This window comes from Haliotis rubra, unplaced genomic scaffold (genome assembly GCF_003918875.1).
Source record: "Haliotis rubra isolate DU_JTF1 unplaced genomic scaffold, ASM391887v1 Scf805, whole genome shotgun sequence".
Classification (NCBI taxonomy): domain Eukaryota; kingdom Metazoa; phylum Mollusca; class Gastropoda; order Lepetellida; family Haliotidae; genus Haliotis; species Haliotis rubra.
In genome coordinates, this window is record NW_025767530.1 from 364,160 (window position 1) to 436,248 (window position 72,089).

A 72,089-nucleotide genomic window follows, 5' to 3' on the forward strand; every position below is an offset into this window, starting at 1 on the left:
TGAAAATGTCGCTGGAAAAACAGCAGACGGACGACACCACCGAGCACGTCGAGCCTTACTTCAAGAGGCAAGCAAAAGTCGCGACTCAACCCAATTCCATCGACGCGTCCATCGACACCTCGTTTACTAAAATACAAGAATCCCTGGAATGCTACATGCACATGGGTTCAGGTTGGGTTGTGGACAGGATCGACACGGTCTATCTGGACGTAACGGAGTACATACCGTTCAAAGGAGGGTCATACCTAGACTTTCCACCGTACTACAAGAAAAAGCAAGCCATGGTCTCACACCAATACTCGCAGGATTTAATCGATCCCGGAAACAGAAACACGGAATGGGTCGTACGCCTGCCACGAGTGGTGGATGTCATCAACAACAAGGTCACCAGACTTGTGGGCAAGAGACCCGTCGAAGCCATCAAAATGAAATCTGTTGAATCATCACCAGTGGCGGCGGCACGTCGCGATAAAACAGAGAAAACATTACCGGACCGGGTCAGCGTCATGAAAATGTACAACGTAGACCTTGTCGACATCAAAGACGACGAACCAAACTTGTACTACTTGAAAGACGGACCGCCGAGAGCATTCATCAGAGAGGAGTTGATGATCGTACCTCAAGACACAGTCCCTTTAAGATTGCCCACTGTATGATAATTCTCATGATTATTTGTATGTGCTATTAGGTTGTGGTATGCTATGTGGCCAGCCAGCTCTACAGCGAGCTGCACATGGTGAATAATAGCTGAGCCGAGACACACACACACTGCGACTCGCCCACAGCGCTCGCTCGGTGATACCGAGACGAGGACCCGGGGAGGAACTGCCGAGAGATGCGTTTCATTCACTTTCAGACATCTGTAGCCTCGCTAGTCAGCCGGCCGTGCATCATCATAGCCGAGCCGAAACACACACACTTATACTCGTCCACGGAGCTCGCTCAAAGCAACCCCTGAGACGGTAGCGAGGTGATGACTGCTGAGACCTGCGTTTCATTCAGCTAAAAACATCTCTCGCTTGATAAAATATAACAAGTACGACAATATGTTGGATTGTTAGCCTTTCGCCAGACCGACCCCATGCTCACTAAAAAGGGATTATTTCCTAAACTATTTGACCGATTTTCATGAAATTTTGCATGCATCTCGGCAGATGGTTACGCTATAGCAAAACTGCATTGGGAACACTCTCGATGACTTCATTAGATTAATTAAGACTTAATTACGACAAAAAGTTGGACATTTTGCCTTTTCCCAACCGATGCCATGCTCACTTTTTCAGAAACTATTTGACCGATTTTCATCAAATTTTGCATGCACCTCAGTAGTAGTATAAACAATGGGGCTACGGGATAAGGGACTTCCCAAGGGCTCAATTTTTAAATTGAGCCCTTGTGGGGGACCTGGTCCTGTAGCCCCATTGTGTATACTACTGGATAACCACCAGTTTCCAGGACAACCTTGCAGTATATCTGGATAACCTGCAGTTTCCAAGACAACCTTGCAGAGTATCTGGAAAACCACCAGTTTCCAGGACAACCTTGCAGTATATCTGGCTAACTTCCAGTTTCCAGGGTAACCTTGCAGTATATCTGGATAACCTGTTTCCAACTTCTTCAAGAGCTATGAAAGTGTGTTTGCCATCAGACATCTTAACAAATGGACAGTTCATAAAATTGTTTATTGTAGGTTCACTGCACACGTAAGTTGCAACTTGTGACAGATACAAATAAATAACAAATTAAATGTCCGAATACACCAACATTTAATTCAAAGATCACATGACAAGTAAAATACATGTTTAAAAATTGACATATGGATCTAACAGTGCACTCCATAACATTGTCAGTAACAGTTTGCTAGGAAGTAGAGTAAGGTTTCTAATGCTTTCTGGCACAGACACATGATTCTCTGTACCAGTAACAATTCCACACCAAGAAGGACTGAAGAAAACGGTTCTCAGTGCTGTTTTCTGATTGAGTCGTCCTGCATATTTACACGAACATGTGTCATCTCAGTAGAAGAGACTGATTAATAGCGCTCACAACTGTATCAATGCCTTGCCCTAATAATGCTACTTTTTGGAGTTATGATTCATTGAAAATATATCATTTTTTCTGAAATGTTTTCTACAACAGTAAACCAGCCTTTCCACAAACCTAGGAAAAGTTGGAATAATTTTCAACCTTTCAATAAAGCTTCAATTTACCTATTTCCATCAAGTAAGTTTGGATTGTTATGATGTATATATATATTTTGCTATTAAAACAGGGACGCCAACGACCCATCTGCTAAATTCTACAGACCCATGTTCTTGTAATGATTCCTGAAAACACAATAATGTTAATCTCATAATGTTCTCTTGAATGATCTGTTATCTTTGTTAGCTGCATCTTGTCTGACATTAATACATCCATAATATGATAATTCTATCATCAAAAACACAACATCTGTTTTTAATAAAAACATTTTTTCACATTTTTTGTAATGAGAGGAATTGCAGATTTCGATAAAAGGAAAAAATAGAGATGCTATATTAAGATGTAAGAATGTTTTTCATCTGCAGTAGATTAACAGAGACTCTGTCCAAGTGAATAGTTAGTTATTGCTGATGGCCTGTCAGCTACACCCTACACACTTCTGTCAAGTGTAACAACAGAGTGGGACTCCTGGATGGAGGAGGACCTGTGTGTCCCATATATGTTTCAAGCCTACATCTATGCTATAGCTACCACATTACGACCTTGTGACCAGAAACAACGGAAACAAATTCCAGATTGCATATCTCAAAGAAGCCATTTTGTAAAAGTCAAAAGTACAAATGTACCAACATTCCCTGTAAAGATTGGGTACCTCAATGGTCTTGTCACAGGGGCGTAGAAACGGTTTTCACAGTGGGGGCAGCTAATTTATGAGAAGTATTGAAAATCAAAATGAAATTGTAGTTATGGTAAGGTAGATATGGTTTCGTCTTGAAAAGGCCCCCCCTGTTTCTACGCCCCTATGTCAACAGTTTACTGAAACTAACATGTACAATATTTAGTTTCTATTTGAAACGTGTGTACAGATACTGGAAACTTGATGCCCAGTTCCTCTCATCCAACACTGCTCCCTCCAGTGATTTCATGCTGAGACCGTCATCGTTCAGGGACTGTAAGGAGGTCTACCTGGAAGCTGACCTAGGGGAGACACACATGTACTTACAGGTACACAGAAAATACCTACACAATAAATCATTTATACCTATAACACAATGATTTCATTGGTAAAGTGGAAGCTAATTCATTTGATGAATTCCATATTCTTTAAATCAGTTGTCGTTGTTCCTGTTCGTAAAGCTAAGAAATTGCAGAGAGCGACAAAAGACTATCCTGCTAAAGCCAGGTAGTGGAGTAGAGGTAGGTTCATAAGTAATGACAGCCTTATGACGTCATAGCAGTCTCCTGGGGATGTATCATCTAGTCTTATATCAATACATGTTTGTTTGTTGTTTAGTGCCTCACCCAGCAATATTCCAGCTGTCAGCAGAATATCAATACACAATGTTTAAGAAAGATTCAATTCCAATTTCATTCCAGTGTCTACAAGATTTCTTTGAAATCATCTTCGTACAACAGGTACAGCTGCAGCTCCAGCTGATCGTATAGACACAGGTGGAGGACATGCAATAACAGGAACGGTAACATCAATTCCCGTTTTGTTTAACATGCATGGTAACATCAATGAACATGTTAACATCAATGAACATGTTGACTTTAATAAACATGTACCATTCATATCAAATAACCCATACCAATAATGTCAAGTAACATGCACCCCTAATATCCATTAACATGCTAACATCAATTAGCATGTACCATGCTAACATCAATTAACATGCTAACATCAATTAACATGTGCCATTAACATCAATTAACATGCTAATATCAATTAACATGTGCCATTAACATCAATTGACATTAATTCACATGCACCATTTATATCAATTAACATGATAATATCAATTAACTGTACCATCAACATCAATTAACATGTACCATCAACATCAATTAACATGCTAACATCCATCAATATGTACTGTTAACATCAATTTACATGCTAAGTTCCATTAACATGGACCTGTACCAATTGTTAACATCAATTAGCATGTAGCATTAACATCAATTAGCATGTAGCATTAACATCAATTAACATGTACCATTAACATCAATTAATATGGACCATCAAATAACATACTAATAATCCCCCCAATTGCACCCCCTAAAAAGTGTAAAAGTATAGGATCTAGACATATCTTACAAGATGGGAAGTGCTACTCCAGCTCAATGCTACTCTCCAGCTGTACAATGGGAAGTGCTACTCTCCAGCTGTACAATGATGGGAAGTGCTACTCTCCAGCTGTACAATGATGGGAAGTGCTACTCTCCAGCTGTACAATGATGGGAAGTGCTACTCTCCAGCTGTACAATGATGGGAAGTGCTACTCTCCAGCTGTACAATGATGGGAAGTGCTACTCTCCAGCTGTACAATGATGGGAAGTGCTACTCTCCAGCTGTACAATGATGGGAAGTAAGCTGCTACTCTCCAGCTGTACAATGATGGGAAGTGCTACTCTCCAGCTGTACAATGATGGAAGTGCTACTCCAGCTGTACAATGATGGAAGTGCTACTCTCCAGCTGTACAATGATGGGAAGTGCTACTCTCCAGCTGTACAATGATGGGAAGTGCTACTCTCCAGCTGTACAATGATGGGAAGTGCTACTCTCCAGCTGTACAATGATGGGAAGTGCTACTCTCCAGCTGTACAATGATGGGAAGTGCTACTCTCCAGCTGTACAATGATGGGAAGTGCTACTCTCCAGCTGTACAATGATGGGAAGTGCTACTCTCCAGCTGTACAATGATGGGAAGTGCTACTCTCCAGCTGTACAATGATGGGAAGTGCTACTCTCCAGCTGTACAATGATGGGAAGTGCTACTCTCCAGCTGTACAATGATGGGAAGTGCTACTCTCCAGCTGTACAATGATGGGAAGTGCTACTCTCCAGCTGTACAATGCCAAAAAGCCAAGACTTTCAAACAGTGGAACATGATCATTACTATAAAACTGTACTATAGGAAGTAACTCTACAAATTGAAACAGTTTTACTCTATCAGTTTGAGAAGTGGACCGTAAATGATGATGCTCTGCTTAAAAGCAGTCAATGTTACATGAGTGAGTGAGTGAGTGAGTGAGTTTAGTTTTATGCCGCTTTTAGCAATATTCCAGCAATATCACAGCAGGGGACACCAGAAATGGGCTTCAAACATTGTACCCATGTGGGGAATTGAACCCGGGTCTTTGGCGTGACGAGCGAACACCTTAACCACTAGGCTAGCCCACCGCCCCCCTCCAATGTGACATGATGTTTAACAAGTAGCATCTTCTGCCCAACAACCAGCAGCACCCTCAGGTCACCCCGAGAACCAATGCAGTGGTAAAGTCCGAGAACCCCTACAGTGATACAACACGTACGTTACCCGGGACTAGATATGGGATATTCTGCAACAACCATTGAACTTTTCTTGTTTTGCCGGATTTCCATTTCATTTTGAGAAATATTACTGGTATCGAGTACCTATATTGTTCTCTCCATAGCTTACAAAACCTGATGACCCACTTCCTGTATATATCAACATGGCTTACCTAATCCTTCAATTTCTGGGTTTCTCTTGATACACAACATCTAAGCTCCCTTCTCCAAAATGTGGAGACTAGAAAATTGTCTGTAGTCATCAATACAGTAGCCAAAACTACTCTCGGGTTGGGTTCTAACAACACCCACAATGTCTCACTAAAGTGTTACAAAGTTCAAACCTTCACACGGCAGGAACTATGAAACAGTCACTGACAAAGAAATCATGCAAGGAAATGTAAGTTAGACTGAATTTCGTCCAATCAACAGATTACACTATGCCACTGAAAATATAAGTCTGTGTTTGCCCAAACAAACAGTAAGTTCCAGTGACTTGAGATGATATGAAAACTTGTCTCCTGTCTGCTGAATATACACAAGCGCAATCCAAGAAAATGACAATTTTGTCCCTCTCCTAGTATCATCACTGTCACCTGAGTGGAGGCAGCAAGTACAAGAATCTTGACACTTCACTTCCAATCCAAGTGAAGTGATGTGTATATTGTATCTATGCAATGCCAGGGAGCTTAGGAGATACTGACAGCAAGAATTGTCTCCCTTTATTCAGAGTTGTCCTTCCTGGTGCACAGCACATTTGTTGCCCTCCTCCTACACTTTGATCTGCTCATGTTTATATACCTGAGTAAGTCTTTACTGTCAATTGACAAAAGGTTTATGATTGACATACTTTTCCAAAATGGCTGTTTTTGATCAGACTGAATCGATATTACATACTAACATAAAAAGCATCTATCTTCTAACTTACATTCTCATTATATTAATTATATGCTTGTTAAAAAGAAATAGAAATCGACAAAGCAAAATAACTTAGCTGGGACAAGAGTATTCATTTGTTCGTAAACGTAACAGTAAGATGGTTGCAAACTAGGCTGTAGCCTGCTGGTATAGTTGTGAGCACTCTGTTACAGGGGACAATGAAAGTATACAGGGCTCGATGTGAGGAGTTCGAGAGCTGGTGACTGAGAGGTGTCTCCCTTTTGACTGGACTGCTGACTCCAAGAATTGTCTCTCTTCTAACTAAAGAATCGCCACAAAAGTCAATCTTGCTGAGAAAACCCAAGTGTCCTGGTTTTCCTGCACCAGATGGGAACATCTGTAGTCATTATAGAATTCCTGAGTACTCATTTGCAACCAATCTCTCTTCTCTTTCTTCAAACTCTTCTCTGACTAAAATGAATTGTTTTTGTGAACACACAATAAAAACAAAAACAAAAACTAAAACACTGTATGTCACTGTATAATATCCCTGCTAAATACTGTATGGATTATACACAAAACATTGGAGAAACAACCAATGTCAAAATCATTGTAGGTATGGTAAGGGAATAACTTAGGTTGATGGACATTTTGAACCCCATATTACAGACATATCCGTGAGTTACTGAACATTACACTTGAAGATCATAAATTAACCCCTATCCATTTACAGGTGGAACATAAACATGTACAATTGGACAGATTTACCTTCAAAACCCTGTGCATCCAAAGCGTCTGGTACACAACAAAAAATTATGTATACATAGTCCCTGGATAGATCAATTTGTCCTCATGACATTAATAAATGTTTAGTTCCTACGAAGACAAAAACGTTTGCAACTTGATAACTGTCAATGATAACTGCAACAATACAGCTATAAAATTCAAAGAACAGCCTGAAAGACATTTGATGTTGTTCCTTTCACAATTAGATGAACTAAAAAAAAAATGCAAAAACTAGAATTATCATCCTTGTTCATTAGAAACTGTTTAAAATATTTATAAAAATCAAAAAAAGAAAGAAGAAAAAACCCAAGATACCACACATTCAGAATTTAAGGAAACAACAAAACAACTGATTTCATGGCATCCCCTCTACAATTCCAACAGATATTTAAAAAAGTAAAGGTATATTACAGACAAATCATATTGAGAGTCTTTCAAACATCAAAATCCCCCCAAATTTAAAATTACTTCTAAAGGGAAATAATTTTCAAAGGGACATAACTCTGACAGTAAGTTTGTTCACCTAACTATATTTTATAAATGACGCAACTTAAGTATCCATAATTTTCTTTGCGTTTGTGATTTGGCTTCATCTCAAAATCCAGAGAGAACTGTAGACTAAAATAGACTTCATCTAAAAGTAGGTATACTTTCATCTGGCCAAGGTTAATGCAGTTATGCACAAATATGCCAATAAAACAAAAAGTTAATTTACATAATTAATGTCTGGAAAAAGATGAATCCTTGGAGTAGAAGTTAACACAATTGATTTTCTATTCTGAGGACTCTATCCTCTTTGAGATATCATGCACCTGCTAATTCTGTGTTTGCTTACTATTATTTGTATTTAATACTCTTGATGACATTATGTACCTCCACAGAGACTATAGCCTATATGCAAAATAAATTAATACAAAGACTTACTTAAACATTTGGAATGTTACTTTGTCAGGTTTATCTTCATAACTTTTACTAGCAATTAATGATGGCATCTAAACTGTCATATTGCTATTTTCATCAATTCCAATTCATGAAATAATTTCATACGTTTCTTGGCAAAACTGAATATCCTTTGGTAGAGAGTACATGTACACATACATCTGCATGAGATGCCAGTTATCATGGTCACATGACCCAGTTGTCATGTGACACATCATACACACTGTCACATGACCTAGCTACTAACAGTGTTGTCATGTGACATGTCATACACACTGTCAAATGACCCAGCTATAAACATTGTAGTCATGTGACACATGTCATACACCTGTCACATAACTAGCTATAAACACAATACTGTTGTCATATGACACATGTCATACATACTGTCACATGGCCAAGCTATAAACACTCTCATCATGTGACACACATATACAGTCACATGACACAACACCCTGCCAAGATGAGACCAATCAAATCCATTTCAGTGACATACACAGTAACACTCCACAAGCTGTACACACTACAATGTGTATTCGGAATACAGTAAGTACATGCGAAATTACATAAGATCAAGATCTAAGTACCGGTAAGAAACAATGAAACAGAAAAAAATGGAAAAAATATAAATGCCTGTCCATTTCACCAGAGAAGGTTTATTGACATTTTCAGTCCTACATTCTGTGCCTTCTGTCACAACTAACAATGTTCATAATTCTAAATAACCATGCAGACTTATTTAGTCTTTGTTACAATAATCTGCCAATACTTTTCAACAGTCACAAGTGATCTAAACATCATGGTCTGTTTCTTGCAAATAAATGTTTCTACATGTTTTCCTTTTGCCAAGTCAAATGAGTGAATGTTGTTTTACGTCACAGTCACCAATGTTCACAAATGTTAAAATGGTTTGGTAAAAATATTCATGTACAAATATCAGTCACTGCTCAACTTAAACACAAATCTGAATATTGAAATATAATCAGTCTGTAAATACTTCAGGATCGTAGCTACCATGGCAAATGTGAAAACACAGTTTCCTGATTCACAACAGACATCAAAACAAGGTGTAACACTCAACATTTGTCCTTGACCCATGACCTCTCTGTGCAGACGGCTACTTCCATCACGTGCAGATGTGCAGTTTGATTGGTGGATGATTGGCGGTGACAGTGTTTGGGTGAGCATTTCAATTATTGCATTATCTCAGGAATTATGCATGATCAAAGTGTATGGGATTCTTAGAAGTAGTGTTCTACATCCTGCGTGTAGTCAAGACACCTGCTTGAGCATGGAGAGCAGGGCACATCGGAGCCCCTCCGCCAACTCGGATGCAGTGTATGGTGTGTTGAGGGGAGGCACATGGACAAAGGCAGCTCGGCAACGATCAATGTGTAGAGATGTGAAAAAAGAGAAGTCGCATAGATATCTGAAAAAATAATTCAATTTTAAGAAGATCCTTCAACCATATCAAATTATTGCCTTTTCCAAATGAAAAAGACCATAAAAAATTATCAACAAATTACCATAAAAACAGAATCATTTGAGTCGCTTAACATCTAAATTGACACAGTTCTTTTTAATGCTAGTTATTCATGGTAATTTATTTTGGAAATCAAAACAACAACAAAAAACCAAGCCAAAAAATGTGAGCAAGGCTAACCCATACCCCCGACCATGTTTCCTAACTTCAGCTGAACAACAATTAATAAGGATCATTCTTGATACAAATACAAAATTTGTATCAAACTCTGCACACTTTTCCTGTAAACAAAGAAGCTCTTACCCAAATCTGAAATCTGAATCAGGATGGACAGAATTCCTTGGTATAGCTATAGACCACGACCAACTTAGATTGGGGGTATAATGATTTATCAAATTAGATTGGGGTATAATGATAGTAGATGAAGACAATGAGTACTGTGAACCTCAGTGCTAATGCATGGACAAGACCCCACAACTTGAATGACTGAGGAGCTGTACAGTGTATCCAAACATGTTCACTACTTGAAACAGGTTTTTCTGATATGTTCCATTCTAAGATATACATAACACATTAAAGGAAATAAGGAAACAGTATCCTTACCTTCCAGCATCATGTGATACAACGGCCTTGACCTTGATCCCTGCATTGTTGACCTCCTGACATACATACTGCATGTCAATCTCGGACACGATGCAGTTGTCAGCACCATCCACACAGCAGCGTGTTGAAGGACAGGTGCCGTTGATGTCCTGCTTGTCATAGCCATCGTTGTGGGCCTGTTGCTCCAACGTCAACTCCGTGGCGATGCCGGACATGCCGACATACCACCTCAAAGTTACCACCAGCTTTCAGGCATACACACCTCATAGTTAGAGTTACACCAGTGTATGAAATAAGCCAATAACCCAGCCAGACATCAGGGCTGGTAACTTCAAAATGTTACCAGATCAGATCTCAAGATATGGTGAACTTACTCAAATGTATCTAAAAATGTTATCAGACCATGGGGCTCACAAGCTGTAAATTTAGACCGTCTGTCAGAAATCTAGCCAGTCTCTGGCGGTCGGATGGGCCTTATTTCATACACTGTTATTATGGCTCCCTGAACCTGCATGTCAACCCCAAATGAATTTAATATTGACAATAGTTTGAAGTGAAGAATGTGTTCCCTAACGGATATGATGATCAATTTTTGAAAATATTCAAAAATGGATATGAAACAGAGTAGGACATACTCGGAAATTACTAAGATTTCCTAACTGACAGGGACATCAGTTTCCCTTTATATTTGTACAATTATCATGAATGAATGGAACCATATCACAACTGGTAGAGAAGAATGAAGTAGATCTTATGACCGCCTGTGATCTTGTTTGATGAGAGCTGTAAGAAGGGGATATTTTGGACCAGAAACACATAATACCACACACTTTTCAAACTTGATCTTGCATACTGCTCATAAACTTCCTGAGTTGAGGGAGTCAGTTCCACTCCTCATGCAGAGCCTGGCCAAGTTCAGTTAATGAAGCCTGTGGTGTATGTCATAAGTCTGTCTCCCTATCGTGTCAAAGACATGATCAGTAAGGAAACGTTTCAGACATTTCAGGGATATATTATGTGGAGATGAGCACTGAGAATTTATGCACAGTGAGCAGGGGTTTTGTCATCCTGAAATGACAAACATTGACACACACGCCTTACAAACAGGACAACAAAGGGTGTGAGTGTGTCGTCCCGATAGTACTGTTTAGTCGCACTTCCCTGCACAATATGGATTGGGTTTGCAATCACACAAAATAACCAATAGCCTGCCAAATCTGCCATGAGGTCTCAGGTTGTCATTGGCTTCACATTCATGTCAACGTCCCCTGACATGACCACGCATATCAATCAAGCACAAAGTGAAGTGGGACTCATCTGAAGGCCACATCACGCATCACATATGATGATTACCCCAGTTTTAACAATGTGTATGAAGTCGCCATCTTTTAGCAATACAAAGATCCATAAAGGCATCCATACTGTTAAAACATATTGCACAGCAACTATCTCTAATACCAACTAGCACAACCAAAACAATATCCATTCTTTCACTGGAAGGTACATCTAACACAACCAGGACAATGGGCATAATTTCACTGGAAGGTAGATAATAGCCATTATTTTACTGAAAGATAGATATTATCTATCATTTTACTGGAAGGTACACCAGACATAACCAGAACAATATCCATCATTTCACAATAAGTTACACTGATATTGTCTTACCGCTGGCTTGTGCTTTTGCCACATTGTGGGGATACTGTTAGTGACGGTGTCATACTCCACAGCCAGCTGCTGCGTGACGAGGTCCACGTCATCGCCCAGTCCCAACTTCTCCAACTCCTGCACCGCCACCCAGCTGGCATTCACCTTGTGGCAGCCAAACGGCCCGAACCCTGGGGAATCACACACACACACACTCAGTCTCTTTAATTACAAGATATGAAGGTTTTCCAAACACTGGACCCATGCTACACACAATTGTAGGATGTGCTTTTGATAACAGAGGTCACCAGCCAGGCAATTTCTATGTACCAAGGTCATCAAACTCTTCATACTTTATATATGCTTTCATGCTCAACTCCATAAATGAAGTTGATGAAGATTCTGACCATATTTTCATATTCAACTTTAGCATGATACGTTAGATCAAAAGTATGTTTTGAAACATGCTCAGTGCTGAGTCCGATGTCAACAATGGTCGCTCACACGCAACATGGTTGGCTGGCTTGGTAAACAACCTGTGTTGAACAAGTGTTTTAGGTTGCTCAAAAACACCTGAAGATTCACTGAAGCAGAATTGTAAGTTACTTGGTAAACACAGCTCGTAAATGTCCGCTGCCATTGGTACAGTTGCTCACATAACCTCTCCTTGAGCATACAAGTACAAATCTCAGTTGAAGGAATTTTGGGAGGAAGCGTAGTTGAAATGTTTTCTCCTCATTCCCCATACTACTCACATACTATTTATTACAATCCCCCCACCCCTGATCCCTTCCTGCAAATTAAGATAAAATAATATCCCATGGAATCTGAATCATGTTGATTTGTTCGTTAGATACTGTTATTCCAATGTCAAGATGAAGGAGGCAAACCTGTAACTAGGACAGTTCTCTTGGTGGATGGCATCTTGATGACAGCTCGACTCTGCAACACAGAAACACGGATACAAGGAAATGTTCAATCACCACCCTTCCTGTACTACTGGGATGAAAACAATGAACATGATGAAATCCTCCACATTTACATAACTCCATGTATGCTGCACTTATACATAACCATGACAAAGTATATTCCAAATAATCATGTCAATAACTAGTGATATCATGTACACTGTTAAAACCGCAGCTTCTTTTCTTCGACAACATATCCAAATTCATGATGTTTGACTTTTATTATGTTTATAATGAAATATTTTGGCTGCAATTTTTGTGAATATTTCAGAACCATGGAAAATCAGTTTGGCGGATCCACAATCATGTGGCATAAAACTGGGTTATACATGTAGCCCCCCTGGTATCACACTTGCTTAAGAGGTTACAATCTGATTGGAAAGCAGGATGTCCCTGCTTATCATTCTAACGTGTTAACATCACCATTCTATTTCTCCCTACATTCAGTTACTGAAAACCTGTGCATAAAGATCAAGTTTCAGTTGGAATCATAGCGCCTGTTGTTACTGTCACGGTAATTACTCAACTTAAGATTATAGACATGATCGGTTACTCAGGTACTTAGGTCACGTGGATCTTGAGTAAGACACAGGTACCAACAACATTACCTGGACCTGTGGCAAGTCACTTGATATATTGTTTAATGACAAATATAAAATGTTAAAGTGACATGACACTGATGTTCACGTCCTTCTGACAATGCTGACTTGGTTCACATTCCTCCTGACTGTTAAATGTTTCAGTAAAGAAAACACCTCTGTACAGTTAAGTGAATAGATGATCAGATTGTCTCATACATGTTTCCACAAACTTCTTGCATGGGCTGTGGCAAGATATTCCTCATCTGACAATTCTTGAAACCTACAGTGGGTACATGAACACATATGTGCTGTGCTTCTTTAAAATGTCTAATGTATATCCTTTGTAATGATAGAAAGCTTGTCATTCTTTGATCCTCTGATACACGTTGCTTCACGCTGACCACAAATAAAACCTGTTGAAATTATTGTCCATAACAAGCAAATTTGTATTGCGCGAATAAACAACTATTTCTTATTTCAACTCTTTCAAAGTTGGAGTTTCCCTTTACTGTTAAAAACAAACAAACTTAGAATCCTGATAACTTGACAGTGCTTTTATTATATACCCATGTAAACTTAGGATAGAAATACAGATTAGATTCTGTATTGAACCCCTGCCAGTTCTACTTTCTCCAAAGCTCCAAATAACTGATGACGTCAATATGTTTGAAAAATTGAAAATGACATTGAATTTTATTAAATGTTTATTTCTTGACAGATCGATTTAAAAGTGGAATAGCGTGTTCGTTCTTTCATACAAGTTTGTATGCATTAAAATATGAATTTCATGGTAAGACTTCCAACCGTATCCCCCTAGATTCTAACGATAAGGCAAAATTTATTTGATAGGAATTTTTTAGAAGTTGAATATGTCTTTCAGTATGTTCAGATACAATTAAAGAAACATGTTAAAACTCATCCTTATCAGATGAGGAATATATATTCAGGTGATATGATTTGACTAACCTGCTGTCTTGGCAACACAATTTATTTTCACGAAATTGTCTTCTTGGAACAGCATTTTTCACGATAAACATCCTAGTCTTGTGTGTCATTTCTAATTTCATCTTTTCTCGTGTTTTTGAAAATGAGATATATAACACAAATTAGTTACGAGTGATTACAGAACCAGTAATGAAAGATCATGTGACAAAAGACGGCAGATCAGCTGTAGCCTGTAGTTGGCTCGGTCGAGAGATTTATACTAATACGAAGATTTTACGACACGTTTAGTTAAATTAGCCAGTGCTATTTAAATCCATCAGTATATGTAAGAACCAGTGGGATGTGTGTTGCCTTCTCGAACGTTAATTACCTGTTATTTATGAGCGTAATTCCTCCTAAATGAAATATTCGTTTGTTTTGTCACTTCCAAGTCATTACAGGTAAACCGGAAGTAACAAGCATTACATCCCCTGGATGGTAACATTGGAGTTACCTACCTTTGAGGTTGGCTTGCAGGTACTGACTTTTATTTCTTCAATATTTCTGTGTTACTGTAGTTTGTCGAATGCATTTAGGCACATGCACTCGGATATGAATATGGGAAATTGGTAAATGCGAGATAAGGTCTTCATATCGAGGCAGGATGATATCGCATACAGACTCCATAACACTGACTCACGCCATCTGTCTCGGACTGTCACTGTCAGACTTCATTTTTCAGCTGTCAAAAGTCAAGACCTGTTGTGCATGAAGCTTTCAATCAATCAATCAATCAATCTTTATTTCATACTGAAAGGCCACATGCCTGTAATACAATAATTATTCATGTATGGTTAGTAGTACATTCTTTCTGAGAATAAAAGCTTTGTGTATAGATCTATATGTGGACAAACTTTCTAAATGATTAAAAGTAAATGTTACTGGAACTATTCATATATAAACTCATGAGTTTCAGGATGTACATAATAATAAATCTTCATATATCAATTTCTTAACAATAAGTATGCTGGGCAAGTACATAAAAAAGTGTAATTCATTTTTGACCTCATTTAAGTTGCACATTTGACAGATTTTATTTTATTTCTTAATTCCTTGGAATCTCTGTTATCACAATACCTTATGACTTAATTTGTGAAACATTGTTGCTAAAAACAATGCTCTTTGCCATCAGACTGCTGCTGGGTTATCGAGTGTGCCTAAGCTCCTCTCACTATTCTGTTATCTCTATACGCATTGTCATTGAGTAAGCCAAGCATTGTAGGGAGTTTGTGTACTGAACATAGATGGCGGAAGCCCATTTTATAGCAAGCCAGTTTATGAAAACACTTATTTTAAATATATTTTATCTTTCGCTTTCAACGTAATATTTAGGACTAAATGAATTATGAATGGGAACTTGTATACATATATATTCTTTTCATTGAGTAATTTGTACGTCATTGCACAGGAATGGAGTTTATTTATGATATTACATTTTTTTAAGCAGTAAGAATGCATTACACTTGACACCTCAGCCATTTTCGTGCCACTTCGGTCAATATATTCTATTTATTGGCATTATTTCGAAAGGTTAGGGGCTAGGGTTAGGGTAAGCAGTGGCAGGGGGTTTGAATCCCCCTCTTTTCAAAATGACTAAAAACCACATTGAAGTTAATGTTTTGCAATTGCAGAGCCAACGTGGGGTTCAACCCCCCTGAATCCCCCCCTTTGAAAATTTCTGGATCCACCTATGAGGGTAAGGGACCTAATCCAATAAAGTAGGTAGGTGTCCGGTCGAAATGTCAAAACGTCAAAAGTACACGATGAAGTGGTTTAATGTAGAAAATTTGGGCTAATGGAAATTGGCCTGAAACTTGCACTAAGCCCCTTTTACATGCTACATTTGTTCAGTAATTATTGGAAGGATAAGTCGCTCTCGTGCTGTCACCAGACATGAACATGTCTCCCTCATTCCTTAGTGCAATCTACATTATCTTTACAATGTTCTCTGCAACACTTTTCTTTCTCAAAATCACCAGATGAAGTTTTTAGAAGCATGTCATTCATGCATACCATGAATTTGACGTCTGATGCCTGACGTCAACAACCGTTTTCAGTTCGTGCCATATTGACTTATTCCACGCCACACGTTATCTTGCAGATTATGGAATGGGATGAGTGTGCCAAATGGCATCGGGGTCATTCAACAATTGTCTGTAGATAAAAATTACGAGACACCCAGTCTACCCGTAACCTTCAAAATTGTCCGTGACCTGTTCGGCGCTTTCCGTTCATTTCTGTATCTTCACAGGAATAACTAGATAAATTTGCACATTGTGTAACGGTGTGGGCGTAGCTCAGTCGGTTAGCTGTTGGGCTAACAATCCGAGGGTCTCAGGTTCATGTCCGTTGAATTCTCGCAAAACTGGTGGCTTGTCTTAGTGACATGTGACCTACGACAGAGACTGTCCTCCCGAGAAGTTGAGGTGTTGAATTCTAAAGGTGCACCTAAAGTTGCATGTCAAGATACCTTGTTACCTAATTGCAATGTATAATTATTCAGAACATGGGCATCAGGTGTCCAACTTCTCTGCACAATTAAATAAAATGTGAAAAGGAATTTAATGCTGATGAAGGGTTTAACTGTTATTTTCTTTTCAAATTCCAAAATGGATGATTGTTTTTTGCCTTGAATATGTGAATTTCAATCCTAGTATTATCAGTCGTCAATCCATTATATGTGTACGAAACATTTCTCACAGTGATTTCCATTCAACATGTCCATAACTTCTTTTCGACTTTCGTTTAGATTGTGTATGATGCGACATAACATCAAACTAATGCATGAGAGAAATCTACTGTATTTCCTCTAATACACGCCGGGACTCTAATAAGCATTGGGGTAAAGCAGCGGTATAAGAAATAAGTGCAAGGCCTCTAATAAGCGTTTGTGTCTCTAATAAGTGCCGGGTATGTTTGTTATAAATCTATTCTCCCTTGATCGAAAAATAAATGTATTAAGGAATGGCCCATTTAGACATAACTTCCTGTCCTCCACATGAAAGGGTTGGTGGATATTATGTAATCGTGGAAGCTGCCATCAGGGGGTTTCATGTATATTATTGTGTATGGGATCCAGTGCCAGGTAATAAGCGGTGGGTCTCCAATAACTGCCGTGCCTCTAAAAAGCGCTGGGTCTGGAAGTCTGTTGAAAAAAATAAGCACCCGAGTGCTTATTAGAGGAAATACGGTATATATGGTAAATCTCTGACAAGCCAAGTGGAAATAGTGATGTTGCTTCCTGTTTGAAGCTATGGCAGAGAATGAGTCTATGGTATTTATCATAGTTCAATGGAGATACAATGTACAATTTGCATACTCAAGGAATGTGTTAAAATACTGATTTGAACTCTGTCTTTTTTATCCCCCGCAACATGTTTTGTGGGGGTATTAAAATGGACTCCGCGGCATGCGCAGCGTGCGTCGCGTGCGTCCGTCCGTCCGTGCGTCCGTCCGTCCGTCCTTCCATACACATTTGTCTTTTCCGGAGCAGAACTCTAAAACCGTTTATTATTTCTTCACCAAACTTGGCACATAGATAGATTTGGTGGAGTACTGGTGCCTTTTGGTAGTTTTGGAATTCTGAATAAAATATTTTTGGCATTTCCATGGCAACAAGTTCAACTTAGAATGAAATTAGTGGTAGTGCTCTTTTCTGGACCAGAACTCTAAAACCATTCACTATTTCTTCACCAAACTTGGCACATAGATAGATCTGGCGGTGTACTGGTGCCTTTTGGTAGTTTTGGAATTCTAAATAAAATATTTTTGGCGTTTCTGTGGCAACAAGTTTTGACTTGCCTGAAATTGGTGGTAGTACACTTTTCCGGAGCTGAACTCTAAAACTGTTCACTATTCCTTTACCAAACTTGGCACATAGATTGGTCTGGTGGTGTACTGGTGCCTTTTGGTAGTTTTGAAATTCTGAATAAAATATTTTTGGCATTTCCATGGCAACAAGTTCGACTTACACTGAAATTAGTGGTAATGCTCATTTCCGGAGCAGAACTCTAAAACCGTATACTATTTCTTCACCAAACTTGGCACATAGATTGGTCTGGTGGTGTACTGGTGCCTTTTGGTAGTTTTGGAGTTCTGAATAAAATATTTTTGGCGTTTCTGTGGCAACAAGTTTGACTAATACAGAAATTAGTGGTAGTGCACTTTTCCGGAGCAAAACTCTAAAACCGTTCAATGTTTCTTTACCAAACTTGGCACATAGATTGGTCTGGTGGTGTACTGGTGCCTTTTGGTAGTTTTGGATTTCTGAATAAAATATTTTTGGCATTTCCATGGCAACAAGTTTGACATAGACTGAATTTGGTGATAGTGCTCCTTTCTGGAGCAGAACTTTAAAAACCTTTCAATACTCTCCTTCCACTTTTCTATATACACACCTAAATATTTGACATAATCATAACTCGTAGACATAATCATGAAGAGTATTTTGCCATTGCGGGGGATATTGATGACTTTGTCTTCTTGTTATTAGAAAGAATGTATTCTGGAGGATTTGCCACAACCAGATTTGGCAACTGAGATTATGACAATTACTTCCCTTGGTGTCACAAAAGTAGGCAACTTGCCATCAACATTTATTTGGTTAGAATGTTACAAAAGTCTGCTTTCTGTTGAGTTTTTAAATCTTTATAAATTAGCACATTACTACCATGGGTGAGAATTTCCATGGAATCTGCAGAGTTCATCTTGTCAGTTATCACTTTCGTTATGCATGACATTACAATAAATGCATAAATATCAGATGTTAAGTGGGGCGGTGGGGTAGCCTAGTGGTTAAGGCGTTTGCTTGTCACAGGTTCGATTGCCCACATGGGCGCAATGTGTAAAGCCCATTTCTGGTGTCCACCACCGTGATATTGCTGGAATATTGCTGAAAGCAGCGTAAACCTAAACTCACTCACTCACTCACTCACTCACTCACTCACTCACGCCTATGTAAAGTTACAAAGCCTCGAGTCTAAGTGGAAACACATTCTCATCCTTGTACAGATATCCTTACCTTGCTCACCATCTTCAGATGAAATTTGTAGTCCGTCGCTGGGAATGCCTAGCAAAACAAATTGAATTAAAATAGGTCCAACCAAGCATTTTGTTTGTGCAGTCCTTGTACCATACACGAATGTATTGATAGGACTCAGTGGTACATGTGTGGTGTTGTTCTGTCAGGGAAAGGTTATGACTCAGTGGTGGACATGTGGTATTGTTCTGTCAGGGAAAGATGGGGCTGACTGGTGGACATGTGATGTTCTGTCAGGGGAAGATGGGGCTCACTGGTGGACATGTGGTGTTGTTCTGTCAGGGAAAGATGGGGCTCACTGGTGGACATGTGGTGTTGTTCTGTCAGTGAAAGATGGGGCTCACTGTTGTTCTGTCAGGGAAAGGTTATGACTCAGTGGTGAACATGTGGTGTTGTTCTGTCAGGGAAAGGTTATGACTCAGTGGTGAACATGTGGTATTGTTCTGTCAGGGAAAGATGGGGTGGTGAACATGTGGTGTTCTGTCAGGGAAAGATGGTTATCAGGGAAAGGTTATCTCAGTGGTGAACATGTGGTGTTGTTCTGTCAGGGAAAGGTTATGACTCAGTGGTGAACATGTGGTATTGTTCTGTCAGGGAAAGGTTATGACTCAGTGGTGGACATGTGGTGATTGTTCTGTCAGGGAAAGGTTATGACTCAGGTGGGTGTTGTTCTGTCAACTCAGTATGGTTCTGTGTTGTTCTGTCAGGGAAAGGTTATGACTCAGTGGTGAACATATGGTGTTGTTCTGTCAGGGAAAGATTATGACTATGACATGTGGTGATGTTCTGTCAGTGGTCACTGGTGAACATGTGGTGTTGTTCTGTCAGGGAAAGGTTATGACTCAGTGGTGAACATGTGGTGATGTTCTGTCAGGGAAAGATGGGGCTCACTGTGGTGAACATGTGGTGATGTTCTGTCAGGGAAAGGTTATGCTCAGTGGTGAACATGTGGTGATGTTCTGTCAGTGGAAAGGTTATGACTCATGGTGGTGTTGTATTGTTCTGTCAGGAAAGATGGGGCTCACTGGTGGACATGTGGTGATGTTCTGTCAGGGAAAGATGGGGCTCAATTGGCTCACTGGTGGACATGTGGTGATGTTCTGTCAGGGAAAGATTATGACTCACTGGTGGACATGTGGTGATGTTCTGTCAGGGAAGGATGGGGCTCAGTGGTGAACATGTGGTGTTGTTCTGTCAGGGAAAGATGGGGCTCACTGGTGGACATGTGGTGTTGTTCTGTCAGGGAAAGAGTTGGGGCTCACTGGTGGACATGTGGTGTTGTTCTGTCAGGGAAAGATGGGGACTCACTGGTGGACATGTGGTGTTGTTCTGTCAGGAAAGATGGGGCTCAGTGGTGGACATGTGGTATGTTCTGTCAGGAAAGATGGGGCTCACTGTTGTTCCCGTCAGTGGGTTATGGGTGTTGTTCTGTCAGGGGAAGATGGGGCTCACTGGTGGACATGTGGTGATGTTCTGTCAGGGAAAGATGGGGCTCACTGAACATGGACATGGTGGACATGTGGTGTGTTCTGTCAGGGAAAGATGGGGCTCACTGGTGGACATGTGGTGTGTTCTGTCAGGGAAAGGTTATGACTCAGTGGTGGTGAACATGTGGTGGACATGGCATGTTCTGTTGTTCTGTCAGGGAAAGATTATGCTCACTGGTGAACATGTGGTGTTGTTCTGTCAGGGAAAGATGGGGACTCACTGGTGGACATGTGGTGTTGTTCTGTCAGGGAAAGATGGGGCTCACTGGTGGACATGTGGTGATGTTCTGTCAGGGAAAGATGAGGCTCAGTGGTGAACATATGGTATTGTTCTGTCAGGGAAAGGTTATGGCTCAGTGGTGAACATGTGGTATTGTTCTGTCAGGGAAAGGTTATGGCTCAGTGGTGAACATGTGGTGATGTTCTGTCAGGGAAAGATGGGGCTCACTGTTGTTCTGTCAGTGAAAGGTTATGGCTCAGTGGTGAACATATGGTGTTGTTCTGTCAGGGAAAGGTTATGACTCAGTGGTGAACATGTGGTATTGTTCTGTCAGGGAAAGGTTATGGCTCAGTGGTGAACATGTGGTATTGTTCTGTCAGGGAAAGATGGGGCTCACTGTTGTTCTGTCAGGGAAAGGTTATGGCTCAGTGGTGAACATATGGTATTGTTCTGTCAGGGAAAGGTTATGACTCAGTGGTGAACATGTGGTATTGTTCTGTCAGGGAAAGGTTATGGCTCAGTGGTGAACATGTGGTATTGTTCTGTCAGGGAAAGATGGGTCTCACTGGTGGACATGTGGTGATGTTCTGTCAGGGAAAGATGGGGCTCACTGGTGGACATGTGGGGATGTTCTGTCAGGGAAAGATGGGGCTCACTGGTGGACATGTGGTGATGTTCTGTCAGGGAAAGATGGGGCTCACTGGTGGACATGTGGTGATGTTCTGTCAGGGAAAGATGGGGCTCACTGGTGGACATGTGGTGATGTTCTGTCAGGGAAAGATGGGGCTCACTGTGGACATGTGGTGATGTTCTGTCAGGGAAAGATGGGGCTCACTGGTGGACATGTGGTGTTGTTCTGTCAGGGAAAGATGGGGCTCACTGGTGAACATGTGGTGTTGTTCTGTCATGGAAAGATGGGGCTCACTGGTGGACATGTGGTGTTGTTCTGTCAGGGAAAGATGGGGCTCACTGGTGGACATATGGTGTTGTTCTGTCAGGGAAAGATGGGGCTCACTGGTGGACATGTTGTGTTGTTCTGTCAGGGAAAGATGGGGCTCACTGGTGGACATATGGTGTTGTTCTGTCAGGGAAAGATGGGGCTCACTGGTGGACATGTGGTGATGTTCTGTCAGGGAAAGATGGGGCTCACTGGTGGACATGTGGTGTTGTTCTGTCAGGGAAAGATGGGTCTCACTGGTGGACATGTGGTGATGTTCTGTCAGGGGAAGATGGGGCTCACTGGTGGACATGTGGTGTTGTTCTGTCAGGGAAAGATGGGGCTCACTGGTGGACATGTGGTGTTGTTCTGTCAGGGAAAGATGGGGCTCACTGGTGGACATGTGGTGATGTTCTGTCAGGGAAAGATGGGGCTCACTGGTGGACATGTGGTGATGTTCTGTCAGGGAAAGATGGGGCTCACTGGTGGACATGTGGTGATGTTCTGTCAGGGAAAGATGGGTCTCACTGGTGGACATGTGGTGATGTTCTGTCAGGGAAAGATGGGGCTCACTGGTGGACATGTGGTGTTGTTCTGTCAGGGAAAGATGGGTCTCACTGGTGGACATGTGGTGATGTTCTGTCAGGGAATGATGGGGCTCACTGGTGGACATGTGGTGATGTTCTGTCAGGGAAAGATGGGTCTCACTGGTGGACATGTGGTGATGTTCTGTCAGGGAAAGATCATAGTTCATATTCAAAAGAAACATTTTAGGCCATTGTTAAGGTATGAGGCGTGCTATGCAATGAATTTTGAATCATTATTTTTTTAAATGAGAAATTATTTTGCTTGTGACACATCATCAAGATTCAACAAGCATCATTTGCAAAATTATGTTAAAATGCATTCTATTTGACTGTTTAGTGACTAGCGTTAATAGAATGTCTTTCTTTGTTAACCCTTTACTGGTTAGTGTTTGCATGCCAAGCAAGCAAGGGGATGTTTAATCTTTGATTGTTGTTCAAAGGGATGTTAAAACCAGCTCATAATGGTTTCTACAATAAGCTCTTGATAACATCAGGACCTTCACACTAAGCATAAATTGACATCAGAAGCAAAGCAAATCTTTATTACACCATCTGAGGCAATTCCTGATAATATCATCTCATCAGAATAAGTGCCATATTTGGACAGTTTTATTTCTTGTTATTTCCTTCACCTCCACACATCAGGCCATCGCCATAAAAATGTCCACCAGGACAGAATAGTCCCACAGAATGTACCAAGAATACGAGGCACTAAATCAGCTTTATGTGACATGCTAATTGAATCATATTTTATAGCGGCCATTAAATATGTGTAGCTTATTGTTATGTCATCCTTAACGATAAGTGCGTAAATGTTTTACACTGTGCACTAACAGGAAATTCTAAAGACAACGCAATCGGGACAAAATCACAAATTGTTGAGTGGAAATTGAGCATTATCAAACTGGATGGCTGCAGCCACTTTGTGTCAAGATTTCAAACATGGGGAGTGAAATTTGAAACCTCTGATCAGATTGATTACAGGGTTGGTGTAATAAGTTGTTTATCCTGAACATTCACGATTGTCATTAAATTTCTATTCAGTGCTCCGTTTGTGTCATGGGTCAGAGAGTTTATGAGAATTCTTCCCAGGGTTTGAGGGTATGAGTTTTAGTGCCAGTGTATAAACCATACAGCTTTTTCCAAGCTTGGATTATCTTCAGGTTAGAAATCAACCGTGTTTCAGATTGCTTGCTGAGTGGCAAGTTTTACCGTAATTAAAGGTTACCGCTGCTTTGGATGTTATCTCCCTTTAATTGTGGGGTGGAGTCTGAGAACTGCTATTACGAGGTTTGGATACGTAAATGTTCCATTTACCACCTCTCTGATCATGCTGAAAATGCAATAGTGTTTAGATTTATTAGGGGAGAGCACACAGGTGTATGTTAGATTAAGTATCAGTTGAAGGCCTTCCCACGATTCTGAGCTGCTGCTTGAAGGCCAGGGTTAAGAGGTCTGTAGACAGGTGGTACATAGCAGGGTACAGTGGAGGGTACAGGAGGAAAATGAGAGGACATTTTTTGAAGAGATAGTCAACCTAAGTATGGTACTGTTGCATGTCAATTTCTAAATTGAAACAATAAATTAACCCAGAAATCTGTGCACAAAAGAATTTTTCAGTGTGAAACCAATAAACATCAAAGAAATTTTACTCCATTTACAATTGTATCATAAATTTACTAGGTTCACAAATCAACACAAATTACGGCAAAGTTGATACAGTTGCAGTAGATAGTATAAAGGCAGTACAAGATTCTGTGGCAGTTACAATGGTAGTATACAATTATATAGCAGTGATCACAAGTTTCACCTTATACAGTGTATAAAATAGTTTTGAAATATGGCCTGTCCAAGGACTTGCTGTCCAAGAAAGTGACCAGTCCTGAACAAACACAGCCAGTCCAAAAACTAAAACACTTGATTCAAACCAAATTAAGTTTATTTTTTTCAGATATTTCCTCCGAATAAAGGACGGCATTACTCATTTAATAGACCGTCAATCACAAAAATAGACAGTCAAGAACGGTGGGACGGGCTATATTTTATACACTGCCTTATAGCAATAGTCGTGAAACTTCCAAAATAGGCCTAGACTGGATATCCAGGGTAAATATACTGAAAGGCAAAAGAAACGTCGTAATATTGGAAAAATGACATTTAAGTATCAATGGAGTATTTAACCTACCTTTTTTTGAAATATACACCGGAAGTCAAGTTTAAGATAACATGAATCGTGGTCGTATAGCCTGTATTGCCCCAAAAAGTATGGTTTGAGATTGAGGTTTGAAATGTTTTTGTTTGTGGAAAGGGAAGAGTTCGCACAAACACAACATTGAAATAGAGATGCACGTGCATCATGTATGCATTCAGGCGTAAATTGCCGGTTTGAATGGCAATTTTTCACTTGTTTTGTGAATGCAGCAGCTATGGCAAGGTTAACGAGAGATGTTGATGGATGATATGACGGTCATGGCGATGTGTTGTTACACAGGGTCGACCACTACATCATATGGGCAGTCATCAGTGCTGTTGGTGGCGTTGTATCGCTGTCTAAGACGTTCTATCTTTTGTACGCTGCAATTGAAGTCATGAGCAATGGGGTAGCCTAGTGGTTAAAGCGTTGGCTCGTCACGCCGAAAACCTGGGTTTGAATCCCCACATGGGTACAATGTGTGAGCCCATTTTCTAGTGTCCCCCGCCGTGATGTTGCTGGAATATTGCCAAAAGCGGCGTAAAACCAAACTCAGTCAGTCAGTCAGTCATGAGCAATGACTCGAGCACTTTGACCAGCGTCTTGCAACCAATGGCTTGTTGTCGTTGATCTCTCATTAACCTAGCCATAGCTTCTGTGCTGGGAAAACAAGTGAACGATTGCCATTCAAACCGGCATTTTATGCCTGAATGTATGCATGATGCACGTGCATCTCTATTTCAATGTTGTGTTTGTGTGAACTCTTCACTTTCCACAAACAAAAACATTTCAAATCTCAATCTGAAACAAAACAAGCCTTTCTTAGGTAATACAGACTATACGACCACGGTTTCCTCAAACTTGACTTCCGCTGTATATTTAAAAAAGTAGGTCCAAATACTCCATTGATACTTCAATGTCATAAACATTGTAATGTTGCTATAAGGTTTATGGTGGGGATTTCTTTGCTTTGCTTATTGACTGTTCCATTTCTGTTTCCAGATTTGTCACTGGACACATCACTGTGGAGATAGATGACATGTTCAGAATATCTCCTGAGATGTTGTTTCAACAGCCACTGAAGATAACTCAATATCTTGGAGAAGATGTTTGAGATGTTTAAGGAGCATTTCCACTGAAGCAAACTGCCTTAGCAAGAAAAAGTGTTTGACGTTTATCCTCTGCTGATTTTGGACCAGTGCTTTGCAAAGAGTTTTCCCTGAGCAAACTTCAGTATACCACAGACAAAGTTTCAAACCAGTACTCACCTCTGTATGAGACATTTCTGTGGCCAATACTCACCATCCTGTGGAATGTTTCTGTGACCCCTATCTGTGACTAGCAGGACCTTCAATAATAGATGATGGGTTGCATGGTAGTTTCTACTTAGCACAGGAACAGAAAGCTGACACAGATGTCCAAGGATCAGGAAAACAGGCATATTGTGGATATGGCAAGCAGTTCACATGAATCTACAGATGTGCCGGAGAACACATGTACTGACAACATAGCTAGCAGCTCTCACACATATGTAGATTCAGAAACCAACCCACAGATTTATGATGACCTAGACATGAAAGATGGAAAACCCCAGAAAGGTGGTTCATGCTCTTCACATCCAGAAGAAACTGTTCAAGCAACAAATGCAACTACAGGAGCACAAACATTCTCAGTGGAAAATTCACAGATATTTTCTGATACAGGAGACAGTTCAGAGGAACTTTCTCTCACAGGGGACAATTCACAACCATCTGGACATTCAGAGGTCTTTACAGAATCCAAAGCAGAGAACGGGGCTTTGACACACTCTGACACAAAACCTCAGAACATGAGTCCTGACACTAAGTTCAAACATGTGTTAGACACAGCAGACGATCACCTTTCTCTACCAGATAACCCAGACACATCATCAGCTGGAGCACATGCTTGTGAGAAAATGGATGAAATGTCCTCCACACTGAGTCTCAGTCCAACACACGATGTGGCAGAATCCAGCCATGGAAGCATCAATCCCTTGAGTCAGCATTGGACTTCACAACACAGTGATAAACTGAAATACCATCAGTGTGATGTTTGTGAGGCTAAGTTTAATGATATAGGCGAGTTAGAGGAGCACCTTCTGTCCCACAAAGGGAAGACATTCTATTTATGTGACTTATGTGATAAGACATTTGAGAGCCCAGATCAGCTTGAAAGTCATAGGACTTCACATGATGATATGAACAGTTACCAGAGTTACGAGGAAACAAAATTCCTTGAAAAGTTTCAGATGCCAGAAAAATATGGCTTGGAGTCCAAGACATGGATCTGTGTTACATGTGGGAAAGAATTCTCCAAGTCATGTGATCTTCAGCAGCACAAATGCAAGCCTTTGGAAGAAAGACAGTTTGTCTGTGTTGTGTGTGGGAAGGCTTTTGGGCAGAAAGAAAACCTGAAAATTCACATGCGTTTTCACACCCAGGATAAGCCGTTCATGTGTGACGTCTGCCAGAAGAGCTTCGTCAGGGCCGGGGACCTCCAGAAACATGTCAGGATTCACACTGGAGAAAAACCTTATCAGTGTGAAGTATGTTACCAGAGGTTTATACGTTCTGACAGACTGAAAGAACACATGCAAATACACACAGGCGAGAAGATCTTTGAGTGCAAAATATGTCACCTGAAGTTTAATGGATTCAAAGAAAAGCGGGAACATAGCAAGATACATGCTGATCACAAAACACATGTCTGTGAATTTTGTGAGAAGAAATTCAAATGTTCAAGTACATTAATAAGCCATCGTCGTAGTCACACGAAAGAGAAACCATTTGCTTGTGTTGTCTGTGGTGTTGCGTTCAGTCTGTACGGGACTCTCAAGGTACACATGCGACAACATACAGGCGACGCCCATATAAGTGTGAAATCTGTGAGAAAAGGTTTTACCAGATTGGAGATCTGATCCGACACAAGGAAGTTCATTCTGATGCACGTCCATATGAATGTGATATTTGTGGAAAAGGGTTCAAGCGAGCACAGTCAGTACAGAGACATAAGAAAACCCACACAGGTGAAAGAAATCACCATTGTGAAACATGTCAGAAAAGTTTTACCGATATTTCAGATTTGAATGCTCACATTAAGATTCACAGTGACTTCAGGCCGTTTATCTGCGAGCTATGTGGAGCTGGGTTTAGACGGGCGAGTCATCTTGCCTTGCATACAAGGTTTCACACTGGCGACAAACCATACCAGTGTGATGTGTGCCAGAAACATTTCTCTACCACCGCCCATCTGAAGAACCATACCCGGACTCACACTGGCGAACGGCCATTTGTTTGCCAGGAGTGTGGCAAGGCGTTTAGTGACAGAAGTGTTCTGCGGAAACACATGGTCGTACATACAGGCGAGAAGAAATATCGCTGTGACATGTGTGGACACTCGTTTACTGCCTCACACTCCCTCAAGAGTCACATTCAGATTCATATTGGGGAAAAAACCTTCAAATGTGAAAAGTGTGACAAGGCTTTTCTGAATGCAAGGCGTCTTAAAGAACATGTAAAAACTCACGAGAAGGCATTTTGTTGTGATGAATGTGGGAAATATTTCTCTTTACCCATTGGTCTGAAGCGTCACATGAGCAGGAAGCATGGTGATAAATCAGCTGATCTCACCAGGTAGGACTACTTCAGTGCATCTAACACATGCAAGCATGGTCAATATCAACATTATCTCAGTTAATTGGTCCCAATGCTGGTTGAAAGAGGTAAACCAATGGTGTTCAGCCTCAGTAACTTAGTTGACGATGTGTCACAGACTGTTGCTCACAGTATACATCGTAGGATTTGTCTGGTCCAAACTCCATTGTCTATAGGTCCCAGTCATGTGTCTAGAATACTACATTATGCTATGTTAAACACAGAAATAAACAGTTCAATATTGATTTTTGTCTACTGGTGATATCTACTTTTCTCTGCATGCAGATGGCCCATTTGTCTAGGGCACTGCAAGAATGGGGTCACGGGTTTGAATCCTAGATTCCTGTTGATTACGTTTCTTGGTTTGTCTGCAGTGCTGATCCTGAAATGTTTCCCCAACTTTTACATGGTTAAGATCAATATCAGTTGAGGCTTTTCTACCACATACAGCTGTCATGTCATGACTGAAATGTCAGAAAATACTCACCAAAAGTAGCATTAAATCAAATCCACTCGTTCACTCATTTCTGTCACCCCGTGAAGGTCCTTCAGTAACCCACGCTTGTCATAAGAGGCGACTAACAGGATCGGGTGGTCAGGCTTGCAGGCTTGGTTGACACATATCATCAGTTCCCGATTGAATATTTAAAGAATGCGCAGATTGATGCTCATGCTGTTGATCACTGGATTGTCTGGTCCAGACTCAATTATTTACAGACCGCCGCCATATAGCTGGAATATTGCTGAGTGCGGTGTAAAACTTAATTCACTGACTCACACATATCTGTACATGGTCCACATGGAAGGTCCATAACAAGGACAATACAGTGATTGAGTTGACCTGACGAGCTATCACAACTGTCCCTGGACAGCTGGTAGTGTAGCAGCGACAAGACTATGCCAAGCACTTACATATCAATGGAAATGGAGGACAAACGATTAAAACAAATCACTGCAATACCATTCTCAATTGGATGTTAGCAGGTTGGGTGGTGATTTGTTTGACTGCACGTAATTGTTGCATAAAATATCAATCACTCGATTGTCTGGTCCACTGTATTATAGTTGGAACATTGGTTAGTGCTGCATTATACAACAAAGTAAACATATTTATAAACATGACAAAACTGCAATTCACCTGAACACTGATGAAGCATGAATATATGTAGTGTAATCCAGCAAGCAGTGAGACATAGACACTTTGGGACAGTGACTTGATGTGGCTCTGAGGTGGGTTGTTGCAGTCAGGCAGGTGGGAATGAAAATCAAATATTTCAAATATATTGACCTCATGTCATACCTGCCCCAAACCATGACCTACCCATGATGCCTGTTGTCATAGCCATACCTGCCCCAAACCATGACCTACCCATGATGCCTGTTGTCATGGTCATACCTGCCCCAAACCATGACCTACCCATGATGCCTGTTGTCATGGTCATACCTGCCCCAAACCATGACCTACCCATGATGCCTGTTGTCATAGCCATACCTGCCCCAAACCATGACCTACCCATGATGATTGCCTGTTGTCATGAGCCATGTTGTCCCTGCCCCAAACCATGACCTACCCATGATGCCTGTTGTCATAGCCATACCTGCCCCAAACCATGACCTACCCATGATGCCTGTTGTCATAGCCATACCTGCCCCAAACCATGACCTACCCATGATGCCTGTTGTCATGGTCATACCTGCCCCAAACCATGCCCCAAACCATGACCTACCCATACCTGCCCCAAACCATGACCTACCCTGCCTGTTGTCATGGTTATGCCTGCCCCAAACCATGACCTATCCATGATGCCTGTTGTCATGGTCATACCTGCCCAAAACCATGACCTATCCATGATGGCTGTTGTCATGGTCATACCTGCCCCAAACCATGACCTACCTCATGATGCCTGTTGTCATGGTCATACCTGCCCCAAACCATGACCTACCCATGATGCCTGTTGTCATGGTCATACCTGCTCCCAAACCATGACCTACCTCATGATGCCTGTTGTCATGGTCATACCTGCCCCAAACCATGACCTACCCATGATGCCTGTTGTCATGGTCCTGCCCCAAACCATGACCTACCTCATGATGCCTGTTGTCATAGCCATACCTGCCCCAAACCATGACCTACCTCATGATGCCTGTTGTCATGGTCATGCCTGCTCCAAACCATGACCTACCTCATGATGCCTGTTGTCATGGTCATACCTGCCCCAAACCATGACCTACCTCATGATGCCTGTTGTCATGGTCATGCCTGCTCCAAACCATGACCTACCTCATGATGCCTGTTGTCATAGCCATACCTGCCCCAAACCATGACCTACCTCATGATGCCTGTTGTCATGGTCATGCCTGCTCCAAACCATGACCTACCTCATGATGCCTGTTGTCATAGCCATACCTGCCCCAAACCATGACCTATCTATCCATGTATGTTCCAAAATTTTCTATCCCACTGTTGTTATATGTACTTACTCTGACAATACTTGCAAGATGACAAAACAGAAGAAAAACTTTGATCTGCTGTATTACGAGATAGACAAATCCACAACCCCTTGTCTGTATGCTGTGTTTTATTGTTTTGGAAAATAGAGGATCAGTAACAGATAGTCGCAACTGAGATGCAGGGAAGCCCACTCATCTGCTTAATCCTATATCCTTGTTATGAGATATACCGGTACTGTCATTACTGATAAGAGACCGTTCACAATTACAATATTGAAATTCAGGTTCTACAAAATTGTTCTTCGTAAGAGGTAGTAATGACAACAGAGATAGGAACTGAGTCCATGAGGAGAGTGTTCAGACCATCACTGTTGATGCTAGTGGATCTGTGTTGTATCCTGTGTCTGAAAGTCTGGTGCTTCATTGTCTGGTGTTGTCTGATTACATCCCATTGTCTTGCAGTGATGTGAAGGAGGATGAAGAGTCGGCACAAACATGCTAGTGGACGTGGACAGAAGGTAAGGCTGTGTCAGACTGGCAGCTTGTGGACAGACACGTATTACAGTAACAGTTGGTGAGCTGATGTTGTTTTGTCATGGAGATGACAAGTCAGTTTCCATAGCGATTCATGATGCCTAAAAATATGTAATTCAGGTAATCATTAATTACGCTGAATCAAAATCTCATACACTGGATGCTCACCACTTCCTTTCGTTGTGATGTGACTTCTGAAGTGTAAGGAGTAAAACCCACTCACTCACTGTTTCACCCACCTATCCACCCATTCCATGCCCCATATGGCAGAGAGCTCAATATTGTCAGCCTGTTAGTTGATTAATAGAGAAAATGTGTAAGTTATTACAGATACCTGTTTTTAGTCATCTTCCAAATTTAGTTTCAGTAATGAATAAATTATTCTTAATATGCTAGTTTTTACTTCTTATCAGTCTTTTCTTTTAAAATTTAACCAATTGAGAGAGTAGTCACAGTGTGTGATCCAGCTGACTGCCTTGTCATAAATCCAGCATGATTCACCATTATCATGGTGTAAATGGAGTTTCCCAGTGTTAGCATAGAATGTCTGTTACGACCAAGAAATCTCATAATGTCATCACATCCAATAAAGACCTGAAACAAATGGATTTATTTAAAATATATCTCTCTTTTTATTTTAATATCATACCCATCCTGGCATTTCTACTTCTTCAAGGAATGTCAGAGATTGGCATCTTATGCAGAAGAATGCTGGTGCTTTTTAACTCTGTGCCACTTTTTTTAATGTGTATTACAATGATAATTGGCATGAGAAATGTGTATTTATCTGTTTGAACATTGGCTGACGTACATTGTTAGCAAGCAAATGTCTTGTCTAGAAACACTGACACTGACAAACTAGTGACAAAACACCAGTAACACTAGGCACTGCCATTGTGAAGCACTTATCAACATTGTTAACTTTGTAGTGTTAGTGGATAAAATAGTTAGGTTGATATTATTGATGATTTGACTTCTTAACTCCAGGTGACTGCACTAGTTGACAGATTAATAATCATGATAAAGGATTGATGATTTAGCAATATCTCCCTTATTCTTAACTTTGGAAAGATACTTGATGCTTGAATACAAAATAGTGGACGAGGGACTTGTTATGTCAAACTAAACCAGTAATAGTAAATCTATGGCGGTCCAAGTACAATAAGTTGAAACTCTTGGGCTTTTTTGCCATAATATCTAGGATATGCCATATAGTTTAGGATACATGGATGTGATAACAACACATTTATGTTTTGGTCAGCATCAATTTTGTCTTTCCTTAAGATTTCAATGGGAACTCACTCCTGATATAGATTCATGCCATGCAGGGAGAGTTCATTGTATGCATGGTAAAGATTCATTCCTTGCAGGGAGAGGTCATTGTTTACGTGGTATAGATTCATTCAATTCAGGGAGAGGTCATTGTATACATGGCATAGATTCATGCCATGCAGGGAGAGGTCATTGTATACGTGGTATAGATTCATGTCATGCAGGGAGAGTTCATTGTATGCATGATATAGATTCATTCCTTGCAGGGAGAGGTCATTGTTTACATGGTATAGATTCATTCAATTCAGGGAGAGGTCATTGTATACATGGCATAGATTCATGTCATGCAGGGAGAGGTCATTGTATACATGGTATAGATTCATGCCATGCAGGGAGAGGTCATTGTATACATGGTATAGATTCATTCAATGCAGGGAGAGTTCATTGTATACATGGTATAGATTCATTCAATGCAGGGAGAGTTCAATGTATACATGGTATAGATTCATGCCATGCAGGGAGCGTTCATTGTATGCATGGTATAGATTCATGTCATGCAGGGAGAGTTCATTGTATACATGGTATAGATTCATGCTTTGCAGGGAGAGTTCATTGTATACATGGTATAGATTCATTCAATGCAGGGAGAGTTCAGTGTATACATGGTATAGATTCATGACATGAAGGGAGCGTTCAATGTATGCATGGTATAGATTCATGCCATGCAGGGAGAGTTCAGTGTATACATGGTATAGATTCATTCAATGCAGGGAGCGTTCAATGTATACATGGTATAGATTCATGTCATGCAGGGAGAGTTCAATGTATACATGGTATAGATTCATGCTTTGCAGGGAGAGTTCATTGTATACATGGTATAGATTCATTCAATGCAGGGAGAGTTCAATGTGTACATGGTATAGATTCATTCAATGCAGGGAGAGTTCAATGTATACATGGCATAGATTCATGCCATGCAGGGAGCGTTCATTGTATACATGGTATAGATTCATGTCATGCAAGGAGAGTTCATTGTATACATGGTATAGATTCATGTCATGCAGGGAGAGGTCATTGTATACATGGCATAGATTCATTCAATGCAGGGAGAGGTCATTGTATACATGGCATAGATTCATGCCATAGATTCATGCCATGCAGGGAGCTCTCATTGTAAACATGGTATAGATTCATGTCATGCAGGGAGAGTTCATTGTATACATGGTATAGATTCATGTCATGCAGGGAGAGGTCATTGTATACATGGCATAGATTCATGCTATGCAGGGAGAGGTCACTGTATACATGGTATAGATTCATGTCATGCAGGGAGAGTTCAATGTATGCATGGCATAGATTCATGACATGCAGGGAGCGTTCATTGTAACATGGTATAGATTCATGCCATGCAGGGAGCGTTCATTGTAAACATGGCATAGATTCATTCAATGCAGGGAGATGTTGGGAATGTTGGTCATGCAGGGAGAGTTCATTGTATACATGGTATTGATTCATGTCATGCAGGGAGAGGTCATTGTATACATGGTATTGATTCATGTCATGCAGGGAGAGGTCATTGAATACATGGTATAGATTCATGACATGCAGGGAGAGGTCATTGTATGCATGGTATAGATTCATGTCATGCAGGGAGCGTTCGTTGTAAACATGGCATAGATTCATTCAATGCAGGAGATGTTGGGAATGTTGGTCATGCAGGAGAGTTCATTGTATACATGGTATAGATTCATGTCATGCAGGGAGAGTTCATTGTATGCATGGTATAGATTCATGACATGCAGGGAGCGTGGGCATAGATAGATTCATGCAGGTAGAGTTCATGGCAGATTCATGTCATGCAGGAGAGGTCATTGTGGTATAGGTTCATGCATGGCATAGATTCATTCAATGCAGGAGATGTTGGGAATGTTGGTCATGCAGGGAGAGTTCATTGTATACATGGTATAGATTCATGTCATGCAGGGAGAGGTCATTGTATGCATGGTATAGATTCATGACATGCAGGGAGAGGTCATTGTATGCATGGTATAGATTCATGTCATGCAGGGAGCGTTCGTTGTAAACATGGCATAGATTCATTCAATGCAGGGAGATGTTGGGAATGTTGGTCATGCAGGGAGAGTTCATTGTATACATGGTATAGATTCATGTCATGCAGGGAGAGGTCATTGTATGCATGGTATAGATTCATGACATGCAGGGAGAGGTCATTGTATACATGGTATAGATTCATTCAATGCAGGGAGATGTCATTGGAATGTTAGATTCATGTCATGCAGGGAGAGTTCATTGTATACATGACATGCATTGTAAACATGGCATAGATTCATTCAATGCAGGGAGATGTTGGGAATGTTGGTCATGGGGGAGAGTTCATTGTATACATGGTATAGATTCATGCAGGGAGAGGTCATTGTATGCATGGTATAGATTCATGTCATGCAGGGAGAGGTCATTGGCATGGTATAGATTCATGTCATGCAGGGAGCTGCTAAGTTGTAAACATGGCATAGATTCATTCAATGCAGGGAGATGTTGGGAATGTTGGTCATGCAGGGAGAGTTCATTGTATACATGGTATAGATTCATGTCATGCAGGGAGAGGTCATTGTATACATGGTATTGATTCATGTCATGCAGGGAGAGGTCATTGTATACATGGTATAGATTCATGTCATGCAGGGAGAGGTCATTGTATACATGGTATAGATTCATGTCATGCAGGGAGCGTTCATTGTATACATGGTATAGATTCATGACATGCAGGGAGAGGTCATTGTATACATGGTATCGATTCATGTCATGCAGGGCGGGTTTATTATGTACGTCTTAGATTCATGACATGGTGGGAACCCCCAGGAATACCATAGGATTATCGAAGTTGTACCATATATTATATATGTCTAGAAAATTCATTAGCCACAAATTTATTTCAATTCTGGCCTTGTTCTCATACTGAACTCCACAAAACATGTCAGGTACTGACTATCATGAAACTTGACATAAAACTATCACAACTCTTGTGTACCTGTATTGTTTACCTGTTCACAAAGCTCATTACAGGTATGGACAAATTGGCAAGGTGTTGAGTTCCTCCTATGGGATATTGTATTTCAGACTAATACCAACTTGAGATAAGTAACATTTAGCCAGGACATTGTTTCTATGCGAATAAAATTAGATTTAAAGCAAATTGGAGGAAGCAGACACCTTGGTATGTTGTGTAATTGTAGCATTAGAATAGTGAGTGTGTTGTATATCACCTGGACTAGTGGTTACAGGTGAGTGGTCGTTTTCAACCAGGTGGTGTTATCTGTCAGCACAAAAAACCTGCAAGTGTTTGGTGTCCTCAAAGTGTGTAATGTTAAACTCTCATGGCAGTAGTTGGAAATTTATGACACAAGACAAATCCAGATGTGGAAATACGAGAGGCAAGGCTGTCTGACTTACATTTTCACAGCATGTCATGCTGTCTGCGAATGTCAAATGATATAACTTACCATTTGGATGAATTTGTTTGTGTTAATATATTGTGCTTTCATTTTGATGGGTTGTTTTTTGTTTTGTTTTAAAGATTGATATTTGTTTGGAGGTTTGTGAGAACCTGACATTAACGTTAAGTGATGTGGGTGAGGCTTTTGTGCATTATATGGCAAAAATTTCATAATTTTACACTTTAGTTTTGAAGTTTGTTGTACCTTAAAGAATATAGAGGACTTGTCTTTTGCCAAGTTTTGCTTTAACTGTTTTTAAAATTTTATGAAAAATGTTACATGTTTTAGCATTTAAAATGTTAAATAAATGTACATGACGTGTGTGTTTGAACTCAGAAATTGGAGATTGAAAACTTCTTAGAATTAACAGAGACCAATACTCCAAATGAGTTACCTCCCTTTAGCCATTTTCCATGGTTTTGCATGACTGAGTGAAGAAATGAAAGCTGACTGTTTTGTCTGAATAACGAGCAAGAGTGCAGTGGATGTAGTCACATGTATTGTTATTGTTCCTAGTGCTCCAATTATGATAGTTATGCCAACATATAATACACAAATAAAGTAACTGGACATGTGTGTTGGTTGTTTTCTCAGAAACTCAAACCGCTTCATGTTTGCTTCAAAGATTTTAACAATACTGGTGTTGCTTTGGGCTGTAAATGATAATCTTGTTATGTTGTAAAGAGAAGTAAAATTCATTAAAAATTAGGTTTTTATTTAAATGTTCATACGTACATGCCCCAATATACAGTTTTTCCTTTCTACTTTTGGTCACATAGACCAAAATCTATCTCAACATATTTTGTTGTGTACACAGTTAAAGGATGGACCAGTCCTGCCATAAACTAACTTATATCATAGTTAACCCAATTACTGTTACTACACCTGTGATGATCAGGGTTAGAATCGGTCTTCAGCAGTCCATGCTTGTCTCCTGTGAAGATCAGGGTTAGAATCGGTCTTCAGCAACCCATGCTTGTCTCCCATGAAGATCCGGGTTAGAATCGGTCTTCAGCAACCCATGCTTGTCTCCCATGAAGATCCGGGTTAGAATCGGTCTTCAGCAACCCATGCTTGTTTCCCGTGAAGATCAGGGTTAGAATAGGTCTTCAGCAACCCATGCTTGTTTCCCGTGAAGATCAGGGTTAGAATAGGTCTTCAGCAACCCATGCTTGTTTCCCGTGAAGATCCGGGTTAGAATCGGTCTTCAGCAACCCATGCTTGTTTCCCGTGAAGATCAGGGTTAGAATAGGTCTTCAGCAACCCATGCTTGTTTCCCGTCAGAATCCTTCAGCAACCCATGCTTGTCTCCCGTGAAGATCCGGGTTAGAATCGGTCTTCAGCAACCCATGCTTGTTTCCCGTGAAGATCAGGGTTAGAATCGGTCTTCAGCCATGCCCATGCTTGTTTCCCGTGAAGATCAGGGTTAGAATAGGTCTTCAGCAACTCATGCTTGTTTCCCGTGAAGATCAGGGTTAGAATTGGTCTTCAGCCGTCCATGCTTGTTTCCCGTGAAGATCAGGGTTAGAATAGGTCTTCAGCAACCCATGCTTGTTTCCCGTGAAGATCAGGGTTAGAATAGGTCTTCAGCAACCCATGCTTGTTTCCAGTGAAGATCAGGGTTAGAATAGGTCTTCAGCAGTTCATGCTTGTTTCCCGTGAAGATCCGGGTTAGAATAGGTCTTCAGCAACCCATGCTTGTTTCCAGTGAAGATCAGGGTTAGAATAGGTCTTCAGCAGTTCATGCTTGTTTCCCGTGAAGATCAGGGTTAGAATAGGTCTTCAGCAGTCCATGCTTGTTTCCCGTGAAGATCAGGGTTAGAATAGGTCTTCAGCAGTTCATGCTTGTTTCCCGTGAAGATCAGGGTTAGAATAGGTCTTCAGCAGTTCATGCTTGTTTCCCGTGAAGATCAGGAGTAGAATAGGTCTTCAGCAACCCATGCTTGTTTCCAGTGAAGATCCGGGTTAGAATAGGTCTTCAGCAACCCATGCTTGTTTCCAGTGAAGATCAGGGTTAGAATTGGTCTCTAGCAGTCCATGCTTGTCGTTAAAGGTGACTAACATGATATTGGTTGACATTGTATCCCAACTGTGTAGATTGATGCTCATGCTGTTGATCACTGGATTGTGTATTCCAGACTTCATTATTTACACACTGTTGACATATAGCTGGAATATTTCTGTATACCGTGGTACACAACAAACAATACCTGTTAACACAGTCATCACTTATAGTGTAGATGTATCAACTAAGCTAGAACATGGTAAATGCTGTGTTATTTACTGGAACACCAAACCTTCCTTCAATACCTGTATTACAGATTTATTACTCAGAACCTCATTACAGGTTAGCAGGGTCTAGGAATCTACCCACTGTTATGTTGGAGGCACAGAATCAGACTATTCCTCAGGCCTGGAGATCTGCTGTTTTCTTATGTCCTGTAACAGTCTGTGCCCAAACTAGCTGAGTTGACACATCTCTTTCATTTGTTCAATGTGTTTTACTGTTCTACAGTGTGTTGTCATGGACACCGAGGCCAGCAATATCAGTGTCTCCCACTTTTCTTATCATGCAGGGTATGATACTAAAGAGCCTCACATTAGGATCTCCTGTCAAAACAAGCGGACGTGCCATGTTATAACTGAAATATTGTTCAAACTGTCAGCCCAAACCTTCTCCTAAATAAAGCCCATTTATCTCAGAGTTAATTCTGCTGAGTTAGTGGAGCAGTACTGTCAAGTTAAGATCTTCCTGAAAATATTGATGAAATATTGAAACCAATAACAATATTTCTTGTCCAATCAGTGATCTGTGTAATATGTCGTTGCTGGAGGTCTTCGTGACTAGTTAAAGCACTGATCAATATCGCCTTGTGTTTGTTCGCCTTTCAGAATTCATAACTTGAGGTTTGTATTGTCTCCCATGATCTCCTGCTGTAACAAATTAGTCTTGTCTTTCCGATCCACGGTTTACAAGTAGACCATTTGGAACCTGCAGACCATGGAATTATAACAAATATCATTGGCTTCAGAACCATTAACTTTGGCATGCTGAAATAAAACACATTCAGCAAAAAAAACTTGTCGCAGTGTTGTCTAAAAAATGTCAAAATACCACAGCCGATGATGATGGCATCCCTTTGTCAAATATTGGTGTGAAATTCATCTGGAAGGCAAGTTTATATACAAATAAAATCTGCATATATGTACAGGAATGGCTTTAGTGACTACGTGCTACAGGACTGGAAACCAGAGGTGCGTTGTTATGATGGGGAAAGAGACACTCATTTGAATAGAAAAACGTCTGTGTGGTCTCTCAGGTTCCATTGTCAGTCGGCAATTATTTGGAGGCAATATTCCAATTTTTATGTTCATATTAGAGCTTGTTCATACAAGGCTGGAAGTTATCGGGTACAACATAACAGTTGTAAAGTTGGGGATAATAAAGGGAACTGGTCATGGTGTTATAATGAAGATAGAATGCTGGGGTTTGACATTCTACATGGCAGGAAAACAGTCTTACCCTGCACCGCCAGGGAAGGTGAAGGAAAGGGGAGGTGTTTCATAATTCTTAGGCCTAGAAACGAACTGACCTGTCACTCTTGGGGCTGGGGACAGTACTGAGAATGTTGGGTTGCTGAGGATGTAGCTGGGTTGGGGATGTTGCTGGGGATGTTGGTGGGGGTTGGGGATGTTGATTGGACTTGGGGATGTTGATGGGGGTTGTGGATGTCAGTGGGGGTTGTGGATGTCGAGGAGATTGAGGATGTCGGGGGTTGAGGATGTCGATGGGGTGTGGGATGTCGGTGGGGTTGGGGATGGGATGTCATGTGAGGTGAGGTTAGGGGATGTCGGTGGGGTTGGGGATGTCGGTGGGGTTGGGGATGTTGGTGGGGTTGGGATGTTGGTGGGGGTGGGATGTTGATGAGGGGTTGGGGATGTTGATGGGGGTTGGTGGAGGTCGGGTGTGGGGATGGGGTGAGGTTGGGGATGTCGGTGGGGGATGTCGTGAGGTCGGGATGTCGGTGGGGGATGTTGGGGATGGGATGTCGGTGGGGTTGGGATGTCGGTGAGGTCAGGATGTCGGTGGGGTTGGGGATGTTGGGTGGGGTTGGGATGTCGGTGGGGTTGGGATGTTGGTGAGGCTAGGGATGTTGGTGGGGGCTAGGGATGTTGGTGGGGGTGGGGATGTCGGTGGGGGTTGGGGATGTCGGTGGGGGTTGGGGATGTCGGTGGGAGGTTAGGGATGTTGGTGGGGTTGGGGATGTCGGTGGGGTTAGGGGATGTCAGTGGGGTTAGGGATGTCCAGTGGGGTTGGGGATGTCAGTGGGGGTCGGGCATGTCGGTGGGGTTGGGGGCATGTCGGTGGGGTTGGGGATGTCAATGGGGGTGGGATGTCGGTGAGGTTGGGGATGTCGATGGGGCTGGGAATGTCGGTGAGGCTGGTGAGGTTGGGGATGTTGATGGGGTTGGGGATGTTGCTGAGGGTTGGGGATGTCTGTGGGGGGTTGGGGATGGCGGTGGGGATGGGGATGTCATGGGGAGGTTAGGGATGTCGGTGGGGGCTGGGGATATCGGTGGAGGTTGGGGATGTCGGTGAGGTTAGGGATGTCTGTGAGGCTTGGGGATGTCTGTGGGGGTTGGGGATGTCGATGGGGGTTGGGGATGTCAGTGGGGGTTGGGATGTCGGTGAGGAGTTGGGATGTCTGTGGGTTGGGATGTCGGTGATGTTGGGGATGTCGGTGGGGGTTGGGGATGTCGGTGAGGGTTAGAGGGATGTCGGTGGGGTTGGGGATGTCGGTGGGGTTGGGGATGTCGGTGAGGTTGGGGATGTCGGTTGGGGCTGGGGATGGGATGTTGGGGATGTCGGTGGGGGTTGGGGATGTCGGAGGTTGGGGTCGGTGATGGGGATGTCGAGTGGGGTTAGGGATGTCAGTGGGGTTGGGGATGTCGGTGAGGTTGGGGATGTCGGTGGGGTTGGGATGTGTGGATCAGGCTGGGGGTGTCGGTGGGGGTTGGGGATGTCGGTGGGGCTGGGAATGTCGGTAAGGTTGGGATGTCGCTAGTGATGGGATGTCGTGAGGTTGGGGATGTCGGTGGGGTTTCGAGATGTCGGTGGGATGTGGGTGATGAGATGGGCTGATAAGGTGGGATGTGGGTGATGAGATGGGCTGATAAGGTGGGATGTGGGTGATGAGATGGGCTGATAAGGTGGGATGTTGGTGATGTTGGTGGGGTGATGAGGTGGGATGTGGGGGATGTTGGTGGGGTGATGAGGTGGGATGTGGGTGATGTCGGTGGGGTGATGAAGTGGGATGTGGGGCATGTTGGTGGGGTGATGAGGTGGGATGTGGGGCATGTCGGTTGGGTGATGATGTGGGATGTGGGGGATGTTGGTGTTTTGTCAGTAAAATTTGGATATTGACAAATGTTTTTTTCTTTATTGTGTATCAAACTTTGTGATTAAAATTGTGTAAAATGATTCCTGTATTGAATAGAAATGACATAATCAATACTGTTTTATGTACAAATTACACAAACATTGCAGTATTCTACAGAAATTACATAAATATTGCAATATTTTACAAGCATGCTGTACATCATTCAGATTTGGGAAACGTCTGTGGAAAATATAGTGTGGTTAGATACTAGTTGTCATTTATGATGACATGGTGTGTATATTCTTTAGTAATTGTTGTGTTTCTTTATTGGAAACTATTATAAAAGGTCTGTGTTTCTTTCTTTCCCTGTACTTAGATCTCCTCTACCATCCATCCTAATGAGCAACAGTTTCAATATTCAAACCATCCCTCACTCTTTGAAGGTTCACACTGCATTGTAACTAACTCACTCAAAGTAAAAGTTAATTCCTAACTGAATACTTAGTTTATCTAACTGGCTGACTATGATATACTTTGGATAGTATTTATATGTTTAAGAGTGAGTACTTTTAAGTATTTCATGTCAAGAACTAAAAGGCAATGTATTTATATTCTTCAATTTTCTGGAAATTCAGCAAAAGTTAGTTATTTGACTCTCAATGCTTGCCACAAGTTAACAAGTAGTCCCCATTATAATCTTATGAGGTACAGAGCCTAATGGAAGCATGTTTGGAAATGGCATATTGAAACAAACACATAATGTCTTCAGCAGAGGTTTTCATTTCAAGAACATTTTGTCTGTCCGAACTGGTTTCTTTCTACATGTCAATTTGACTTGTAAAAATACTATGTGTGATAAACAGGTCTTTCTGTTTTGCTTGTCACATTGTTACTTGGTGTGTCCATCAACTCTTTCATCAAGCCTTTCATTTACTTCTTTCACAAAATAACATTAAATTTCAATTGTCTTGTAAACTGTTTTGCATGACAGCCTTCACTTTATGTGTTTTCTGGATACTCGAGGATAGCCGAGTTGTTGATTCATCTTCCGTTTATTTCCGATGTCAACTTTTCTCAATTCTCTTCCTTGTCTTACTCTGTACGATGTTAGCTGGATGGTGTTTACATTGACCACTGGAGCCATTTCACTTTGAAATCGGATAATTTTCTTGTTTCACAAAGAAAAGATTTATTATTGCCTATTTTTCTTTTTGACGTGATTATTGCTTTCACATTTGTTCCATCAAAAGATGCTTGTTGCAATGGGTTTACCGTTAGAATTGTACGTTTTTTCAGGAATGCTTGTTGGATGATGGTTTAATAGATTTACTTTCCATCTGTACTTTAAGAGTGTTTTACATGATTGAACCTTTGTCTTCACATTGTGACAGCTTATATTGAGGGGGAGGGATGTAGGGAAGGGGGTGCTGCTGCTCATGGTAAGCTGTAGTCAGCAATCTTTTGTTTCAGAAAAACTACAAATTTCCACATATCTATTTACGAAAATATTTTAGCAGAGACAGCTTCATGTTCCAAACACATTTTGCTGACATGATGAATGTACTGTGTTATGCGTGTGTTTTATGGTGAATATTTATAATAGACATATACACTGAAATTAATTCTTTTCCCAGATAGCTGTTCAGAAAATACACTTCTCCACTTTTAAATGGAATATTTGTATCTGTCCATGATAAACAAAACTACATTGTAGTTCTTTATTGTTAAGTGTATATTTAGCTATAATCACGAAACTGATTGTCCAAGTTGAATGGTGAGTAGTATGTATGCATGTATATTCAAATGGATATTAATTAACAACAATTAACTGCTCAATTTTGAAAAAAAAGTGAACTGGTCATTTACATTGGAAGAGTAATTACCTATTAACAAGGTTTTCATGTATATATGTAAGAGCATAACGAGTCAGTTCTTTTGTATTCACAAAGCCTTAGAAAGGCCATGCAGACATTCATAAACTTTTATGTAAGTGTTTTGTGGTTGAATACTGTTTTTGAAATGTAGACCTATTTTGATATGTTTGAAGTTCAACTTTTCCTTTCATCAAGTCTGACAAAGAAATATTCATTCCACAATCAACAGTAATTCTCTGACTCAAGAACTCTTGGGCCAGTCTGTTTGTTGTATTATAGGGTGTCACAATGGATTGCAATTTGAAATGAATACAACTTTGTGTTTTGTTTTCCAACTTTTTCAAACAAAAGTGTTAGAAGGAGAAATATATGTAGATTGGGATGAACCACAGTGGAGTTGTGTGTATGTATATGTATAGAGTACAACTTGCCCATACTTCTTGTGCAGACAGAATTTGAATATATATTGCCGTCATCCATCCTCACAAGATGCTGACAATCAGCTGCCAGCCAGGGAAGCACCAGTTGGGGGAAAACATTTTGTTGAAAGTTAATGAAACACTAAATGCCCAGTTACACTTTCATAATGATTGTTGGTGAACAGGGCTAGTGACTCAAGTGTTGTCAAGGTCCACTTTCATGGCTGCTGGATTGTATCATCCATGGCAGAGATTCTCTCAGATAGAGTCTACTACTGGTCTGATGTTAGTTGATGACCTACTGTTGGTCTACTGTTAGTTGTTTGTCTAATGTTGGCCTACTGTTAGTTGTTGGTCTATTGTGGTCTACTGTTAGTTGTTGGTCTACTGTTAGTTGATGGTCTAATGTTGATCTAATGTTAGTTGTTGGTCTACTGTTAGTTGTTGGTCTACTGTTGGTCTACTTTTAGTTGTTGGTCTACTGTTAGGTGTTGGTCTAATGTTGGTCTACTTTTAGTTGTTGGTCTACTGTTAGTTGTTGGTCTACTGTTGGTCTACTGTTAGGTGTTGGTCTACTGTTAGGTGTTGGTCTAATGTTGGTCTACTTTTAGTTGTTGGTCTACAGTTGATCTACTGTTAGTTCTTGGTCTACTGTTAGGTGTTGATCTAATGTTGGTCTACTGTTAGGTGTTTGTCTAACGTTGGTCTACTGTTGGTCTACTGTTAGGTGTTGGTCTACTGTTGGTTGTTGGTCTACTGTTTGTTGTGGGTCTACTGTTGGTCTACTGTTAGTTGTTGGTCTACTGTTAGCTGTTGGTCTACTGTTGGTCTACTGTTAGTTGTTGGTCTACTGTTGGTCTACTGTTAGTTGTTGGTCTACTGTTTGCCTACTGTTAGTTGTTGGTCTACTGTTGGTCTACTGTTAGTTGTTGGTCTATTGTGGTCTACTGTTAGTTGTTGGTCTACTGTTGATCTACTGTTAGTTCTTGGTCTACTGTTAGTTGTTGGTCTACTGTTGGTCTACTTTTAGTTGTTGGTCTACTTTTAGTTGTTGGTCTACTGTTAGTTGTTGGTCTACTGTTAGTTGTTGGTCTACTGTTTGTTGTGGGTCTACTGTTGGTCTACTGTTAGTTGTTGGTCTACTGTTGGTCTACTTTTAGTTGTTGGTCTACTGTTGGTCTACTTTTAGTTGTTGGTCTACTGTTGGTCTACTTTTAGTTGTTGGTCTACTGTTAGGTGTTGGTCTAATGTTGGTCTACTTTTAGTTGTTGGTCTACTGTTGATCTACTGTTAGTTCTTGGTCTACTGTTAGGTGTTGATCTAATGTTGGTCTACTGTTAGTTGTTGGTCTACTGTTGGTCTACTGTTGGTTGTTGGTCTACTGTTGGTCTACTGTTAGTTCTTGGTCTACTGTTTGTTGTTGATCTAATGTTGGTCTACTGTTAGTTGTTGGTCTACTGTTGGTTGTTGGTCTACTGTTAGTTGTTGGTCTACTGTTAGTTGTTGGTCTACTTGGTTAGTTGTTTGTTGTTGGTCTGTTGGTCTACTGTTTGTTGTTTGTCAACTGTTGGTCCACTGTTTTATTGGTCTATTGTTGATCTATTGTTCTGTTGTTGATCTATTGTTGTTCCACTGTTGTTCTGTTTTTCATCTATTGTTGATCTAATGTTGTTCTGTTGTTGATCTATTGTTGATCTAATGTTCTGTTTTTAATCTGTTGTTGATCTAATGTTGTTCTGTTGTTGATCTACTGTTCTGTTTTTGATCTATTGTTGATCTGATGTTGTTCTGTTGTTGATCTATTGTTGATCTAATGTTCTGTTTTTGATCTATTGTTGATCTAATGTTGTTCTGTTGTTGATCTATTGTTGATCTAATGTTCTGTTGTTGATCTATTGTTGATCTAATGTTGTTCTGTTGTTGATCTATTGTTGATCTAATGTTCTGTTTTTGATCTGTTGTTGATCTAATGTTGTTCTGTTGTTGATCTACTGTTGATCTACTGTTCTGTTTTTGATCTGTTGTTGATCTAATGTTGTTCTGTTGTTGATCTATTGTTGATCTACTGTTCTGTTTTTGATCTATTGTTGATCTACTGTTGGTCTACTGTTGTTCTGTTGTTGATCTAATGTTGTTCTGTTGTTGATCTACTGTTGATCTACTGTTCTGTTGTTGATCTACTGTTGGTCTACTGTTGTTCTGTTGTTGATCTATTGTTGATCTAATGTTGTTCTGTTGTTGATCTATTGTTGACCTACTGTTGTTTTGTTGTTGATCTAATGTTGTTCTGTTGTTGATCTATTGTTGATCTAATGTTGTTCTACTGTTGGTCTACTGTTGTTCTGTTGTTGATCTACTGTTGTTGATTTACTGTTGTTCTGTTGTTGATCTACTGTTGTTCTGTTGTTGATCTAATGTTGTTCTGTTGTTGATCTATTGTTGATCTACTGTTGTTCTGTTGTTGATCTAATGTTTGTCTACTGTTTGTTGTAGGTCTACTTTTGGTCTACTGTTGGTTGTTGGTCTACTGTTTGTTGTGGGTCTACTGTTGGTCTACTGTTAGTTGTTGGTCTACTGTTAGTTGTTGGTCTACTGTTGGTCTACTGTTAGTTGTTGGTCTACTGTTGGTCTACTGTTAGTTGTTGGTCTACTGTTGGCCTACTGTTAGTTGTTGGTCTATTGTGGTCTACTGTTAGTTGTTGGTCTACTGTTAGTTGTTGGTCTACTGTTGGTCTACTGTTAGTTGTTGGTCTACTGTTGATCTACTGTTAGTTGTTGGTCTACTGTTAGTTGTTGGTCTACTGTTGGTCTACTTTTAGTTGTTGGTCTACTTTTGGTCTACTATTAGTTGTTGGTCTATTTTTGATCTACTGTTCTGTTGTTGATCTATTGTTGTTCTGTTGTTGATATATTGTTGATCTAATGTTGTTCTGTTGTTGATCTATTGTTGATCTACTGTTGTTCTGTTGTTGATCTATTGTTGATCTACTGTTGTTCTGTTGTTGATCTATTGTTGATCTACTGTTGTTCTGTTGTTGATCTATTGTTGATCTAATGTTGTTCTGTTGTTGGTCTATTGTTGATCTACTGTTGTTCTGTTGTTGATCTATCGTTGATCTACTGTTGTTCTGTTGTTGATCTATTTTTGATCTAATGTTGTTCTGTTGTTGATCTAATGTTGATCTATTGTTGATCTAATGTTGTTCTGTTGTTGATCTATTGTTGATCTAATGTTGTTCTGTTGTTGATCTATTGTTGATCTACTGTTGTTCTGTTGTTGATCTATTGTTGATCTACTGTTGATCTATTGTTGATCTATTGTTGATCTACTGTTGTTCTGTTGTTGATCTACTGTTGTTCTGTTGTTGATCTATTGTTGATCTACTGTTGTTCTGTTGTTGATCTATTGTTGATCTACTGTTGTTCTGTTGTTGATCTATTGTTGATCTAATGTTGTTCTGTTGTTGATCTATTGTTGATCTACTGTTGTTCTGTTGTTGATCTATTGTTGATCTAATGTTGTTCTGTTGTTGATCTATTGTTGATCTAATGTTGTTCTGTTGTTGATCTATTGTTGATCTAATGTTGTTCTGTTGTTGATCTAATGTTGTTCTGTTGTTGATCTATTGTTGATCTAATGTTGTTCTGTTGTTGATCTATTGTTGATCTACTGTTGTTCTAATGTTGGCCTACGTTTAAGCTATTGTTTGCCTGCAGCTGCATTAAATTGTCTGTACCGCAATGTCTCTGAACCATTTCTTGGTCAGAGTATTAGGTTATGTCTTATTCATGTTAAATGTTCTTACAGATGAAGAAGCAGTTAACTCCTCATTAAGAACTTCGGATAGCATGAAAACAGAGATTTCCATAAGCAGCACTTTATCTCCAACTGGGGCAATCTCCATGATTGTTTCATTACATATAATTGCACTTGCATTTCTTTAAAGGTCCCATACACCAGAGTTGAAATCAGTGCAGGCCTGTCCCAGTTATCAAGGTTGTTTTGGTTTGTAATCTTGCAGTAAATGTGTTAGAAGAAGAATAGTCTTAACCAGGTTTACAGACCGAAGTAAGTTGATGAACACAGGTAACCCATAATACCTCTTATTCTACCCTATGGACACAGGTTGCCCAGTTGTTTACAAAAGTTACAATTTTTGTGCACAGTTCACTCCCTTAGTCATGCCAGGATCAGCTTATCTTAGCTTACATCCTTATCATGAACCATAATTACTAAGTACCTGTGCCACTGGATATTTACCAAGGTGATCACTTAAAGGCCGGGGTTCAAACCTATACACAGATGGGGTGTGGCCTCCTGTCTTGCCAAAGCTGTCTTTCAATGCAAAGCAATGCAGTATTCAAGTACATTCCATGAAATATCACAAATTTTTTTTACACAGCCTGAAGTGATTTTTTGTCACTCTGTTAAAATAACAAGGGGTTGAAGGGGCTTCCCACACACAACAGCTTGATTAAATGCTTTAGTAAGTGAATGTAATTTTTTATTTCTAAGTTGCTCAAAATACAACTTGTTTGTTGAAAAGCTGACCCATGGATACCACTGACGAAATAATCACATGCTGTTATGGAACTCATTGCGAGTACTCAATGATGATATGAGACGTTTTCAGCATTTATCAAATGTTTTATATACTGTATTGAAGTTTAATTATATCAAACCATTCAAGTAATTCGAATGGTGAAGTCGAAACCTACTGCTATATTATCAGCATGTGTCCCAGTTTGAAAAACCAACATCATGGGGCCAAGTGATATTATACCCTTTTTCCTGTTAACTTAAACATTTACCCCTCTGATTATGTCAGAGCTTTGGTTGTTGTCTTTTTCATAACACCGACATGTCAGGAATTTGACCAAGGTGGGAGACATTGTGGCTTGAGGTTTCCTCCTGACGTGAAGCCAACATGATGACCTACTGTTGTGCTGTGACCTTACCACCTCCATGATGACTCGGTATAGTACAATCCATGCCTACCCTTTGCTCTACCCTAACCTCAGTTCTACTCAAGTGATACCTTTGCAGAAGAAAGCGCATCTGAAATGTTTAGACCAAGATCCATGAGAGTGAGGATCAGGCAAGAAGAATATGAAGTCTTGTCACAGACAGGACTTTTCTTCTGTGATTCTCCACCTTTCAGTGTTTTGACCATCTGTGTTCTTAGAAAAGTTCTTGAAACATTTTTGGATTTCGTTCAGTAAAATTAAACCTTTTATTAGACCTACTGACACATCATTTAAACAGATTGTGTGGAGTAGACATTAATGACATAAATCTGGTTCAGTTAGATGAAAACTTCTTGTGATCCTTTTCATTGTTGATGTTGGGCAGATTTTTATGACATTAATCTTCATCAACAAATCCTTTCACATGGACTATCTTTGATACACGTTTACAAAGGCTGTTCAGTACCTTTACATGGTTGTGTTGGGTGTAACAATGGGGCCATATATTGCTCCCCAGTTACCCCTTGTTGTCACCAGCTGTACAGAGAACGTGACTGGACCATAACAAAAGTAAAATATGGACTCAGTCACAAGTGTTCTCTTGTGGAAGAAGGTGGAAAATGGTGACATTAATGTCTCTACTGTTGTCATGGAGACAACAGCAAAAGCCTATTGAGATTGTATTGGGGAGTGTATAATTCAAAAGGACTAGATGTGGATAAGGTTGATTTGTGCCTCCAAACCTCATAACAATTCTCTTTTAAGCCTTTCACTAACAGAGGGAGTCATTGTAGCATTACTAATTCCCTCCACTGGGGTGGACGCAGGGCGGACCTCACACTTATATGGAAATTGAAAAGAAACCATGGATTTGCTTGTAAGTGTGAAACTCATTTGAAAGTGTTGAAAGGTGCATAAAATGTCCTTAGGAGGCTTCTGATCATTGGGACTTCATAGTAGGGAAGCCTTTGAGTAGTTAGGTTTAGACTTTATAACTAAATATTAGGTGCTAAGCAAAGATTCTTCCATCAGTGGTTATCAGGTTAGACTGAAAATAGATGTTTGGGCAATTAATTGAATGATAAGTGCTGATGGTGATCTGATGAATCATATGAATCTTGAGGTAGTTTTTCATTTACTTATTCACTGTGAATAAAATTCATCAGTCAGACAAGGAATAGATGGAATGGTCCTGATCACTGGCGAGAAACTTGGGGCAATGGTGGTGAAAAGTAGGACAATTATTATATGGTTCGAATATTAAGGAATCTTAGAGATTTCCAGGATGATGTGCTTCTTTCATGTGGTTATTTTGTGTCCTGGATGATTTTCATAAAATCAACAGTTGCCATCAAAGTCACCAAATTACAGACACACTTCAGGTGATGCCATTGTGGACGCATGTGCATAATCAATTGTCAGGCCACCAAAAGCAGCGACTGACACACCTCAATCTCAATAGTACTTGTGCCCAAAACATGCCTTCGGCAAACACTTTTGTTCTAATTTATTGGCAAGCATTTCGCTTTGTAATGACACAGAAAAAGGATCTGGTCTTATGCTAGTCAGTATTTATTGAGTATAATACATCATCAGGCAAAAAAATATACAAGGATTAAAAAATTCCAGAAACACAGATTTGTTAATCCTGATTTCATGATAATTTTTATGAATTGAGATGGATTTTTTTCCTCATTTCTACTGTATGTCATGCCAGTGTCATCTGATTAAATCCCTATCGACCAATCTGTTGAGCGTATGTTGAAATGCAGAATGCCAAAGGGAGGTAATTGGCAATCTTGCAGTGTCAAGGAGCAGATTTATGGGTCCCTGTTCACCCAGAGAGATTTAGTAACACTTGCAAATTGCCATGTTGATTAATTAATAAAAATGAGAGATTGAACTAATTGGACAGTGACGTTTTGTTATCAGGGTGTGTGAGACACGAGGGGGGTATATGATTACAATTTATTGGTGCTTACTTACCAGTGGTGTTCTGTAAACATTGATTTTTAGGCTGAGAATCATAAATTGTTATCTCCCTTACCGGTGTAAAAAAAGTGTTATCATAGTGTCTACTTTTTTAGTAATTTCACGCAAGTTTCAAAATTTATGAATGATTGCAAATATATTCCAGCTATTAAAACCTCAATCCATTAATTTAGACACTATTGTATTTGAATTGTATCTTTATTCAGTTGGATAGAATTCCTAATTAAGAATGGATTTCAGTGGATGTTGTGAACACGAAGGTACAATGTGAAAGGTGTTCGTGCTGTGGACATCTGCTATGTCCACTGTATAACCTTCAAACTTCACAATCAATGTCATTTTGTATCTGTAACTATGTCCACAAGTCAAATTTCTTGTACATCTTATTCATCATTAACTCACAAAATACCTGGAGACAACGATGCGAACTCCGCGCCATCGTGCAGCGGCGTAATACAACACAAGTTCTGCCCTTGTCTTATCAAGAGACAATATCTGTTAGTGGATGTGACCTAATTTGTTTTTGGTTTATGGAAACTTAATTATGTGATTCACTTGAATATCCCAGAATATGATCGCATGGCTGTTTTTTTCATTAGTTCTTAATTCCCCAAGGAATTCTGGGGTCACAAGAGGTTATTGGACCCGATGTGTTTTGGGGCTAAATATTTAGTAAGATGTGGTCACAATTTATGTAAGAGGCGCAAGTCTGATTTTTAATATGGTCACCATGGCAGCCATTTTGATAAAAAAATGTTTGTGACTATTCATCAACCATTTTTGTTTTCAATTTAATGAAATTTGGTATGTGTGTAGTTTGTCATTGACCTTAACACTTAACACTAACACTTCCATTTTTACCTCCACTGACTGAGAATCCTTGTGTGTGTCATTAGACGTTTGTAGCTCTGGTGTTTGTAAAGCTTGCTGACAGAAATATCACCTGATTTAAAACAATGTTCGGCCATCACTCAGCCATATCTGTATGTATCATTATGAAATCATGTGTGTTTCTTTTCTGATGACCCATTTCTGGTGTCCCCCGCCGTGATGTTGCTGGAATATTGCTAAAAGTGGCGTAAAACCAAACTCAGTCAGTCAGTCAGTCTTCTGATGACATTTTGTTCAAATCAGTACATAAACTGTTTTTCCTCTACAGTTTCACAGAAGATATCTGAATAACATGGCTGACAGCAACTTTTGTTAAATCTTTGTCAACATTTTAACTGTTGACATATCTGGATGAGGAAGATTGTCTGTAGGGGCACCTTCATGAAGGAGGATTTATTTGCCGTATATGACAGCAAATATGCAAAGATCCCAACTTGGCCCTCAAAATCTGTAATGGTATTTCTTGTACATAAGCCAGACCACCAACCTACACACACATTCTCAAGTCAATCCAGTTGTGACACCATCTTGTAACAAGACATGGTCATTACATATCTGGACTTACGTTTGTAATCTAGTTTTTTTAAACTTTACTCAATAATATTTATATTAATTGTGGCGAAATCGTGTGTCCCTCTGATACTGATCGCAAGCACGATCATATTACCACCACTCACTCCTTGAAGTGAACATAGTTGACAGAAACTAGATATGTATAACATAACTGACATACTGTCACCCTGTAAAAATCAGATTTGTTTTTAGGGCTTTGTATCGGCAAATATAGTGTATTGCCATGTATTGAGATACAGACATCCATATTGTGATACGTCTTGTCATATACTTGGAGTGGAAGTGTTTGGCAGTGAGTGACACTGATTGTACATGCAGATCCTAGTTTATACGACATACTAAGGCAAGTAAAATGATAGTTTCAGATACTATATTTATTATCATTTATCATCCCAAACTGGCTCCCACAGTAGATATCACTGGTGTGAGATCAAGCGATATGTACAAGTGATATCTACATTGTAGATATCGCAACAATTGAACTGTCATAATGCTATTACATCATCAGTTTATGACCTCACAATGCTTTGACATCACTAAGAACACAGCTGACAATGCTATGACATCACAAAGTTGATGACATGACAATGATATGATGTCATAAAGCTGATGATATCACAATGCTATTACTTCACTGAGATCACTGCTCAAGAAGCCTAATGGCAGTTTTGTGTTCGGATAAATTCATTCTTTTACTGATAACTGATGAAGAATGATTTTGGATGATAAATACAATCTCACCCTCATGTCTTCTGATATCAAATATATCAACACTCGTTGATTAAAGTAAAAATATCCTCGGCAAGCCTCGGATATTTGTAACTTTAAATCAGCTTGTGTTGATGTATTTGATATTAGAAGACATTTGAGTGAGATTCTTTATATAAGCCACCCTCTTTCTGCTTTTTCTGGTCCTCAAAATGTTGCTTATCTGTAGTCATATACAGTAATGGTTGAGTTGGGAGGGTTTCTGTAACGCAGCTTGCTTCACGTTTGTTGCCTGGTAGTGATGGTACTCTGAGTATTTCTATAGGACTGCATGCAGGTAGTGGACAAACAGGAGGCTATATTGCTGTACAAGCCTCATCGCGGATGTTAAATTGACTGTGATAGTCATGTTATGTCCTCCTACATCACAACACTCAGGGAGGCAGCGCAGGCTGAGGTCACTTGCTTGGGTAGCATGAAGAGGGCAGATGGCAGCAAATTACTTCAGGCTCACCGATTGGCTAATTTTCTGGCTGACTTAGTTTCCCATCACCCCTGATTTCCCACCCAGAGATGTGTAGTGGAGGTCTACCCTGTTATGTCATATCGGGATGCTGATACTAAAGAGATGTCTTTACCAGTAATTACAGCCATATTTCCATGTTGTTTTCAAAATAGATTTTAAATTTAATTATTTTCATCGATAATGCAATGGAGTGTATTTACCTTCTTCAATATGCTGTTATTTATGGTAATGAATTCCCTCAAGCCAAAAGTAGTGGGCTACTCTTCTTGAGCTCTGCATTCATTCATGCGTAAAGTAAAGGTACCAGATTGGGAACTCATGTTTACCGTGAAACGCGCACGTGTCTGGTGTTTACTATGGAGGGTACCTGGTGTTCAGCTATGGCTTCACTCATGTTTACTATGTAGGGCACTAGGTGTTCAACTATGGCTTCACTCATGTTTACTATGAAGGGCATCTGGTGTTCAACTATGGCTTCACTCATGTTTACTATGTAGGGCACTAGGTGTTCAGCTCTGGCTTCATTCATGTTTCCTATGTAGGACACTTGGTGTTCAGCTCTGGCTTCACTCATGTTTATTATGAAGGGCATCTGGTGTTCAACTATGGCTTCACTCATGTTTACTATGTAGGGCACTAGGTGTTCAGCTCTGGCTTCACTCATGTTTACTATGTAGGGCACTAGGTGTTCAGCTCTGGCTTCACTCATGTTTACTGTGAAGGGCACCTGGTGTTCAGCTATGGCTTCACTCATGTTTCCTATGTAGGGCACTAGGTGTTCAGCTATGGCTTCATTCATGTTTCCTATGTAGGGCACTAGGTGTTCAGCTATGGCTTCACTCATGTTTCCTATGTAGGGCACTAGGTGTTCAGCTATGGCTTCACTCATGTTTCCTATGTAGGGCACTCAGGTGTTCAGCCATGGCTTCACTCATGTTTCCTATGTAGGGCACTAGGTGTTCAGCTATGGCTTCACTCATGTTTCCTATGTAGGGCACTAGGTGTTCAGCTATGGCTTCACTCATGTTTCCTATGTAGGGCACTAGGTGTTCAGCTATGGCTTCACTCATGTTTCCTATGTAGGGCACTAGGTGTTCAGCTCTGGCTTCACTCATGTTTACTATGAAGGGCACCTGGTGTTCAGCTATGGCTTCACTCATGTTTCCTATGTAGGGCACTAGGTGTTCAGCTATGGCTTCATTCATGTTTACTATGAAGGGCACCTGGTGTTCAACTATGGCTTCATTCATGTTTCCTATGTAGGGCACTAGGTGTTCAGCTATGGCTTCACTCATGTTTCCTATGTAGGGCACTAGGTGTTCAACTATGGCTTCACTCATGTTTACTATGAAGGGCACCTGGTGTTCAACTATGGCTTCACTCATGTTTACATGGGGTAACCCACCCAGGAAGGAAGAGAAAATGATGTGTGGTGAGGGGGTTGGAGAGTAACCCGATAGGAAGGTAACCCAGGATAAGACAAAGATGGAGGTGAGGGGTTAACCTTACCCTGAGGATTAACCCACCAGAAGGAAGGATAAGACAATGATGTGTGGTGAGGGGGTTGGAGAGTAACCCACCAGGAAGGAAGGATAAGACAATGATGTGTGGTGAGGGGGTTGGAGGGTAACCCTGACATTAACCCACCCCGGAAGGAAGGATAAGACAATGATGTGTGGTGAGGGGGTTGGAGGGTAACCCACCAGGAAGGAAGGATAAGACAATGATGTGTGGTGAGGGGATTCGAGAGTAACCCTGACATTAACCCACCAGGAAGGAAGGAAGAAGGATAAGACAATGTGTGGTGAGGGGGTTGGAGAGTAACCCTGACATTAACCCACCAGGAAGGAAGGATAAGACAATGATGTGTGGTGAGGGGGTTGGAGAGTAACCCTGACATTAACCCACCAGGAAGGAAGGATAAGACAATGATGTGTGGTGAGGGGGTTGGAGAGTAACCCACCAGGAAGGAAGGATAAGACAATGATGTCTGGTGAGGGGGTTCGAGGGTAACCCGACAGGAAGGAAGGATAAGACAATGATGTGTGGTGAGGGGGTTGGAGGGTAACCCACCAGGAAGGAAGGATAAGACAAAGATGTGTGGTGAGGGGGTTGGAGGGTAACCCGACAACCCAAGGAAGGAGGCTGGAAAGGGATAAGACAATGATGTGTGGTGAGGGGTTGGAGGGTAACCCACCAGGAAGGAAGGATAAGACAATGATGTGTGGTGAGGGGTTGGAGGGAAGGATAAGACATTAACCCACCAGGAAGGAAGGATAAGACAATGATGTGTGGTGAGGGGTTGAGGTGACCCTGGAGGGTACCCACCAGGAAGGAAGGATAAGACAATGATGTGTGGTGAGGGGGTTGGAGGGTAACCTACCAGGAAGGAAGGATAAGACAATGATGTGTGGTGAGGGGGTTGGAGGTTAACCCTGACATTAACCCACCAGGAAGGAAGGATAAGACAATGATGTGTGGTGAGGGGGTTGGAGAGTAACCCACCAGGAAGGAAGGATAAGACAATGATGTGTGGTGAGGGGGTTGGAGAGTAACCCACCAGGAAGGAAGGATAAGACAATGATGTGTGGTGAGGGGGTTGGAGGGTAACCCACCAGGAAGGAAGGAAGGATAAGACAATGATGTGTGGTGAGGGGGTTGGAGGGGACTCTCTGCCTAACCCTGACATTAACCCACCAGGAAGGAAGGATAAGACAATGATGTGTGGTGAGGGGGTTGGAGAGTAACCCACCGGGCAGGAAGGAAGGATAAGACAATGATGTGTGGTGAGGGGGTTGGAGAGTAACCCACCAGGAAGGAAGGATAAGACAATGATGTGTGGTGAGGGGGTTGGAGGGTAACCCTGACATTAACCCACCAGGAAGGAAGGATAAGACAATGATGTGTGGTGAGGGGGTTGGAGAGTAACCCATCAGGCAGGAAGGAAGGATAAGACAATGATGTGTGGTGAGGGGGTTGGAGGGTAACCCTGACATTAACCCACCAGGAAGGAAGGATAAGACAATGATGTGTGGTGAGGGGGTTGGAGGGTAACCCACCAGGAAGGAAGGATAAGACAATGATGTGTGGTGTGTGAGGGGTTGGAGGGTAACCCTGACATTAACCCACCAGGAAGGAAGGATAAGACAATGATGTGTGGTGAGGGGGTTGGAGAGTAACCCACCAGGAAGGAAGGAAGGATAAGACAATGATGTGTGGTGTAGGGGGTTGGAGGGTAACCCTGACATTAACCCACCAGGAAGGAAGGATAAGACAATGATGTGTGGTGTAGGGGGTTGGAGGGTAACCCTGACATTAACCCACCAGGAAGGAAGGATAAGACAATGATGAGTGGTGAGGGGGTTGGAGAGTAACCCACCAGGAAGGAAGGAAGGATAAGACAATGATGTGTGGTGAGGGGGTTGGAGGGTAACCCTGACATTAACCCACCAGGAAGGAAGGATAAGACAATGATGAGTGGTGAGGGGCTGGAGAGTAACCCACATTAGGACCCAACCAGGAAGGAAGGATAAGACAATGATGTGTGGTGAGGGGGTTGGAGGGTAACCCGGACATTAACCCACCAGGAAGGAAGGATAAGACAATGATGTGTGGTGAGGGGGTTGGAGGGTAACCCACCAGGAAGGAAGGATAAGACAATGGTGTGTGGTGAGGGGGTAGGGGGGTAACCCTGACATTAACCCACCTGGATCCACTCGTCTTCATTAACCTGCTCCCATCATGAAGACACAAGTGGAACCATGCATGTGGTACAGCTGGATCTGTTATGGTCCTGATGCAGAGGTCTGTTGAAAATCTGTGGGGAAATGACAGCTGGGCTTCTGATCACCCATGCATGCTACAAAAGTTTTTGTGAGAAACTTGTAGATGAAGGAAAAATAGTCTTTGTTTGGATTTTGTCAGTTGTGACAATGGAATTAATTAGAATTTGAATAAAGCATCATGGAGTATTAGTTGTTGATGGTTATATCATGGAGGTTTTGATAAAAGATGCTGAACTTTATTGACCTCCAGCTGAAGGGGAGACTGATGAATTAAAACCCACAGTTTGTCAAAATGTCGTCGTGTGTATTTTGTCAAATTTGGAGAAACTGAAGGGGTTTCCAGCACCCAGTCTGATGTGAGCTGTCATATCAAAATAGAAATGGAAAAATAATGATAAAGCATGAAATGATAATTAATTGTATTGTCAGCTAAGGTTACCAGTCACTTCTAAATTTTCTGCCAATATTAAATTAGAATTATTTAATGTGAAATATTTAATAAATATTTTCATATAATGAAATATTTTTGTACTTGAATTTAAAAATAATCAATTTACACTCCGAAGGAAAATTATTTAATTTTTTTTCTTGTCACTGGACAAAGTGGATGATGCATGGCTTATCATTATTTATTATATAAAAATTAATATCTGGAAAAAATTGCTGTAGTTTGTGCTCCTTTGATAAACGTTGAATCTTGAAACGGCTCCCTCTTGATTTGAAGAGAATCAAAGTTGATGAAATTGTGGGGGAAGTAAATAAAGTGGAATACTGATGAATTCATAAGAGTTTCATCAAAGAACCAGTTTATGAATAGAAACATTCTTTAAAAAGGGAAGATTTCACTCCTCTGAATACACGATGATTACTTCCAAGGCAATAGCTTCACCTTGAATAACAAGGCAATCCATAAAGTTTCCAATCTGGAGAAGTTTCAGCCGTAATGTATGTTATTAGCCCCTGTCCTGCTTCACACGTCAGCAACAATGGTGTAAAAGAGCAGTACTTATCAGCCAAATCATCATTGTTCAGTTATGCCTCATTCACTAAACATTATTAAGCAAACAACAATAATTTGCCATTTCTTGGCCTGTTGACCTGGACACTAATACAGCTGCATCAGGACAAATTGACTTCTAATTTGGAAGAGGGAAAAAAATCTTTGCACTTGATCATTCTCCCCAAAAGCTTTCAGTACATATTTGTCAATCAAGACAAATCCAATATGGCTTCTGTGAGAGCAGACTTAAGCGGGCAGTAGTTAGTTTCGTCCATTGACACTTGTCCATTAGATTAAAGACCTCACATCTCATTACAGTCTGCAAGAATTGGGCAGCTTCTGCACTTATTGGTCTTCGTCTATTTGCCTAGACCTCTGATTCATCCTTCTTCGTATGTTCTTTCTCTCACTCCGGCCATCTCAGTTCCCTGGTTGGCAGTGAGTCAGTCTTTTCCAGCCTGGGGTTAATCGACAAAAGTGCTCAGATGTGGATTTTTTTCGGATTTTTTTTGTAACGTTGAATGAGAATTTGATTGAATTGTTTGCATCATTGTAGGAACCGGCACAACTGCCGTGGTAACAGCATTCAAATTTCATTTTGTCATTCCTTGACCATTCCAGACCCTCTCTAATTTTGGGAATTAATCTTTGAGTTTTTAAACATTTAAACGTGAAGATTGAATTCCATGTCTGAAAGGATTGGTGCTGCTGTTCCGACGATCAGTCAAATTACTCGGCCATGTTGTAGTGTGGGCTAATTCATTGAATAGCATTTTCAGCAGGGAATACAGCTGACCTATGTGTCTGTATTTAGGCAATTGGCTCTTCGGTTCATTTGGGATAGTTTTCATTGATTTCTTTTATCAAAGCCCATGGTAATGTTCTCTGTTGTGCTTGACAGGTTTTGTGTTCAAGGTTCTGTGATTTTAAGATAGAGAAGTGCTGCTTGTCTTGCATTTTATCACACTCATTGGTTATGTATAAAAGAAGCAAAATTAAGACTTGTCATATAAAAATTTTGTTTAATGATTTGTGACTAGAAACATTTAAAACTCATCTGAATTCATTTCCCATGAGTGTTATCAAGATCTTTTAACAGTATAGTGGAAACATTGAACATAGAATTTGTGTGAATCCAAAGGCACATTTTATAACTCTACTTAAGATAAGAGGTTTTGAAATAAATGATAATATTTTGTAATAATCCATGTTTCAAAACTGTTTGAAAAAAATTAAATAGCTGAAAATAAACTTAATCATGCATAGTGTGCACTTAGTATTGATGATCAGCATGTTTTGTTGATGACTGGATGTTTCTCTAGTGGCCTTGTGTTTTGTGTTCAAGGAATTACCATCAAACCTTATTTACTGCTGTTCCATGTAACCCCCTTGACATGTCCAGTGTCTGTCAGTTGTCCCAGAGTGTTCCAACCACTGCATCCACCCCCTGTCGGACCCCTCACACCGCTGTAAACATCATTCTTGTTTATTACTATATGCTATATGATATTGCAAAAGACACCATATAAACTAACACTGCTAATGTAGTAATAGTTAAATTGCATAATTCTCATCGTACAAATTGTCTTCTGGTGCAATCATGAGAGTGTATATTTGTTATTCAGCACCCATTTAGAATGGTAATAGCATGCAGGTGTTTAAGTGCGGCCATGATTGATGTACACTCCACTTTGCCAGCAATCGGCGACTATTAAATCTATTTCTTAGTCTTAATTGTGCTATTATATACATTGCTGGGTAAACCTGAGGGCAAATACCAATAAATCTTTTGAGCAGAGCAGTTTGTTGAACAGTCATAAGCTTGTATATTTGTGATCAGTTGAGTCAGTTTCTGGACCTTCACTAGGACGAGCGATATAACAAGATATGAAGCATTGATAACTACATGCTGGCTACTTGGATAAATATCGTCAGTGTATTTTGTACTTATTGAGTTGGTAACATAATTCTCATTCTTGCGTGAAGGCTAGATGCTGTTTATAGATGGGATGCATAGAGAATAGCTTTTGAGAAAATGGGGACGGCAGATAAATGTCAGTGGTTTAAGTTGTGACTTCAGCTTCTGATTATCTGTAAATTTTGAGTTTATGGCAGATCAGTATTTTATTATGCAGAAATCTTTTTTAAAACTATGAAAATAAATGAATGAAATATTGACCCGTCAGTGTCCTGAACAAAGGCATGAAATATTGACCCTTCAGTGTCCTGAACAAAGGCATGAAATATTGACCCTTCAGTGTCCTGAACAAAGGCATGAAATATTGACCCTTCAGTGTCCTGAAGAAAGGCATGAAATATTGACCCATGAAAGTATTGAACAAAGGCATGAAATATGACCCTCAGTGTCCTGAACAAAGGCATGAAATATTGACCCTTCAGTGTCCTGAACAAAGGCATGAAATATTGACCCTTCAGTGTCCTGAACAAAGGCATGAAATATTGACCCTTCAGTGTCCTGAAGAAAGGCATGAAATATTGACCCTTCAGTGTCCTGAAGAAAGACATGAAATATTGACCCTTCAGTGTCCTGAACAAAGGCATGAAATATTGACCCTTCAGTGTCCTGAACAAAGGCATGAAATATTGACCCTTCAGTGTCCTGAACAAAGGCATGAAATATTGACCCTTCAGTGTCCTGAACAAAGGCATGAAATATTGACCCTTCAGTGTCCTGAACAAAGGCATGAAATATTGACCCTGTCAGTGTCCTGAAGAAAGGCATGAAATATTGACCCTTCAGTGTCCTGAACAAAGGCATGAAATATTGACCCTTCAGTGTCCTGAAGAAAGGCATGAAATATTGACCTGTCAGTGTCCTGAAGAAAGGCATGAAATATTGACCCTGTCAGTGTCCTGAAGAAAGGCATGAAATATTGACCCTGTCAGTGTCCTGAACAAAGGCATGAAATATTGACCCTGTCAGTGTCCTGAAGAAAGGCATGAAATATTGACCCTTCAGTGTCCTGAAGAAAGGCATGAAATATTGACCCTTCAGTGTCCTGAACAAAGGCATGAAATATTGACCCTTCAGTGTCCTGAACAAAGGCATGAAATATTGACCCTTCAGTGTCCTGAACAAAGGCATGAAATATTGACCTTCCAGTGTCCTGAAGGGCATGAAATATTGACCTGTCAGTGTCCTGAACAAAGGCATGAAATATTGACCCTTCAGTGTCCTGAACAAAGGCATGAAATATTGACCCTTCAGTGTCCTGAAGAAAGGCATGAAATATTGACCCTTCAGTGTCCTGAACAAAGGCATGAAATATTGACCTGTCAGTGTCCTGAACAAAGGCATGAAATATTGACCCTTCAGTGTCCTGAACAAAGGCATGAAATATTGACCCTTCAGTGTCCTGAAGAAAGGCATGAAATATTGACCCTTCAGTGTCCTGAACAAAGGCATGAAATATTGACCCTTCAGAGAAACGGAAGGTAATCAGGCTGTGATGAGCACAGGATGACATATTGACGGAAAATTGTTTTAACTGAAAATTGAAATCAGTAAAATGCACATGTGAAAATCTGAATTATTGTGCATGATCCTTTTACCGTTATGGGGAATACATGTTACTGTTTGTCACTGCAAGTGCCTGCTGGAGATATAGGAAATGGTTTAAGCTTCCTGTTTGGATTTGGTTATAGAAATACATGGTATCCATTTGTTTGTTAGTTGTCATCTCAATATAATATTAAAATGTGCACCAAAGATCACTTTCTTTTACAGTGCTGATGTCAATGATATAAAAAATATTTCCAAAATAATATTTGTGAAAGACCTGACAGGTGCCAAATGAAACCTTGTTTTTGGAATTTGTCTTGCTAATTTTGAGTGCATGTGCTGATTTTAGCACCATGAAGGTCAGCAAAACTTTTCCTTCTCCTGCGTTGGACACAGGTGCTAGTGATGCCTGACTTACGTTGTGACATAAACACGGTTTAAGCTGATGATAATGACACATAAATGTCAAACAGTGCCTGCGCCTCAAACGACATGACTGTGATAAGTGTTGATCATGTCGGGATAATAAGTGTGTTGTACCGTTTCAGTTACATTTCATGTACTCCGAGTCTTACATAATCAATTTGTGGTCAGTGACATGAATGTTTGCAAACTGTTCGTGTCAAGTAGTAATTAATCTAGTTTTGTGTGGGAAAGTGTGTGAGAAATATGAAATATGTTTCTTATTGAGGCTGCTTGTTGCTGTTAATGTTGTTTAATGTTACATTGGTTGGAATGTGTTGTTGCTGTATACAGCGTGAGTTCCAGCTGGAGTAACCAACACTCTAAATAACTTTATTTTGTATATATTATGTAAATATTGTTGTAGGGAAAGTATCGTTTTTATATTTGAAAATTTGTTTTGGAAGGATTGTGATGAAAACTTAGCCTTCACAGACTGGTTTGAGAAGAAAAAAATATCATAAAGAATTCCATTTCGTGCACCTGTGTGTTCGGGTGTGAAATATGATAATGTTTTGATATTAAGACGGCTGAGAAAGCCAAGTAACGTAACATTTGTTGTGTAGAAACGAGGACTACCGGAAAGTTGGTAAGAATTCTCAGTGGTTCCTTGTACACCATGGGAGAGGTCCCTGGTGCACTGAGTTTGGTTTTACGCCGCTTTTAGCAATATTCCAGCTACATCACGGGGGGGACACCAGAAATGGGCTTCACACATTGTACCCATGTGGGGATTCAACCCGGGTCATCGGGCGCGACGAGCTTAAACGCTTTAACCACTAGGCTACCCCACCGCCCACACCATGGGAGAGGTCCCTGGTGCAGTGTCAGCCAGTACTTCATGCTTGTCATCAGACCCATGGGTACCTGGTGGTCAGGCTGTCACATGGAAGATGTGAGGGGTTGTGCTATCAAGGAATGCTCAACATATGGTCCTGTTATTAATCATGGCTTATCTAATCACTGATTGGATAATGCCTGGAATATCGCAGACTGTGACACTCACTCACTCACCTACTCACTCACTCACTCGCTCGCTCAACCACTCACTCACTCATATACTCACTCATACACCCACCCACTCACTCACTCACTCACTCATACTCACTCATACACCCACCCACTCACTCACTCACCCACTCACTCAACCACTCATACACCCACCCGCTCACTCACTCAACCACTCACTCAACCACTCAACCACTCACTCAACCACTCACTCAACCACTCATACACCAACCCGCTCACTCACTAAAAACCCCTCTATATTCCAGACCTGTATAAACTGTAATTATCTTTCTGTGACTTCACATTACAATGTGTTATGTGTAACCCAGCACCTCTGTTACCCAAAGAACGCCTCCGTGTGTGTGGTGGTTAGAGCGCCCGCCCGAGAGCCTCAGAAGGTCGGGTTCGATCCCGACAGCGATCCCCGCGTCATACCAAAAGACGTTAAAATATGGTACTTGTTGGTCCCTGCCTGGCGCTCGGCATTAATGGGTACAACAAGGACTGGTTGGCTCGGAGTCAGTATAATGTGTCTGAGTGGGGTATTCATGCTTCACTGCGGCATGGTATCTCAGTGGGCTAGCACTATAAAACCAGCTTAAGTCTGGGCTAGTACAAGCAGGCGCACATACACATACACATGCATGCACGTCATCATATGAGCGAAATATTCTCAAGCACGACGTTAAACCCAATATCACCGCACCTCACCTGTTGCCCAAACCCCTCTATATTCGAAACCTGTATAAACTGTAATTATCCTTCTGTGACTTTACATTACAGTGTGTTATGTGTAACCCAGCACCTCTGTTACCCAAACCCCTCTATATTCCAGACCTGTATAAACTGTAATTATCTTTCTGTGACTTTACATTACAGTTCCCCAGACCTGTATATTCCAGACCTGTATAAACTGTAATTATCTTTCTGTGACTTTACATTACAGTGTGTTATGTGTAACCCAGCACCTCTGTTACCCAAACCCCTCTATATTCCAGACCTGTATAAACTGTAATTATCTTTCTGTGACTTTACATTACAGTGTGTTATGTGTAACCCAGCACCTCTGTTACCCAAACCCTCTATATTCCAGACCTGTATAAACTGTAATTATCTTTCTGTGACTTTACATTACAGTGTGTTATGTGTAACCCAGCACCTCTGTTACCCAAACCCCTCTATATTCCAGACCTGTATAAACTGTAATTATCTTTCTGTGACTTTACATTACAGTGTGTTATGTGTAACCCAGCACCTCTGTTACCCAAACCCCTCTGTGTACTCATTCAATAACACTATCAAGGCATGTGTGTCAAGAGGACAATGTAGCATTGGCTTGACTTTGTCAGTTGGGACTGGCTAGCTACTTTGTTTCCAAACACTAATATCTAACCATTATTCCGAGAATCCTGAACATCCTGGGATGAAATGTTGCCATGGCGATACATAGACCCAAACATGCTCCAGTTTTCTGAGAGATAAAGCTTCTGTGGTATCTATGAAAGTAACCACATTGTTCCTATAAGCTTGCACATGGAGGAACTAATTAATCGCATGATGCCCCCCTCATCACAGCCGCAGTGCATTGCATGGAGCAGGCACACGTGCTGGTAATAAGCTGCATTTGGTCTGCATTATCTGCTGTGTGTTTTTCTGCCATGATTGATGTGATTCGATGCATGCAGTCTGTACGCACAGGTGAGAGTCATCACGCCTGAACCACTACATGTGCAAAATGGAATCCAGACTATTTCTTCACTTTTTCTGCAGTAAACACCTTTGCAGTAAACATGTGAACTGCTGGGGAAGGTTTTACAGTGAACGTTGTTGGTACTTATGAAGGCAGAGCTTAATAACATAATTGCACTATTTATGCTTCTAATTACCTCAGTGTATATGTACTTACTTTTAAATATTTAAATCATATGTGCAAAAATTTGTTGAATTTTTGTGCATTTAAAGTTCTATGGTGTTTTCTGTTCTCAGATGTTTAGTACATGAGTACTGCTATGGTTAGGGTTTGAGTGATCTCCATGCACAGGCTAATTATAGGCTGACGTAACTGCTACACATTTATCTTAGCGCTGAGCCAATCGTAGCTCACATGCTTCATCGTAGACTTACAACAATCCTTCCACGCAGTGATCTTAGCGCTGAGCCAATCCTAGCTCACATGCTTCAACATAGACTGACAACAATCCTTCCACGCAGTGATCTTAGCGCTGAGCCAATCCTAGCTCACATGCTTCAACATAGACTGACAACAATCCTTCCACGCAGTGATCTTGGTGTTGAGACAATCCTAGCTCACATGCTTCAACATAGACTTACAACAGTCCTTCCACGCAGTGATCTTCGTGTTGAGACAATCCTAGCTCACATGCTTCAACATAGACTTACAACAGTCCTTCCACGCAGTGATCTTCGTGTTGAGACAATCCTAGCTCACATGCTTCAACATAGACTTACAACAGTCCTTCCACGCAGTGATCTTGGCGTTGAGACAATCCTAGCTCACATGCTTCAATGTAGACTTACAACAGTCCTTCCACGCAGTGATCTTGGTGTTGAGACAATCCCAGCTCACATGCTTCAACGTAGACTGACAACAATCCTTCCACGCAGTGATCTTGGTGTTGAGACAATCCCAGCTCACATGCTTCAACATAGACTGACAACAATACTTCCACGCAGTGATTTTAATGCTGAAACAATCCCAGCTCACATGCTTCAACATAGACTTACAACAGTCCTTCCACGCAGTGATCTTGGTGTTGAGACAATCCTAGCTCACATGCCTCAATGTAGACTTACAACAGTCCTTCCACGCAGTGATCTTCGTGTTGAGACAATCCTAGCTCACATGCTTCAATGTAGACTTACAACAGTCCTTCCACGCAGTGATCTTGGTGTTGAGACAATCCTAGCTCACATACTTCAACGTAGACTGACAACAGTCCTTCCACGCAGTGATCTTGGTGTTGAGACAATCCCAGCTCACATGCTTCAACGTAGACTGACAACAATACTTCCACGCAGTGATCTTAGCTGAGCCAATCCTAGCTCACATACTTCAAATATAGTTATAGAGATCATAATAATATGTCCAAGGGAGGCTACTCCTGTCAGTTAAATTTAACCATTTACATTGTATTCAGATTTGTTTATTCCTGTAGCTATAGGTGTGTAAAACATCCTGATTGGTATGTGGAGAAAGAAAATGTTGCAACATGTCAATTATTTTTTTTCTCTTCAATACTTTATATTGTATTTTGTTTTTTAAGGATCAAAATGAAGGTTGACAGATCCATAAACTGATCGTAATCTGTGAAGTTAACAATAGAGTGCCGCCTGAAGTTGGTTGAATGAAGGCGAAAGCATCAAAGAGGACATTTTATTACATATTGTGTGATTTTTTTCACTGACAGCCAACTTGTTGCTGGGCAGATGGTAGCTGACGCTCATTATTCACTGTTCATTGTGTGACAGCCCACACAAGTACCCATCTTCCATGGGGCTTAGTAGAGTAGGTTGTGCATTCTGTATCTCATAGAAGATCCTAGTTTGTCACCTGTCCATCCCCCACTACAATACCACACATTGTGTTCGTCTTTTTCCATGTTAAATGTTAGTGCAACATGAAGTTAAACTGCTCTGATGCGCTCATGGTAGAAAAACCTTCAGCAAGGGGAGATAACTCAAGCGAATGTTTTAATCAGCAAATGTTTAAGGTGTTAAACTTATGTTTTGAGTTGTCATGTTACAACTTTTCTTCTTTCATTTACAGTCATGATTGATAATCTGTTACTGATGTGGTGTTAAGCAGTACTCACTCACTCACTCAGTAATATATTTTATAAAGAGTTCAGAGAACACTGATTTGTTCATGGATATGTCATGACAGATTACTACAACTGTATGAGAAAGTTAGGCGTTTTTTATTTTCTTTTGAATAATATATCATCAGTTTGTAAGTATCAAGTTTATCATCAGTTTGTTAGCCTATAGTTTGTTGTGGTAGAAGAATGATTTTATAAATAACATCCTCGTCAAGGGCATATCATGTGTCACAAATCAAATCCAACAAATGTTTATATAAAACCGTCAGAGATGATTTGAGAAGTATTTCTACCATTACATGGAACACACATCAAATGTCACGGACACGCCTTTCAACAAGCTTTGTTTAATATTTATATGAATGGTGTTTATGCCATCATGGAAGACATTAGCAGCACATTTGCTGTGAGTAGCCGGTGATATAGGATTGACAGATGGAGTGGGTATGGGAACATAGCCAGAGTCCATGGTCCATCGTGGCAAGCCAGCATGTGCCACCCAAGACGTCCACAGTTGGCAGCTGAGCAGAACTAATACCACATCATCAGCAGGTTCTGCTGTTCCTCTGTTTGCAGGAAACCAGCTGGCAAGTCAGTTGGGTATTCAGGGTCTGCCTGGGGGAAATGCAATGTGTATTTGTTTAATGTTAACCTGCATATGTGTTGTAATTGCTAAAAAGCATGCTTGGTTTGGAGAGAGAGGGTTTTTTGGTCATTTTTAGTATGGTTGTTTGGAGAAATGTATTATGACGCAGCTTGAAATATAATTTTGCAGCTTGATTTTAGCATAGTAGCTTTATAGTCTTTGGAGAAATTTGTTGAAAATGATTCTATTTTTAAGAAGTTCGTTGAAACAGTTTCATGTGAATTAAGATTCTTATGAATTATTATACAGATAGGTACAATGTAAAGGTGAGTCTCTTTGCAGATCATACATGCAGGTGTAGAATATGTAATATCACACATACAGGTGTGGAACACTATACATCCTACATACAGGTGTGGAACACTATACTTCCTACATACAGGTGTGGACACACTATACATCCTACATACAGGTGTGGAACACTATACATCCTACATACAGGTGTGGAACACTATACATCCTACATACAGGTGTGGTACACTATACATCCTACATACAGGTGTGGACACTATACAGGTGTGGAACACTATACATCCTACATACAGGTGTGGAACATACAGGTGTGGAACACTATACATCCTACATACAGGTGTGGTACACTATACATCCTACATACAGGTGTGGTACACTATACATCCTACATACAGGTGTGGTACACTATACATCCTACATACAGGTGTGGAACACTATACATCCTACATACAGGTGTGGAACACTAACATCTACATACAGGTGTGGAACACTACATACAGGTGTGGAACACTATACATCCTACATACAGGTGTGGAACACTATATACATCCTACATACAGGTGTGTAACACTATACATCCTACATACAGGTGTGGTGGTGTGGACACACTATACATCCTACATACAGGTGTGGAACACTATACATCCTACATACAGGTGTGGTAACACTATACATCCTACATACAGGTGTGGAACACTATACATCCTACATACAGGTGTGGACACTATACATCCTACATACAGGTGTGGACACTATACATCCTACATACAGGTGTGGTACACTATACATCCTACATACAGGTGTGGTACACTATACATCCTACATACAGGTGTGGAACACTATACATCCTACATACAGGTGTGGTACACTATACATCCTACATACAGGTGTGGACACTATACATCCTACATACAGGTGTGGAACACTATACATCCTACATACAGGTGTGGAACACTATACATCCTACATACAGGTGTGGTACACTATACATCCTACATACAGGTGTGGAACTATACATCCTACAGGTGTGGACACTATACATCCTACATACAGGTGTGGTACACTATACATCCTACATACAGGTGTGGACACTATACATCCTACATACAGGTGTGGTACACTATACATCCTACATACAGGTGTATAACACAATACATCATGCATAAGGTGTGGTACACTATGCATCTTACATACAGGTGTATAACACAATACTTCATATATACAGGTGTGGAACACTACATATCATACATACAGATATGGAACACTATGCATTATACATACAGGTGTGGAACGCTATACATCATACATACAGGTGTGGAACACTACACATCATGCATACAGGTGTGGAATCAAACATACAGGTGTGGAACACTGCATTATACACTGCATTATACATGCAGGTGTGGAATGCTATGCATTATACATACAGGTGTGGAACACTCTGCATTATACATACAGGTGTGGAATGCTATGCATTATACATACAGGTGTGGAACTCTATGCATTATACATGCAGGTGTGGATCTCTATGCATTATACATACAGGTGCGGAACAGTATGCGTTATACACACAGGTGTGGAACACTATGCATTATACATACAGGTGTGGAATGCTATGCATTATACATACAGGTGTGGAACAATATACATTATACATACAGGTGTGAAACAATATTCATCATACAAACAGGTGTGGAATCAAACATACACCTGCATGTATGATACACAATACATGTGTAACATACATGCAGGTTGAAGAATGCAAGGACTTTATTTCTATTGATGGTCAGTATTTTCTTCTATTCCATACCCAAACCATTCAATATGGACCCAATGATACATATACTCATTCCACAGACTGAGGATCATTTGTCAGTTGTAGTGATGGATCAGATAAGGGAATGTAAACAATGCCTAATCTAACATGACTACAAAATGGTTCACCATCAGTCGGCCCCTTGTGGTCAGCTGCGGCAATAGAAACCCAGCGAAGTGAGAAATGGCCCGGCAGTCTTGACTCAAGAACACAAACACTGTCACACCATGCACAGCCAAAACTTCTCACAGTACACATTTGCAACCAATATCTTTTCATTTAACGTGTTATGAAGGTTGATCCAGCCATTATTACAAGTCTCGATTAGTTTATGTCGCTCGAGAAGTTTATTGCTTTTTTGGGTGGATAAGGCCAGATACTGTTTGAGAATGTTTTCTACCTCAGTTGGTTCCCACATGCTGGTTTAGCATGAAACAAAAAGTGGCAGTTTGGCTCGACTTAATTCTCCCATCAGAGTTGGGTGGTTCCTGTAATAATAAACAAATATGTATCAGATATGCAGGCGCTAATTGGATGCTTATTTATCCATTTCTCTAATTACCTGCAATTTAATAGCATCCAAGAAGTGGTATAACAATCCTGGTGTTGGTTTGGCAGCAGCTGCAGTCCACCATATGTTGATAGGCCACAAATACCTCCTATACTGGAGAGCTCTTGTTTTCTCCTCAAGGAGCCTCCATCTATATATGTTATCTTTTAATATGATTTCAGCTGTCCAGCTTGGGTAAAAACACTCCAATTTTCATCTATCTTGAGTTTATTGTGTTTTAATTTCCTGGTATGGATGGTTTAAGGATTTAGGTTTCATTAAATTAGCATTAACTTTGTTTGAGAAATCTGTATTTCAAGACAAGTGTTTTTCTTTAGCAATGTGCATCTGGATGATTGTTTATGCAACTGTTTATTTGAAAATGTTGTGGCATCTTGCTGTGAAAGTACAGTAGGTTGAACAGTTTGTGGTACAGCCTGACAACTTTACAGGAAAACAATCAGATTTGCTCAATGGGGCCAGTAGCACTTCTGTAAAAGCCCAGTTAGATGTAACTTCAATGCAAACAATTTTGACATTTATCTACAAATCAGATTGAGTGTTTATCCGATTTTTTTTATCGGTCCATTAGTGGAATTAAATTGAGAGTAAATGTTGGATGACTTAACTTGTAATAACTTTTGACAAAAGAATTTTTATAATTAAGATAGCCAAAGAATTGAATTAATATTGTAAATATGTCAATTTTGTCTGGGGATTATAGTGGATTACGTCTTCATTACTAAGCCAGATAATGCTTTATATTTTATACATCACATCTAATAAAAACATTTTCATGGAACTGTAGAACACCTTTTTAATATTTTTCCCCTTAGAATTTAATATATTCTCATACTGCTGAGCGTTATACTGCATACGTGCAAGTTTGGAGATAGCCGGGTGGCGCACGTTGAGTTATGTCACAGCTACCTGCTGGCAGAGGGCAGTCCCATACTAGCGGTAGTTTGTTATCGGGGACCTGCCGAGATTCACTAAGGGATTCAAGGCACAGATAAACATCTCAGCTGTAGTGTTTGATAATTCACACTACGAGATGATCTCTCAGCACTAATTAATCAGATTTATGATTGCTACTTCACTGACGGTGGGTAAATTGATTATGTTTGTTGACTGGGCTGAAGGGTGGAAACGGTGGAATCTGGTATGAGGAAGGTGGGGAAATGAGGCAAGTCGTCTCCCTTGCATTGACACCCACTGAGAGGTCATGACCTTCAACTTTGAAATAAGAAATTGTAAAACTGTCCTGTTGTATGTTCTCAGAATTTGAGTTTCTGTTTCTTCCAAAATTTAGAAAATGAGACGACATAAAACCTCAATGAAAAAATATTGTGAATATTAAATTTGTACAATAATATCTGAATTTATCATATCATTTCTTTTTGTATCAGATGAAGAGTAATATTTGCAGATGACCTTTGGCTTATATATCATGAGATTTCAGATTCTAGGAAAAGCCAATGAGTACAACTCAACCCAGTGAGTACTGGTGCATTTTCCTGGGGAGGGACATTCCTACAAAGCCTACTAATAGATCCTAGCACCTTCTGTTCAGAGAATCTCCAA

At 40.5% G+C, this 72,089-nt stretch overlaps 1 protein-coding gene and 1 pseudogene across 1 annotated transcript; one reads left to right on the forward strand and one right to left on the reverse strand.

The window, feature by feature from the left end:
* Positions 1-7,219: 7,219 nt before the first annotated feature.
* LOC124261714 (pyroglutamyl-peptidase 1-like) lies at positions 7,220-14,811 on the reverse strand. Its single transcript, XM_046696057.1, has 5 exons — positions 14,718-14,811; positions 12,744-12,795; positions 11,875-12,044; positions 10,207-10,451; positions 7,220-9,549 (listed from the first exon to the last, which is right to left on the reverse strand). The coding sequence occupies exons 2-5, from the start codon at positions 12,775-12,777 to the stop codon at positions 9,393-9,395; spliced, it is 606 nt and encodes a 201-aa protein (XP_046552013.1). The 5' UTR covers positions 12,778-12,795; positions 14,718-14,811; the 3' UTR covers positions 7,220-9,392.
* Positions 14,812-14,824: 13 nt separating this feature from the next.
* On the forward strand, positions 14,825-48,240 carry LOC124261715 (annotated as a pseudogene).
* Positions 48,241-72,089: the final 23,849 nt, after the last annotated feature.

Coding starts and splice junctions, on each gene's coding strand:
- LOC124261714 (XM_046696057.1), bottom strand. CDS start 12,777: ATGCCATCCACCAAGAGAACTGTCCTAGTTACAG. Junction 10,452..11,874: donor GGCAAAAGCACAAGCCAGCG/GTAAGACAATAT, acceptor TATGCCTGAAAG/CTGGTGGTAACTTTGAGGTG. Junction 9,550..10,206: donor GTATCACATGATGCTGGAAG/GTAAGGATACTG, acceptor TTATTTTTTCAG/ATATCTATGCGACTTCTCTT.